We start from the raw sequence: 72089 nt of genomic DNA, 5'->3' as shown, positions 1-72089 counted from the left end.
GCTGCAGTGAACATGGGGGTGCTGATGTCTTTTCAAGTTAGTGTTTTTTGTTTCCTTCAGATAAATAACCTGAAGTAGAATTGCTGGATCATATGGTAGTTCTACATTAAAAGATCCTTTGGCTGTGTGTGGTAAAAGTAATTTCTGGGAGAAGAATGGATTCAAAATTAAACATGGAACCTATTGAGATGGTTCAGGTAAGACATAAACTTAGATCAGGGAAGGGAAGTGAAAATGGAAGAAGATGAAAGCATTGGTTTTGAGGATAGAACTAATAATAATAGACTTGATGGGGAAGGAAACAATGAGAGAAATGGAGAAAATAAAGTTAATTCGTAATTCTGGGTATTGACCAATTGTGTAATGAGAATGTCTAGAGGGTTGGCAGAAGACATTAAGGGCTAATTTGTTTAATATGTAAGGTGTGAAATGTCAAAGTTATGAAAGGATATATGAATTTTAAGCTTGGAAGCAGGCACAGCTAGAGCTAAAAATTTGGAAATTGTCTCTGTTTATAGCCACTAAATTGGAATGCCTCGTAACTTGGTTTTCAACCCTGCTTTACTTAATATTTTACCAGTGACTCTGGACAAAGATATAAGCAAAATTACAGAGTAACAAAAGGAAGAAAACAAAGCATGACACAATTTAATAGGAATAATGTATTTATCCTCTTAGATTCAAACCATTAATTACTTCATACTAGCAGTGTGACCCAACCAAAATGCAAATGAATACAAAAGACTTAGAGATTTTAATATCAAATAGGATTAATCTGAATCAGCACTAGGATAGAGTAGTCAAAAAATCAAACAGTCTAGAGATCACTATGACAAAGGTAATATAGTATTCTTGCTTTATTCTGTACTTTTCAGACTCCAGACCAAGTGTTATACTTTAAGTGTGGTTTTTGAAATATGGAACAGGTTCAGAGAATAAGAAAATTACAAGAAGACTGAAAACAGTGACACATGAAGAATAACTGAAGGAAATAGAAATCTGTTCAACTAGAAAAGAGATTCAGTAGGGACAGGGGTTTTTGTTTGGAAACTATTTTCAAATATTCATAGGGCAGATATTTCATCCTTTGTTTTAGCTATAGAGGACAGAAGATGATATAGAGATACAAAAAGAACAAGGAGGGGAGGAAAGGAGAATTTCAGGTAGATAGATGACCCCAGCCTGTATACTAAAGAATTTTCTAACAACTAAATTTAGGTTGCCTTATAAAGTAATTCACCATTGCTTGATATTCCAGCAGAGACTGCATGTCATGTATGAAGATTTGTTTATGAGTGATCATTAGTCTAGAACCTCTAAAATACTTCTCAACCCTGAGATATTGTTAATGAGTAAGACTGTGACTGGGGAAAATAATATTTGGAAAGGAAGAAAGCAAGAAAGAGAGAAGAAAGAAAAGGGAAAGGGAGAGAAAAGGGTAAATAGTTGTCATAGTGGCACTACCTATGGCAGGAAAAAAACAAACCAACAAGAAAACATTGAAGAAATTTTAGAGAAAATAAGATACATTGCAGGAATGTGGGCTCTAAAGTAGGTTTTAATATCCCCAAACATTTCCTTACACTTAAAAGAAATTTAACTGCATTTTAATCTTTTTTCTAAAGAACAGTCTAACACCAATAAGATGATCAGCCTCCTAAAAATTTAACTGCGTTTCAATCATTTTTTCAAAAGGACAATCTAGCACTGATATCTATCAGCACCCTAACTTAAGCCTAACAATTGTTTGTTACCTCTTGCTTATTCTATCGTGCTACCTTTTTAATGAAAAAGACTTGCAATACATACATGGTGAAATTGGATCGGCTTTTCCAAGATGTTAAAATAATAACTCTATTTTTTGGCTCAAACATTTAGCTATTTGTGCTCTACTCCTTCAGAAAATACTTTGCTTTCATAGTAAGAGTCTTTAGAACCAAGTAATTTGAGTAGCATGCCCTTTACAGCAGCATTCTGCAAATTCTACTATTTCCAAATAAAGTAGTGTGCAGTTTTTCAGGACCACAGTGTTTTACTATAAAAGTTTATTTTCAGTGGCTTGTTTATCCAAGAGCGTCCAAGACCATAATATAGTTTAAAAAGGAAAAAAGCATACTTATTAGTAAAGTGTGTAATTATATGAATACATATAAACTGATAATAAGTGACAAGCAGGATTTGATATTCATTTACTATTATTAAAGTGAAAATAGCCACTCTACCTATCTGGTAAATAATTGTCATCATATCCCAGTGTGAGACGGTGACATAAACACAGATGTTATAGGAAACTGTGCAGATTTCAATGAAGTTTGTTTTTTCTTTTGAGGTTAGCATGATGAGAATGTTCAGATGTTTCAAAGGGTTGCTGTCTTTTTTTAAAGAAAATGCAAGCATTTACTAAAGTTGCTTTTGAAATAATACATTTAATAATTATTTAACGAGAGAAAAATTACCTTATTCAGACACACAAGAATGTCAATAGTCCTGTTGGTAATGTATTTAATAGAGTAACTTAAATATCTACTTTTGGATTCAATCCTCTCACTATTATAAATAAGGAACTTACAAGTTAATAAGCAGTTGGCAGGCAGTAAGGGCCTAACTGACCTTCAGCCTTCAGTGGCCCAAAAAGAACGGATACAGACACCTAAATTGACTTATTTCATGTCCTTATGTAGTACAGAAATCTGCCTTCCAGTTTCATGTAATCACAGTACGAAAATAGATATACTTTTAGTAAACCTTCTGGAAACAAAATTCTTTCAAGATATTTATTGATAGGAAAATATAATCTAAAAATTCTTCTGCCCAGTCCCCTTGGCAACCCCCAGTCTTCCATCCGCTCCATGCAGTCAGATTTCCTTTGCTCTTGAGTCCCAGATGACTCTCTCAGGCATTCAAGGTCACCTAACAGACACCAAGACAGTAATTTACAAGAACCAGGTGGAAGGAATTCTGTACTTTTGTCTTTATTTTTCTAATGGAAATATACAATAAGATTAAAATTTATTAAAAACAAAAACTAACAGACAAAACAAGCAAACAAAAAACTTCCCATACTTTTTTCTCTTGACCATTGTAAATTAACTGTGCTATTTTTAAAAACTGGCATTTACTCTAAAAGAAAGTAGAAAAACATTCTCAAAAAAAGATTTATTAGAGAAAACAAAGGCTTTAAATTGAGCTATAATATTTTTTGTCCAAAATGAAACCCTAAATTAAGAAAACAACCTCTATATCTTTTGTAGCTAGTAATTTTTTCATGCACATTTCAGTTGGTATTTGATAAACATTTAACTCTGCAGCTTTGCAGAAATATGTTCCACTTGAATGTAGGGGAAATTATACTTAATAAGAGTTTAATTTGAAAGTTAGTGTTCACCAACACTTAGTGCCTATTTCATGTTCTGGAAAGATAAAATATAAAAGTCCTGGGAAATGTCATATTTATACAATATGGTATTTCAGAAATCAATGGGATACTCAAAAGTTTAAACAGGAACATCCTTTACTTATGGAAAACAGGATAAAATAAATCTAAAATAAATTGTCATGCATTGTTTTTAATGAGAATGGAATGACCTATCCTATCAGCTCTAATCATGAATACAGACTTTTCAAGGGTATACCTTCTTCTTCATTTACTTCTAATAACTAAGTATTCTCAAACAAAAGTTAATTCTGGAAATTCTTGTGTATGAAAAGAGGTTCCGGGCCAGAGGAAGTACTATTTGAAACAGACAGAAAATTAAGCTGGCATCAATTACAAACAAGATACTGTGTCTTAATATTAAACTAAAAATTTCCCAGTTCACTGGTACAAGACTAATTTTACCCAAAATGTGAACAAAGAAACAAGTGATAGGTAAGAAAAACAATGAACAAGCTTTCATTAAATGCTATGCAACTTTCTGGTTTCAGTCCACAAAAGTTGATTACTGAATAATTTTAATAACAGACATTTAAAAAATCTATTTCTTTAAACTTTTTTGTTGCGAGGCTGTCCTATGTATTGGGGAAAGGATGATTGGAGGGTAGGGATGGAGAGGGGAGAAGATGAAAAGATACATGAATAAAGATGGAGTAGGGGCAGAAAGTTATGCAAGGAAGTTTGTGCAAATCCCACTATTCACAAAGAGAATGGCTAGTGAAAAATATTGCAGGTCTTTGCAAATTTCTCAAACTTTGCCTTGCTGCCAGCAAGCAAATCTAGGAAGGGATGCTTAAAGAACTTGGTAAACAACCACCTAGCTCTTCCACTAACAAATCCATGGACTTTTAGTTAAGGTCACCTAAAACTTGCAAAAGTTATTCATTTGCTGAAGAACATAAAAAATTACTAAATTTTAGTCTTAAGATGGAATCAAGAAGTCTCCAATTCTCATTTTTTCCAGCTATAATCATTCAAACAGTCCTGGCTTTTGTAAGGAAAGTGTAGAAGGCTACAAGGTATACAGGGCCTAGCAGTTGCTTCTTTTTGTTCTTTTAATGAGATACATGTACATCTTTCAAATAATGCCAACACTATACTGAAAATCTGTAATTTAATTATTGATAATGAGTTCTGAAAATTGTACAGGGCAAATATATGTCCTTAAGCTTAATTTTAAAAATCCCTGGAGTTTCTGAAAAATTGGCATTACAATTCTGAGATTTAAGCATGGGTTTGTAAATGAACAGCTGGAGTTTAATTTTTCCCATTCACATAGTAATATCTTATACAATGGTTCTCAGCCCATAAAGGAGGGTAAAAGGTGATTTTGTCCCCAGAGGACATTTGGCATGACTGGGAAGTACCATTGGCATCTAGTGGGCAGAGGCCAAGGACGCTGATAAATAATCTGCAGTGTACAGGACAGCCCTCTACAACAAAGAATAATCTGGTCCAAAATATAAATAGTGTCAAGGTTGAGAAGCCTTGCCTAACCCAACTGCTTTAAATATTATTAAGTGATAATAGTGAAATCAAGAAGTCATTATTTTCATTAAATACCAATTTGCACAAAGGTCATTTGAACAAACCCTGTCTAAAGCTGTATGTAAGCTATACAGAGGGGGAAAAAAGACACATAAAGTGATCTGGAAAAAATGAAAAAGCTAAAGAGAAAAATATATATTTTTTTATTTATAAAAGTATTCACATACAATTTTCAAGGAACTAGAAAAATAACCATCTTTCTTAGACACTATTCTGAGGAAGGTGAAAAACAAAATGATTATAAACTATGCTACCCATAAATACTAATCCGTTACCAAGTTGTTACTCTTCAAATGTATCCACAACCATTGGAAAATCAGCACTCTTGTCATGTTGCCTTTGATAACAGAAAATAAATGTACTGACATGGGATTCATTATAAAAATTTTTAGTTCCTTGGGTTATAGGGCTATTTTTAAAAATTAAAGAGAATTTATTGGAAAGTAACTCTCTGGCCTAGGAGATCCAAGAGTGTGCTCAATCATTTAGCCCCTACCCACCTCCTCTTTCCCGGTAGAAGTCCCAGCTAGAGGAAACAGGATACTATTTGCTGTGGTATCTCTTTCCTGGTAGATCTCCCAATTAGAGGAAAACAGGATACTATTTGCTGTGGTAATCACTCTGGTTTAAACTTCTTGAGAACACCAGTAGCTAACATCTAAGCATTTACTAAAAGGATAAACAAAATCACTTTTATAGCTCCTCTCAAAAAATGCTATGTATTAAAATGGTAAAATGGACAAGAATTTCATCAAAATAAGAACCTTCATCGCAGAACTATTTACAATAACCAAGACATGGAAGCAACCTAAATGTCCATTGACAGACGTATGGATTAAAAAGATGAGAGATATATAATAATATATACTTTATATATGTATATTTATATTTATTTAATATATAACATATATATTAAAAAGATGTGATGTGTGAGATAGATATATATATATATATAATGGAGTATTATTCACCCTTAAAAAAGAATGAAATAGTGTCATCTGCAGCAACATGGATGGACCTAAAAATTATCATACTATGTCAGATAAAGACAAACATATGATATCACTTACATGTGGAATCTGAAATAAAAAGACACAAATGAACTGAAATAAATATAAAACAGAAACAGACCTTCCATAGAAAACAAATTTTTGGTTACCAAAGAGGAAGGGGTGGGGGAAGGATAAATTAGGAGAAGGGGCTTAACATATACACACTACTATACATGAAATAGATAACCCACAAGGATCTACTGTATAGCACAGGGAGCTATACTCAATATTCTGCAATAACCTATAAGGAAAAAAAATCTGAAAAAGTATTTGAGTCATTGTGCTGTACCCCTGAAACCAACACGACACTGTAAGTCAAATACACTTCAATTAAAAAATAATAACTTTGAGCAAATCCAAATCATGGGGGAGGTGCTCAGTAAATATTTGTAAACAAATAGACAAATGAATTGCACTCTTTTAAATTCCACATTAAATACAACATATCTAGATGAATCTAGATGGGTTTTCATTTAGCTTAAATCTTAGAGACAGTTCTTCATAGATAACTATCATTTTACAAGTGAATCTGTAACCTAAGCTATTCCAGTAAAACCATGTTAATTTCGCCTTCCTTTTGGCCTCCTATCTCTGTCACCTGAAAAAAACAAAACAAACGAATCAATTGTGATAACTATTGCAAAATGTCTTACTAATCCCACTGGACATGTAAATGTGACCAGAGGACAAGGAAGGACAATGAAAGAAGTCTTAAAGCAAGATGTCCAGCCACTGCCTAAGTCCACTCTAGCATGATGGGAATGACTTTTTTCTTTGGATGAAACATCTTGAAATCTGGAATTTTAAGTTTGAGGTAAACAAATTTGTACAAAACATTATTGCGCTGTAAGCTCTTCCTTTTCCTGGTAATTGATATAATGGATTTCCTTAAGGATTAATGTTTTCTATAACATTTACTATTCACTTCGATAAACAGTTGTTCAGCAACAATTCGAGAAAAATCCCAGCACTCAGAGTCAAGTCTGTTTTGGTGAATGGAGGAGGTCAAGAAATATAGAAAACCCAATAAGAAGAATGTTAAAGCTATCATTCTGGAATTAATTGAACATCGATAAAATTGGGAAAGAAAGTAAAAAAATAAGGGAATGAGTGAGCAGAACCACCTCTAGGAGAGAAGGGGCACAGATTGTAAGAGATTCAACCATGTAACACTCTACGGGGTGATAGCACTGCCATCGATATGCAGCAGTGTGTTAGGTGCTCAGTCTGGTCTGACTTTTTGTGACCCCATGGACTGCAACCCGCTAGGCTCCTTTGTCCATGGGATTTTCTAGGCAAGAATATTAGAGTGGGTAGCCATTCCCTTCACGAGGAGATCTTCCCAACCAGGGATCGAACCTGGGTCTCCCGCATCACGGACAGATTCTGTACTGTCTGAGCCACCAGGGAAGCCCTGTAGGTAAAATTTTAATTTAATTATTAGACTATTGAGTTTTGGCTCCAGAGTATTTTTCCAATGCAGATCGATTCTGCTGGGTTTTTTTGTAAATTTTGTTTTAAAAAATAGTCTTTTTCTTTCAGAAGTAATTCTTCAAATTCAGTTCACACAAGGGGATTTGATGTGCTGAGTTCCAAATGCACTGTATTCAGCAATACCTATCAGATGCCTACTGAGTCTTATGCTCTGAGCAAGCTTGCAGGCACCCCCTCAAGTCTGGGACCCATTATTTTGCTTTTGGCAAATTTTCACTAAGTACTTTTATGAACATGCAAGCACCTCCCTTCCAAAAGCATTTGTGTGAGTAGTTCACAGGCTGGTTCAGCTACTGCAATGTGGCTTTATGATAATGGTTTGTTTACATGGTTCCTACAAGGTAGTGAAGATGTGAGTGCATCTTAGAGAAATCTGAAATCTTTCAACAGGATCTGATCCAAAGGAAAAGTAAGTTATAATTGGGGGAGAGAGAGAGAAATCAGATCTCCCCTCGTGGTCTGAAGGTGCACACCTGTAGGGGCAGGAGGCTTAGGTGCCCAATTCCGTATTCAGATATGGCCTCCAGCAGACTCACCTACTCTATGGGCCTGGGATAACTGAATAGCTGAAGCACTGGCAAGGTCCCCTGGCACTTGCAGGGGCGCCTGGCAATCAGGTGTGTTATGGCTTCTTATCTCATGGTGCAGCAGTAACCAAGTGAATCAAAGTGGACTCTGTGTAGGGACCCCTTAAGAGTTTTACTTGGGTTGCCTCATTTCATTCTCACGCGACAACGCTGTGAAGCAGGCAGCCCTGACCCGGCTCCCATTTTACAAAGAGGCAGTTGAGGTTCCAAGAAGCTTGGTACCTTGCTCCAGAGCACACAGGTAAACGGCAGAGTGCAAGTTAAGACAGACCTTCCTACTCGATACCCCTACGCTCTTAACCACCAAGCTGCCTCCCTCCAGTGTGTCTATTTTCTTGTCAACATGCTGGCTCTTAGGCACCCAGCTCTGAGTGTCGTACAACGTGACCCCAAAATCCTTCCAGCCCTTCTTTGGGCAGAATTCGGGTCCTCATCTCCGAGAGACGCTTCGCCCACCTGAGCAAGCCGGGATCTGCCTGATTGGGACACCCCGCCTGATTCCTTTCCTGGCCTGCGGCCGGACTGGGACCCAGCCAGGAAGAAGCGGCGGGTTGTGCGGGACTGGAGCCACCTAGCCGGCTGCGGTCGGCCCCCGCCCCTTCGCCCGGCCGCGGGGCGGGACTAGGGTCGCGCGGGCCGGGTAACAGGAGCCAGCAGTGGGAAGCAGCCGCCGCCCGGGCCGCGCGGGGCGAGGCGAGGCGGGGCGGGGCCGGGCGCGACGGGAAGGGGAAGCCGCGCGGGCCCGGAGCCGCGCCGCACCAGCCCGGCTGCATCCACCGCTCATCAAGCGCCGCGATGGGGCTGGAGACCGAGAAGGCCGATGTCCAGCTCTTCATGGACGACGACTCCTACAGCCGCCACAGCAGTGTCGATTACGCAGACCCCGACAAGTTCGTGGACCCAGGCAGCGACCGAGATCCCCACCGGCTCAACTCGCATCTCAAGGTGAAGCCCAGGGCGGGCCCTCCCCTGGGTTTGAGGGCGTCCCAGGACCCCCGCCAAGGCCTAGGATGAGGGTGCCTCCTCTACCCTGCTCCGACCCCAACTCCCACACTTGCCACTGGGTCAGCCCCGCAGGGTCTGGGGCCCAGATTCTCGCCGCGGGGCCGCCTGCGTAACCAGAATTTTTTTACCAAATCCCTGTTCTCGCACCGTGACCCTAAGAGAAGGGAGGGGCATCCCAGTCAAGTCTGTCTTTCTTGAGTACTCCTGGTTGCTGGTGAGGCAGGTTGGATGACAGTTCAGGATCCCTGAGTCTTGTCTCCGCAGGTGGGATTCGAGGATGTGATTGCAGAACCAGTGTCTACGCACTCCTTTGACAAAGTGTGGATCTGCAGCCATGCTCTCTTTGAAATGAGCAAATACGTGATCTACAAGTTCCTGACGGTGTTCCTGGCTATTCCCTTGGCTTTCGCTGCGGGAATTCTCTTTGCCACCCTCAGCTGTCTGCATATCTGGTGAGAAGGGGCACACTGGGATGGGCCAGCTTTCTGAGACGTCGGAATGTTCTTTGCCACCTGCCCCCTGCCCTCCCCTTCTTCCAGCTGGGCAGAAGAATGTGCATCATTTCCCAACCTAGTAGCAGGAACTGGGAGACCTGGAAAGGCAGTGTGCTTCGATTTGTAGGTAGGGTTAGGAGTTAAAAACAGAAGAAGGTATGTCCCTCTGTCCTCAGGTGTGATTTTCCATTGAGTTGCTAAGGCCCAGCTGATTGTGGAGGTGGAGATCTGGAGGCCATGCTTCCTGCCACAGGCTGCGCCCTCCTAGGGCCCTGTTTTGACTTATGCCTCTGGTTCTGGGCAAGGCTCTTACTTCTTTTATTACCTTTCATTCAGTCACCACCCGTGTTTGGGGTAAAACAAAAGTGATCTCTGAACAGAACGCCAGGGACAGTATCATTGCAGAGGGATGTCAGACCGGGTTAAGCAGTGCTATGGAGGGGTTGCTCCACGCCTGCCACTGGCAAATGGCAAGGATAAGACCAGAGAAGATGCGAGGTGTGTGCAATTAAGGTGTATAGGCTCCTAGCACAAATGAATGAAAATTCAAACTACAGATAATGAAAATGAGAAGGCTTCCAAGTTACTTCTTCACCTGTGAAACCCAGATAGGAATGGCATCTAGGGCATTAAAGGGAAAATAAATATAGAAACCTACTGGACATTTTAGGATGTTTTGAGTAACTTTCTTCACACAAAAATGCATCATAAAGCTTCAGAGAACATTTTTAAGCATTAAAAAAATTTTAGGGAAATGTCACATTTGACCTATAAGTTATGTTATTGTTGTTTTAAAAGATATCCACTTTATTCTGAGAGGAAGAGCATTCAGATTATCCCTGGTATGGCAACAGTTGTGAATCATCTTTTAGGGCAGTCCTGGAGAAATACATAACCCTTGATGCTGCCATATCTTTTTCTTAATCATTTTATATGGTAATACCACACCCTAATACATGTTGTGTTCATTGTTAGAAGTTATGAAATTGTTCTACATTTGCCTTTACCATCTGAATTAATTTGTCAGTTAGCTAGCTGGTTAATTCAACTAAGAAAATTTATGGAGTACTGAGTTTGTGCCGGGTACTGGGCCCAGGATGAATATGATGTAAGATCTGCCTTCAGCTTACTCACAGCACATCAGGGCAACTGGCTAGGTACAGAGGTGGCTGCTGAGGGGAACACCTAAATCTGTGGAGGAGGGAAACACAGGGAAGGCTTTGTGGAAAGAAAAGGCTTTTTAAGGATAAATTGAAGTTCACTCAATTTATGAGATTAAAAATTATGAGATTAAAATTAACAATTTATGAGATTAAAAATTATGAGATTAAAATTAACAATTTATGAGATTAAAAATAACAAACATCAATTTAATTTGATTACTAAAAGCTGTAAACAAACTATATTGAAAGTGTCAAAAGACTACTAAGAGGAATGAAAATCTTTGCCTTTTTTACATGAACAGCTCCTCAAAGGCCAGATTTACAATCAGGTCATATTTAGGTATTAGCACAAATCAGCACATCTTTTGAATAAAACCAGTCATGTAACCTCTATGTCCATTTTCTCACTTTCCAAAATGTGAAAAACTGAGTGACCACATCGTATATTATGAAATGCTGGCTATGGAACTATTTGGAAATACAGACTGCCAGTCAACAAAGCTAGGCTTTCCTAAAGCACTTGTGGAATAATTGATAACAAAAGGGTTTTTATTTACCAAATGGTAGAGAGATATAAGTAAAACTACAATTAACCAAATGATGCTTCTCTACACCTGGCTCTTCTGAGAATGGGAGATGTTTTTGGTGTAGTGCTTCCAGCAGAGAATCATCAAACCACTTTTTTCCAACCACAGAAACTGTGTTATTTAACTTCAACTTATTTTTCAAATTACTTTCATGTTGGGACATTAATATTTAACTGTCATACATCTGTCATCAGGCAGCTGTGATTGCAAGTAGAGGAGTGACTTCAAACAAAAATGTTTAGAAGTTAGTTTATATCTTGATAAAATAGGTTTATTATTAATGGATTACATTCCCGTGACACAATAAGACCAGATCAAGGAAAGGTCTCATAGAAGAGCTAACTTATTTTAAAACCTTATTTTTTGGTGGTCAAGTCTATGAAAATATGCAGTTAAAAGCTCTTTGAACCACACTCCGTGGTCACAACAGATCTGACTTTAGATTATTTAAACAAACCACAACAAAGCACTCACAACTCAGTCTGATGATGTTGGATCCTAGGCCAGAAGTATAGGACATTAGGAACAGGTGAATTGGTTTGAGTTCATATCAGAGACGGGTTTGAATCTGTATGCCATTTGACAACCGCAGGTCATAAGTGGATCATATCAAAGAAATGTAACTTGATACATTTTACTCTGCCTTTTACTTTTGCTTGAATATAATTCAAATATATAATCTAACTGATAGAAATGCAGTAGTAATAGTCTCATTTCCCAGAAGGTTTTAATACAGCTAACTGCTGTGACAAGGCAATCTGCGTGACACTATAAATACAAAGTTAAACAAAAGTTCCAGTTCTCAGGGATTTATTGTCCAATGGATGAATATATCATTTTGCTAATTATAAAATGTGTTTAAGAAATGACTGAGGGTGACACTGTTCAGGCTGACACTGAGCCTGAACGAAATTGTGGATCACTCCAGATCACCTGGAGTTTCAGAAAGGGAACCAGCTGGGATATTAGAACACAATTTAAGTTTGTTGTCAAAAAATCATTGGATCCTCTGATCCAAAGTGAGAGAACAACTTGAAGAAAATGAAGTTAAAATCCTATGAACTGAGTCCTCAAATGTGGGTAACTACACTGTTGTCCTGTGCTTAATTCCCTCTTAGGACATGGAGATCTAAGGCACTAGAGGTTAGAAAATTTCTCAGCCTAAGAAAGAATGGAAAATGCATATATACTGAGGAAAGTGAATTTGGTTAGGAAGCGTTCCAATCTAAACAAGTCAACTTGAGATTATTTTGTCATAATTGTTTTTATTATATATTCTGACTTCAAAATAGTTCTATTTATTGTTCATCATAATGGCAGCATCATATGGACATGTCAAAGATGCATAGTAAGTGGTAAGCCTGATAGCTGGTCTCTAAGATTTCCTGTTCTTACATTAATTTGGAGGGAATTGGCCAAAGCCACACATGAAGTGAGAAACATAATGGAATAAGAAGTCAAAAGTTACCATCACTCAGGTTTCTATTCAACCATGTTGAACCATAGAATACTAAAACACCTAGTAATTAATTTTCTTTAAAAAAAAATTGCTTCAAATCTTTAGCACTTGGGAAAAAAACACAAGATAAATATAATTTTTGTAGAAAGTCCATATGAATAATTCAGTAGTTTAAAAATATCTCAAAATCAGACAAATGCCTGATCTCCTCTTCATTTTCAGCTAAATGCAACAGACCTTTATTTAAGTCACCGTTTAATAGGAAACCAAGAAAATCAACCTTACTTCTTTGTGCTCACCCAAGTAATAATAAAAATTCTATTAAAGCCCTCCAGCAATGCCTGAGAGTTCACAAATACTTTTGTGCCCAAAAAGCACTACAATGACAAAGAACATTATTCAGAGGATTACTGAAAAACTTAACCAACTTGAGGAATATGAAAATATGTAGTTACTTTAAGAAAAGGCATACAGAAAAAATAAATTCAGGGTATTCGAGTTCTTCTTGTCTAAGAATTCTGACATAATTGCAGGACTCTTTTAGCTACACTACACAACCCTTTTCAGTGTGTGTAATTACTGTGAAAAATTAATAATATAAAGCATAAGAGAATGTTAAATTCACTTCAGTTCGAACGTTTACCAAGGGTAAAGGATGTCCTCGCTTAAAAGCTTACATTCTAATATGAAAGAGAAACATAATCATCTATTTATGATATCTTTTGGTAAATTTGAGAATTAAGAAATTTGTTTCAGTACTTCAGAAACACAAAACCAGAGTATCCAACTATCGTGTTCCAATGGGGAGGGAAGACAACAGGAAAAGCTACCAGGAAGTGGAACTTCAGAGAAATATGAAGATTTAGGCAGGTTAATATTTAGGGCCGGAGATCAAGTAAATAAATTTACTATTTTGTTTAATTTTGCTTTACTATTTTAAATTGCCTGCTACCAATAGAAATAATATTAGTGTTGATCACATACATGCCTGTTTATTTTTTTAAATATATTTTTTGTGTATCTTATCACAATGTAGGTCACTGTTGATTTGTTTCAAATGCTCAACCTGGCTTAGGTGAACTGGACCACTGTTGTGTCTTTTCATGCGTGTGCAAGCCTTATTTGGTAACACCAGCAATCCTTACATATCTCTCTTCCTCCATTCCAGGATTATAATGCCTTTTGTAAAGACCTGCCTAATGGTCCTGCCTTCAGTGCAGACAATATGGAAGAGTGTGACAGATGTTGTCATTGCCCCATTGTGTACGAGTGTAGGACGCAGCTTCTCTTCTGTCAGCCTGCAACTGAGCCACGATTGAATACTTGGGCCCCAGGTCCAGAGGTCTGGATACTGTAATACTCGTTTTTATAACATAAAAGCACTACTGTTCTGTTAATTCCCCAACTGTTCAGATTAAGAAAGCTATTAAGATGGGCAACCACATGTAGAATGTTTATTGGCAGATCTTTTCAAATAATGCTTTTCTAATTAAAAGTCAAGGATTTCACATCTAACTTTATAACCAGAATTATTCAGTAGGCAACAATTAATTTTAAAGGCAGACAGTTTTTTCTTAAGTACAAAGGTATGCATTTTATAATGATGAATCTGCAATGATCAAGGGACATTTCTCTCAAACACTACAATAGTTTTGTGTACAACTGCTCATAAAAATACAGAATTTCCTATTTTTTCACTCTGGAAGTAATACTTTTTAAAATCTTTGCAGATAAAGTCATAGGGATACTTAGAGATAAGATAATACAAAGATCCTAGAAATTACAGTAACAAAAGTGACGATAGGCTCTCTCAAATAAATGTGAAAATAGATTCATGAAGACATGTTCCTTTAAATAGGGTATTGTTAACTTACAGGTATATTTAACAAGATGTTTTAATTTACTGTATATTTTGTAGTTATTGTACATGTTGCCCTAATCAGATTGCTTTAAAGCACTCTTCTTATATTTGCTATCTTGTTGTACTAATGTATAGAAGGAGTAAATGTATCTTCCATAAGGAACTTCATTGGTGAGATGGCACTGTCTAGATTACATAAGCATATGCATCTTCTTTGGTAATTGAATGTAAAAGAGAGATATACAAGGCTTTTCTTTCTTACTTTTCCAAGCAAAATCCTTAAATGTTTCTTGGCTAATGTTTATCTGGCTGTGATCTTAATACAAACCTAATTGATATTTCATCTAAGAGATTATTTCTGTCTTGTAGTTCAGTTAAAAATTAATCCTGTATTCTGCATTCTTATTAATGTTTCTCTTTACCTTCAAGTAATATTGGTGCTATTAAATAACACTGTATAATAATGGCTATTTCTGATACTTAAGTACAATTTCAGCCACAGTAATTCATGTATTAACTTCAGCAAAGTTGTTAACTTATTGCGTCCATGCTACTGAGCTATGTATATATAAATTAAAAAGTAATAGCTTCAAACTTTCAAAATATTATCTAATATGAGTCTTACTGCACAGTATAAAATTATTATTTTTGAACTGTAGAGTCCTATTTCAGTGTTATGAGTCACTGGTGTTTTAAAAATCTCTATTCTAAAATGATAGGCCTATACAAAAGATGTCTATAATGTGAGTGGTTAACTATAATTTACACATCCTAAAAGTGTGTCAATGCTCAAATTTCAGAATTACTATCAGAACTTGGATTAACAGTCCTTTGAATAGTTTCATAGATGACAACTCCTCATTCAATGAAAATTAATTTTATTTTCCCAAGTTTCTAAGACTGGTGAATATAAAGGATGATTGAACTGGAATTCTACTGGGGAACCAAGCAAATGAATGATTAAATTATGAAGCTTATATCCTTTAGAAGGTAGCTACAAAAGAGATTTTTTTCAAAACTGTCTTAGGTCATTATTAGAAAACACTCATGATCATTAAAGCATTACTACTCATTTGACAATATGGATGTTACTGTGTTAGTCAAAAAGGTCAATCAGTCTCATGACTTTATAGTTATACTTTATATTTAAGATGTTTTTAAAAAATATTTGGATATGTCATTTGAGCAAAAGTATTGATTAATAAAATATCTATTTAAATAAATAGTGGCTTCTATCTTTTCAAATAGCAAGTTTTTTCAAATTGGCAAGTTTTAAAGCCAAAATATACATACATAGTCATATAAAAATAACCAATTAACTTGTAACAAGTAGACTATATGATTTCCTTATTTCTGAATAGCATTGATCATTTTCAAAATTACTTTTTATTGAGATTTGTCATTAACTATTTTATTTCAGAGACTGAAATTTTGTACCAAGTGGATCTAGGTTTCATTTACAAATATGTTGGTTCTTTTATTTGTGAGTGGGGAAGAGGTGGGTGATGGTCGACTTTCCCAGTATCTATAATAAACTTTTTAAAACTTATAAAATGTGTTTATTGCTTTTATTACATATCAAGTTCATTAATAAAGAACCTTTTAAAACTAATTTTTCCTTATTAAAAACTTATAATAGGTAAACACACATGAGTTATTGCTTATTCAGGAATATGTTTGTGAAAAATTACATGATTGGTAATTTAATTTTTTATTTTCCCAGCACTTAAGAGGTTTCCTATAAATTTTTCTATCACTTGATGAATATGATAGAATAGCATGTTCTTAAACCAACCATACTTCATATTCTTCATAAAATAGTCTCTTGCTAATCCTAAATAAACTCATATTTCTGTTTCCAATTTTTTAAATAAGAAAGGAAAACAATATAAATCACATGTATTTGGATACTAGTACCAGACCAGAGTCCAAAATTATTTTTGGAAAGTTAGTATGTGAAGAGTAGCTGCTGATATTGGCATAGATTTTCTTGCTGTGAGTTAATCTGGAAAAATGACCTACCTCCAATAATAAAGCATGTGTTTGGCTTTGTGAAATGCTCTTTAAAGATGTGGAGAACTTAAAAGTCCCTCTTTTCAGTAGTTGTCTACATCCCATGAATTTACTTAAATAATTTTCTTGGGAAACTGTTGGACTTGAGTGAAAAGAACCCTCCCCTTCAGGTCAGGCATCTGGTTGCCTATCTCAGCACTGCCATTACTGAGGTATGTCACCTCCTGCAAATGGTTTAATCTCAAGGTCTCAGTTTCCTACCTTTAATGGTAGGATTGGACTCAAGGATCTCTTAGGAGTTTCCCATCTTCTTGTTTTCTGTGACTTCCGAAGAACGAAGTTTGGCTATGTATATGCAATCTTGTTGTTCAGTCCAGAAATTTTTTTAAATCAATTTTTAAAATCATGAATTTTCTAACAAAGGACTGGCATGCTATAAATACAGGAATTAATGCACAGTTAAGTTGACTGAGACTTTGATTTTCATGACAGGGATTCCTAGATTTATAATAATTCTATCTCCATCATTGTGGAGTTTCCCCCCGAATAATATATTACTCTATGTTTTAAATTAATTACAATTTATTTTATTTGTAGTTTTTTTTCTTCTAAAATTACTGCTACACCACCATGATCATTGCCATCTTCTTTTGCCTATCTAGTTGCTATAGCCCCCTAACTGGTCTCACTCCCAGTTTCAATATGATCTTTTCCAATCCATGTTCCACTTTCAAAAAAGAAGTGATCTCATCAAGACTCCATGCCCCTCCCCTGTGTACATTACCAATTACACACCATTGCCCTTTTAATAAAATCCAAACTCTTCAGCGATGTTCACAGGCCTTCACTCTCCACACACGGTCTTCAGCAATTCTCTTCTGAAGCACGCACTGAAGTGCCCAGCCCTTCATGGCAGCCTCACTCTTCCCCTTGGCCTGTGCTAACCCCTCCTGTTTCCAAAACTCCTTCACATTAATGCCTCTTCTATGTTTTCATGTAAAATCTTGTAAGGACCCCTATTATCACTTGCCGCATGATAAAACTATGCCTGCTGACTAACCCCATTAGACTGCTGGTTAGGTCTCTGAGAACCAAAATGTGACTTCATTATTGTTTTCTGGGATTCTAAAATGGTGCCAAGCACTTAACAGGCTCAATCAATATTTTCTGAATGAATGGCTACATGAAAAAATAATTGAAGAAAATTTGGGATGACTGCTGAGCTGGAGTGAAAATCACATTTTGACATCATAATTTTCTTCTTTTGAGTGAGGAGTTTGAAAAATACTGATTCTAATAAGATGTTCCTTCTCACCATTTTTCTCACTCATAAGTTATTAAGTTAGGAAAATTATATGTAAAGCACATCAAGTATATTTCATCCTTCAGGGTAATGCCTGTCTACTCTCAATTCTCTTATCTGAAATTTATTTTCACATGTTCAGGGGTAGGAAATGCTAGTATTAATACATAGAAACTGGTTAGGAACCATTCTCTCTGGCGTTTTAGAAAGTTGCTATTTCTTTTACTACCCTGTTTCCTATTTTGAAATTTATAATACTAAAATATTATTTTTGTAGAATTTTACATTTTAGAAAACAGTCTCATACAATGTCTCATTTGAATCCAGGACAAATTAAATGGCATAGTGGAGAAATCACATAAATAATAGCTTGGTTTCTGTAGCTTGCAATCTTATCATTTTTGAATGTTTACTTAAGATAACAAGAGTTTAAAGAATTTTTACATGGTTACATATTACTTTAAGATAAAAAATAGGTAGTGCTGCGATTAAAAATTAAGACTACTACTGCAACTTATCATAGATCAGGATTTGGTATATTTCTTTCCTTCAAGGTATATATGTATATAGGGAGGACAAGAGAAGGATTTGAAGCAGGATGAAGCAAAGGATAAGGATATACTAGATATTCAGGTTATACTTCTTAGGAATAAAAATAATTTGGGCTTCCATATCTAATCTTCCCAATTTCTCCTCCCTGTTAACCCCCAAAGCAAAAGAATGCACCCTGTTGTATTTTTAAATAATTTTTGTACCCACTCTTCAGCTTCTTTCTTCAAACTATATCTGAACTGCTACCTCTGAAACGTTACACTGTGATGCTTCTTTAAAAGAAAGGTAGCTGTGGGTGACGTAACATTTCAATCTATTAGTAGACATCCATTACTTCAATGTGAATGGATGATCTGAAAAAAAAGAATGCTGAAAACTATGTTAGGGACCTGAGCAGGAGGGCCTTGAGTGGGGTGCCACTTGAGAGCATCCAACACTGATTAAAAGACATGCCACCAAAGAGAAAATCAAGACAGAAAAGGGAAAACAGGAGGTTCCAATGACACAATCTTCACCCTTCACTGATTTGTTTTGGAAACCTCTGTTCAAACCTCTAGTCAATGGAATTGGGTCAAAGGAAACTGAACTGAGTGGAAGGAGCGTAAGTCAGCTAAGACCATAAAGGAAAGTTACTTATGTCTTCTTAAATGAAAAGCGCCCTGGTAGGGGGCATGGGGGCTCTCCTAGAACCCTGTGCCCTAAAGACAATGGCAAAAACTAAAATGAAAACTGTACCACATCTTGTGACCATCTGTCTCTCCTCCACCTCACCTCTCTGTGCTTTTGACTGTTGCCGTGTATCTGTGGCAAAGAAGACCAGGCAGCAGTCAGAGAAATCAGAGGACACCACTTCAACATTTATCCAAAAATAGGACAGACACCTATCCGCCTGCACTTGGACGTGTTTGGTCATTTGGCTTGGCTGCACAGCTGGAGAAGTCGTTTTGCCATTATAGGAAAAGGTAGGGGTGGAGAATGAAGAGAGAAAGGAAGAGACATGACTCATAGTGGGAAAGAGCATGTAACCAAGGGCAAATATTTCTCCCAGACACAAACGGACCAGGAAGAGATAGGAGCTACAGGTCATCTTTGGAGCATTCTTTTCTCTCCCTGCCTCTGAGTAACTTGTCATCAAGCACCTGCCAGTAACAAAAGGGGAGAAAAGGGCAGGAGGCAGGATCTGCCTCTAACTGAATTGCATATAAGTTCCAGCCAAGGGCTGGCTCAGCTATCTGGGACAGTGAAACAAGGAGACATTTGGAAAGCTGCAGGGATAAACACCATTTCCCAGGGAGGCAGGTGGCAAGGATAACATGTTTCTTTTACTGAGAAGGAAACCTGTTGGAATACTTCATACATTACAACAGTGGGAGAATTCTGATTTCTGGTACAAATAATAGTTCATTTGTTGAGCATTTATTACCTGCTGAAAGTTTATTTGGGGCTTCCCAGATGGCTTGCAGACTACAGTCCATGGGATCACAGAGTCGGATACAACTGAGCGACTAACACTTTCTCAGATGGCTCACTGGTAATGAATCCCCCTGCCAATGCAGGAGATGGAAGAGATGTGGGTTCAATCCCTGGGTCAGGAAGATCCCCTGGGGGAGAACATGGCAACCTCCTCCAGTATTCTTGCTCGGAGAATTTCATGGAAGTGACTGAGCATGCAATCATGGGCATTTATTTAATTTGCACAACAACTCTATAATATGAGTTCTGTTATTTTTCAGATGAGAAAACTGATGCCCTTAAGTTGAACAATTTTTCCAAGGTCACATGGAAGTCAAAATTTAAACCAAGATAATCTGGCACTGGAGTTCAGGCACTTAATCACTGATTAAGATTACACACATATTTCCTCACAAAGTCAATATCAAAATAGGCAGCAATATGGAAAATGAAACATCACAGAATATATAAAAGTCACTGGAATATATAAAAAAAAGAAGCATAAGATACAAGCAAGCCTTCCTCTCCAGTTTAGATATGACCTTGTTGAGGCAGTCACAGGAAGAGCACACATTATTTAGGGTTATTTGATAATATAAACTAAATTAAAATCACCTCAGAGTATCTAGCATAGTCAATCAATTTCATGGGATCCTCTGCATGAGGGGCCATAAAACAGGCAGAAGGGGTGAGGGAGGGCCATGATCAAAGCATTGGAAATAAAACACCAAAAAACATTTTTCATCATGTAGAAAAGACAAGTGAGCAATTAACTGAATTATTTATATATTTTTTATTTAGACAAGAGGAAGATCCTATGATGATTATAAATTTGAAAACAGACCCCTGAAAAAGAGACAGAGTTGTTGGCATTATTAAGTCTAAAGGTGATTAAAGAGCCACCTAAAAGATGAAAAATATTATACAAAAATTCCTTTATTAAACTATCCTTTTTCTGAGAGAAAGTCTAAGTGAAGTCATCCTAAGTGATACTTTCATTGGAGTAGACACACACAAAAAGAATTGTGATCCTAAATATATTCAACAAGGGGAAATGGCAAAAAGAAGATCTTAAAATGTTTTTCCTGAAAGAACTTTGGGAATGATGAGACAGATCAGATACAGGCAGTGTCTATCATGCATGATGAACTAGGGATTCACATAAAGATTTCCATGATTTCATGATTCTTAGAGCTGAAGAAATTCAGAATTGGAAAGGCAAAGTCCTCCCGATATTAAAATCTTCTATGAAGTTGGCCCAGCATGACATACTTCTAGTGCAGGATGTGTTTGGGCTACCTTGAAGCCTTTCCTAAGAAACTGCTCTGTCTTCTTATAAAGTTAAAGATTGGTCCGCTTCACCTCTTGGCACAGTCTCAATACCTTTTGGGTCTGGCTAGTAGGAGAACTTTGGCTTCCCAGGCGGTGCTAGCGGTAAAGAACCCATCTACCACTGCAAGGTTTGATAAGAGACACGGATTTGATCCCTGGATTGGGAAGACCCCCAGGAGGAGGGCATGGCAACCCACTCCAGTATTCTGTCTGGAGAATCCCATGGACAGGGGAGCCTGGTGGGCTACAGTCCATAGGATCACAAAGAGTCGGACATGACTAAGGGACTTAGCACAAAATGGGAGAACTTAAAACAGTTCAACTCTTTTTGTAGCAAAAACCATAAACAAACAAGCAGGAAAAAAATAAAACCAACAACAACAAAAACCCTCATCGTGGCTGCTGCCCAGTTTATAATTCTTGATTTCACATTCCAAGAAGCCTTCAGTTTATAGAAATGGAAAGAACTGCCAGTTCCCTGCAAGCAACCTGGCAAATGCAGCCTGTCGGGTTCCCCCTTAAATGATGTTTCCTTCAATTTGCTTACAAATATTTCTCTAACAGTATGTCACTTCCTTTTCAGAGTTGGGATTCCCTGCTAAGTCATCCAGGATGCCTTTCTATTGCTCTCTCCATTATGATGTACAGGCTCTTCTATGTTCCTATTTTTGAAGGTTTTTCTTCATTCGAGGTTCTTACTCAGGAGAGGACATTTTGAGGGGGGGAGCTTTTTAGTTTATTTGCTGACATAGTGTCTGCCATTTTTATTCATTTTCTCAAGATTGACTAATTATTAAAAAAAAATACTCCACACTTTATAGAAACCAATACTCTCTTCCATATTTCTGTGCATCTGGGACTATAGAAATGTCACTGCCCTTGCCCCACATCTTCAAATTAACATTCTTGGATCACAACAATAAGTCTTCCCAAAGGGGAACTTCTGGAAAAGGCATGTTATTTTTTGGCTAATATTTCCCCTTTTTTGTAGCATCCACAAGCCATATAAATAAGAAATATATATTAGGGGGTAAGGAGGGCATCCATGAGCAATTCCACAGCTGTTGACAGTCATAAGACTAGAGACAAGCATAAAGGAATATGTAAACATACTGGAAAAAAATCATGTGACAACTAGAAACCAACTCTTCATTTCATTCATGGTGGAAAGTCCACCGTCCAACGCATGGACACTGATGAGGTAGACCAGTGAGTTACAGAGTCACAAAGAAATGATGTCATCTAGGAGGTGAGGAATAAGATCTGCAAAAAATCCTAGGATGCCCTCTTCCTGGCAGATAATTACTATGGAGTCACAAAATCCACAGTACTTGGATTCTCTCCCGCTGAATTGTACCATAGATCTCAGAGTGATCATGTGAAAGGGATGTGTGATGAGAGCAATAGCACAATGCATCATTATCTCTCCAGTTGTCTCCTTAATAACTCTGTCAAAGGAAGATGAAACTTCTTTCTCTGTGTTTCCAGATCCTGACTCCTCAACCTTGCTACACTTCTCATAATTCTGTAAAACTTTATCGTGGACCACAGTTCCAAGGATTTCTGAACAGTCTTGGAGTTAAGCCTGTGAACAACCTATGCTTCCCATAGATATTCACAATGTGCTGAGCATAACAAAACAGACCAGGAAGCTGACATACTTGCTGCCCAAAAATATCTGTCCTATTGCTGGAGTTAGAGGCTCATATCCCACCTGGTTGAGCACCTTCACATACATAAGCAGCTGGAACAGAATGGTGAAATCGGAACCAAGTAGCACGTGACTGGCCAAGTCCAACAATATGGCACCGACTGACAGACACAGCCACCAAGCAACAGAGCCAGCCTGATATCACATGCCAAGGCCACCAGCTTCACTGGCCCAATCTCATACACACCCACATACTCACCAATGTGTGTCTCACTGCCCAACTTCTGCCTTTTAAAACACATTGAGAAAATAAGCATTTTCAAGTTTCCCCTAGATCACTGCTTTTCAAAGTTTAATGAGCACATGAATAACCTGGATATCTTATTAAAAAGTGGATTCTGTCTCAGTAAATCTGGAATTGGACCTGAGATTCAGGTTTGTACCTGGATGCTGCAGGTCCTTCTCAGTAGCAGGATCCTAGTCACTAACTTGAGTAAGACATGGAGAGAGGTGAAAATAAAGTAGCTCTCAGTCAGAGGAAAGAATAAATTGAAAGAAAGATTACTTGGCCCTCTGAAAAGATTCTACAGTCTGTCCCGTACCTATAACCCCTCCTCCATACTATTGCAGGGAGGAAGCCAATTCTGACTCCATGTTGGAAAATGTTTGACTTGCTTTTCATTGCTTTTGTTATTATGAAAGTCACTGAGTCATGTCCGACTCTTTGTGATCCCTTTGGAATTCTCCAGGCCAGAATACTGGAGTGGTTAGCCTTTCCTTTCTCCAGAAGATCTTCCCAACCCAGGGATTGAACTCAGGTCTCCCGCATTGTGGGCAGATTCTTTACCAGCTGAGCCACAAGGAAAGCCCAAGAATACTGGAGTGGGTAACCTATCCCTTCTCCAGTGGATCTTCCCGACCCAGGAATCAAATTGGGGTCTCCTGCATTGCAGGGGGATTCTTTACCTGCTGAGTCACAAGGGACATGATTATAATCATACTTAATAGCTTGCCTCAGAGGACCCTTCCCCTCTGCTTGACTGTAAGCTAAAGTATCTTTGTTCAGCTCAGATAAATAATTTATCCCTACCCACCTGCAGATAGAAGAGGTTAATATGCCCTTTCCAAAGGCTGACCATTCCTTTGGAGATGTTTTGCAAGACTGAAGACCCTTGCACTTTACTTCCCCACTGCCGCTCCCTCTCTATTCTACCTTTTGACTTTAGTTCCTCATTGATTTTCCTCTAACTCTACAAAAGAAGCTGGCATCCAGACTCCTACAAGATGGTAATTTTGAGGCACTAGCCTGCCATCTTCTTGGTCTGCCAGCTCCCCAATTAAAGTCTCTTCCTTGCCTCAACACCTCGTCTCTCGGTTTCATTGGCTTGTCGTGTGGCAAGCAGAGTGAACTCGCACTCGGGAACAATACTAGCTTTAAAACACATTCACATTACCCCTGAAGTAAGGTAAATTAATTGACAGAAAAGTCAGCAGTGCAGAATTAAACCTATCCTCCAGTATGTACAAAGGCAGATGTTACAGTCCCAAATTTTCTCTAGAATTGGTTAAAAAAAAGAAACAGGAAAAAACCTCAATATGTAAGTAAAAGGAAGTTCTCTGTGAAGACCAGACCACTTAATAAATGGCCGATATGAACTGATATGCAGTTTTTAAGAGTGAAGTATTTTATGATCAAGCATCATTGCCTCACAGGGAGTGGCTGTAGACATAAATTTCCCCCAGGTAAAAGCAACTCTTGGTAAATAGTTTATTTACTAGGGAAAGAGCCAAAAGGAAAAAGAGTTTCCTTTGTTAAATAATAGAGCTCTGACTAAGCCAGATGGATTGGTTACAAAACAAAGGGCTTTTGTAAAGGACTCCTCCCAAATATTTACCTTAACTTAAGAAGAAAAAAAAAAAAAAGAAGTTCTACTGCGTGTATCTCCTTATAAATTCATGGTAATATTTAGACACTACTATCATTTCTATTCTTTATCATTTCATTATAACTAAAATAAAAAATTAAATTATTTGTTAAAATGTTCTCATATGCTGCTTAAGTATATCATATACAGTTTAAGTATATATATAGTATACTAGTATACTATGAAATGCCAAATATCTCAGGTATATATGACATTATATTAAATCATACTATATTACATTTTGTTGTCTTATTAGGTTTTCTGAGAGTTGGTCACATATTGAATAAGATTTATGGAGTTTCCATCTTCCTAAAGGGTGATCAGAATTTTGTTTCACTTGAATAGGAGGAAATGTAGTCATTGTCCACATATCTAAATATTCTACTTCTCTCAACTAGATATAATGTAGTAATCTGGCTCACACCTTGACCCAAATTTTTCTGAAAAATTGCTATGCTTAAGCCTGCAACTAAACAATCCCAATCTTGGATTAGCTAGGATTGCTATTATCATTAATTTTATATTGATATAAATCTACCTAGATGAAAATAAAAATAAGCCAAGTATTTTTTACATCCCTTCTCACACTTTCTAACTATATTACTCCTTGATTATGCCAGTGTTTGTACTAAGACTTTTCCTCTCTTTAATGAAAGCTAGAAGGATGATTTTAGTAGGTCTATTATAAGCCAATTATTAAACAGTCAAGGTAGCAATTTCATAGCAGTTAGTTTGATTTCTTATACAGCATCATGATGAAATAATGAGCTGAACCTGGCATTTTAAATGGACTATAAGCATAAAAAAAGAGAGAACTCAATGTGATTTGTGTTTGCTTACATTTAGTGTTGTTAGGTAGTTAGAATAGGAAAAAGGAATCCAAAATGGTGGTGGCTAAAAGACAAAAGGTAAAAGCCTGGGAAAATGGAACAAAAGAAAATCTGAGGACTAGAGTGAGAACCTTGGGTGAAACAAACACGCCCCCTTCCTGGCTAGCCCACTTTGCATAGGGCGGGCTCAGCAAGGAGGAAACAAAATGTTTAAAAAGAGGAAGCCAAGACAGATTGAGGCCTCTCCTTTGAGGTCGGCTGACCCTCACGCCTCGCGGTTGTACTATCCAAGGATATGGTTTTTCCAGTAGTCACGTATGGATGTGAGAGTTGGACTACAAAGAAAGCTGAGCACTGAAGAATTGATGTTTTTGAACTGTGGTATTAGAGAAGACTCTTGAGAGTCCCTTGGACTGCAAGGAGATCCAACCAGTCCATCCTAAAGGACAACAGTTCTGAATGTTCATTGGAAGGACTAACTGACTCATCTGAAAAGACCCTGATGCTGAAAAAGACTGAAGGAAGGAGAAGGGGACAACAGAGGATGAGATAGTTGAAAGGCATCACTGACTCGATGGACATGAGTTTGAGTAAACCCCGGGAGTTGGTGATGGACGGGGAGGCCCGGCAAGCTGCAGTCCATGGGGTCACAAATAGTGGGACACGACTGAGTGGCTGAACTGAACTGAACTTGTTTGCTGAATGAAACTCTGAGCTGTAACCAAGCTGTAACACTGGTCCACTGTTTCAAATCTTTGTTGCAGCAAGATAGGACCAAGGAAATTACACACTCTCTCCGACAGTATTTTCTCAGTATTTAAATTTACCTATATGCTGACAAATCAGATTGTATTATGATTTTTCTTTTAATGTAATTTATGGGAAAAAAATTCAAGGAAAAATTGACTGATAAAAAGAAAAAACAAACCTTTGAATTTTGAATACCTATTCTTAAAGACAAAATTTTGCTGCTCTTTCAAAGAAAAATCATGTTTCATCATATTGAGTTCTGAGGCCAGAGGAATAATAAAGACGATGACAATAAGATGGTCTAATTTTTTGAAGGTAAGGTAGACTCTTAGTTACCTTGAAAATCATATTCTGCTTTAAGGCAAGAGAATACACCTTGTGACCTGCTGGGCCCCTTGACCTGAGGCCCTCTGTCAAGCATCATATTGTGAAATGAAAATATCTCTGGCCATATTAATAAATAAGAAATGTCATAGCCATCAGTGATTTCTGGCTTCCAAATGTGAGTAAGGGCTCCTAAAACTTCGACCCAGGGATGCTGTAACCCCCCATGGTGACTGCTGAGGAGCTGAGGGAATGCAAGAAGCAAGGTGAACAAGGATTGGCCCCAAATAGCTGAGGTGTATATGAAAGGAATGAATTCAGTGAGCCCAGAGCCTTTCATCTACCCATATACATAAGCTAAGTTCCTTAACTTGATACCTGATCTCTTTGATGTTCAGAATGACTTCCCCTCCTGCCTCCTTAGAGAAGTTTTCTCAGAGCTACTGAAATGCTGTCTCCTGGGCTTGGAGTCCTAAACATTCCCACCAAATAAAATAACTACTTCCAGGTTGTGACTATATTTTTCAGTCGACAACATTTAAGAATCTTCACATAGAAAATCTGCATTTAACATAAAGATATTTTGTTATTATTGTTACAAATGGTTTAATAGATTTTTAAAATAATACATAAAACTTTCTGAGAATGAAATAAAAGCAGCAAAGTATATATAGAATTGATGCTTTTGAACTGTGGTGTTGGAGAAGACTCTTAAGAGTCCCTTGGACTGTAAGGAGATCCAACCAGTCAATCCTAAAGGAAATCAGTCCTGAATAGTCATTGGAAGGACTGAGGCTGAAGCTGAAACTCCAATACTTTGGCCACCTGATGCAAAGAACTGACTCATTGGAAAAGACCCTGATGCTGGGAAAGATTGAAGAAAGGAGAAGAAGGGGACGACAGAGGATGAGATGGTTGGATGGCATCACTGACGCGATGGACATGAGTTTGAGCAAGCTCCAGGAGTTGGTGATGGACAGGGAAACCTGGCGTGCTGCAATCCATGGGGTCACAAGGAGTCAAACACGACTGAGTGACTGAACTGAACTGAACTGAGAGGGTATATCTCATAAATTCGATTAAGACTTGAAAAACTGAAAGGCGAAAGGCAAAATCCAGTCTCTAATGACCACACACAGTTGATGCAGATTTGGGCTCTTCATACCTTGCTGCATTCACACCCTTGTCTTGGCCTCATCTTGGGATTTATTTGCCAGTCCCTTGACTTTGGGTGACTTGCCGTGGCCAACAGAACAGGACAGAAGTGTCAGCATGTCATCTCCAAGGGTAGACTTCTCTAAGTCTTGCATATTTTATCTGACTCTCGTGCCTCTGTTACTTCTTAGAGCCTGAGAAGAACCTGTCCTGACTAACTTGCTGGTCCAAGGAGGCCGAGAGACACACAGAGCCGAGCCAGCACAGACCTGCAGTGGGCAGCAGAGACGCCCCAGCCAACCCAATCTAGACCAGCTGGCACCCAGCCAAACCAACCCGTAGATCTGTGAAAATAAACAGTTTTTCTTCCACTGAGCTTTTATATAAATTATATATTTGGAACTTAAGGGTTTGCTATAATTCAAAAAGACCAGATAGATTCTCAGTTCAGTTCAGTCACTCAGTCATGTCCAAATCTTTGCGACCCCATGGACTGCAGCACGCCAGACTTCCCTATTCATCACCAACTCTCGGAGCTTGCTCAATCTCATTTCTATCGAGTTGGTGATGCCATTCAACCATCTCATTCCCTTCTCCTCCCACCTTCAATCTTTCCCGGCATCAGGGTCTTTTCAAATGAGTCAGTTAGTTCTTCCCATAAGGTGACCAAAGTATTGGAGTTTCAATTTCAGCATCAGTCCTTCCAATGAATATTCAGGACTGATTTCCTTTAGGATGGTCTGGTTGGATCTCCTTGCAGTCCAAGGGACTCTCAAGAGTCTTCTCTAACACCACAGTCCAAAAGCATCAATTCTTCAGCGCTCAGTTTTCTTCACAGTCCAACTCTCACATCCATACATGACCAATGGAAAAACCATAGCTTTGACTAGACAGATCTAGATAGATCTTAGATGCTACCAACAATATCTCACCAGGATTATTTCTTCTTCCAGTTTTATTAAGATATAATTTATATACAGCACTATATAAATTTAAGGTATATAGCATAATGATTTGACTTATATACATCGTGAAATGATTATCCCAAAGTTTGAAAGTGAAAGTCACTCAGTTGTGCTAAACTCTTTGCGACCCCATGGACTATACAGTCTATGGAATTCTCCAGGCCAAAATACTGGAGTGGGTAGGCTTTCCCTTCTCCAGGGGATCTTCCCACCCCAGGGAATGAAACCAGGTCTCCCGAATTTCAAGTGTAGTCTTTACCAGCTGAGCCACAAGGGAAGCCCATCCTAAAGTTTAGTAAACGTTGATCATTTAAAATAGATACAAAATTAAAGATACGGGGGCGGGGGTGAAAAAATTTTCTTTCTGATGAGAGCTCTTAGGATTTACTCTTTCAACAATTTTCATATATAACATATAGCAATGTAAATTACATTTATCACATTGTACATCAGATCTCTATTACTCTTACCTTATAACTAGGAATTTATACCTCCCAACTACCCTCATCTAAATCCCAAGGGAAGGAGGAAAGCTAGTGAATGATGACACTTTTGATATGTTTGTTCTTTTCTGGATGCCCACGGAGTCTTCCCCTACTCCACTTCCCACCATACCTAGGGAAAAATTATTACAACAGAAAAGCAGAGATGAAGAGAGAAGGTTTCTCTTGATTTCAAAAACCTTGGTCTTGGGGGGATTTAGGGCATGAAAAACAACTGTTGAGTGATATATGAGCAAGACTTCCTGGTCAAGGGAGAGTAAGTTAGGAAAATAAGCAAAGTAATTTCTGACACGTGCGCATCTCTAGCACTGACCCAGATGAGGGAGGATCTAAAGGCAGCGGGACTTGTGCTACCTGCTTGAGTAGGGCCCTCTGAGCGGTTCCTTCCAAGTAGTTCCCCTGCAGAGTGCAGGGCATTTACTCTGTTCTCCACACCACATTCATCACATGAGGCTCCATGGTGCTGCATCAGGCCTGCTCACTCAGATTTATTAGACTTGCACGGAGCCCCAAGAAAAGGAAAGAAGTATCAAAAAGTGTCTTTAGCCCTAAAGGTCATATTGAATGAGCACGAAAGACATTATAGCAGCATCCCCATCAAACCAGTGACAGGACAGACAAGATGATGCACCCATCAGCAGACCCAAGATGTAAAACTAAGGAGGAGACTCTCCTCCACAGACCCACCCTGACAGTCCTTGGCAATAAGCCCCTGGAATTTATATGCAATACAATCTTAACAAAATGGAAGAAACCAGGAACTGACTGAGATGAAGTTTCTGCCACCTGCAGGAATGGGGGCTTGTAAAAGAAATTAAGTTCAGTTATTTAAAAAAGAGAAAGTTTTGTCTCACAAAGGACTTCAATAATCTATGTTTTCTACTTTTAAAAATCTGAATCAAACCAGGCAAAACAAAATTGTTTCATCGAGCTGATGGTAGGTATTCATTATACTATTTGGTATATCTTAGATGGTTGAACTATTTTACAAAAGAAATATTGCAAAAGAAAATATATTTATTCCAGTCCTGAATCTATGGACTGAAATTTGCCTCCCGAACCCTAGCATCTGTTATGATTTAGGCAGTATCCTTAGTGCTTTTAAGTGATTCACCTCATTGAATGTTCATGGCACTCCTCTTGGGTAGATGCCAATTATATTTTTCGTTTTACAAATAAAGAAAGGAAAGCTAATTTAAAGAAACAGTATAAAAAGAATACTTTCTTAGCCATCTTGATCAGATTTTTAAGATGTAGAAATAGTTGTCTTTTTTTAAGAAAGTAAATAGAAAAAAATCATTTAAGAGAGTCAAAATGAAAAGACTCAAACAGGAAGATTCCAGTGAGGGCTTCAAACCAGCACAGGAACAGGAAGGGATTGGGTAATGAGGCAAAGTCTTCTCTAGAAAGTGATTTTTTTCCATGTATAAAATGAAAGGTATAGAAGAAGTTACAGCAGGTAAGGGAAGAAGGCCTCAGTGGGCTCTGGGGTATGAGGGTGAATAGGGAAAGCTATGAGAGGTGGTGGGGGGCAAACAGGGTAAATACTCAGCGGAAATACAAGCTGTAAAAATACTGGCATTCCTGAACTTGTATATAAATAGTCACTGCTCTAAAATGTACTCCCTCCCCTCTTGTCCTTCTCCCAAGGGCTCCCAAATCCTACTGAGACAGCAGCTAGCCAGCAGGATGCGAAGGCAAAGCTCCCGAGCTGGGACCAGGCCTGGAATGACTTCTCGGTGGCTTTGCATACTGGTTACTAAATTGTTTCTATACCACACCTAGTGATAATCCTTATTATAATCCAAGCTATACTCTTTTTGAACTCATCAACAAAGGCACATTTGGGCAGTCTCAACTTTCTGTGTGTTAAGAAATCTTGGAAAGATGACTGCATTTTCAAACCTTCATATCATTATAAGTGGTCAAACCTTAGACTCCTAATCCTGGAGTAGGAATCAGATGAAGCCAGCTGAGAGCATGAAGAGGACCAGGGAGGTAAGGATGAGAAGAGGAAGCTGTGCGAAGGGGTTTAGGAGGCCAAGAGAAGGAGGTGAGAGAACAATGAACTTCACAGTCTTACCCTCACGCACCACTTAAGAATCCCACACTCCACAAGATGTTAACAGGTACCATAGTTATTTACCAACTCTAAAATGTTTCATTGCCCCACAAAACTCCTTAAGATCATTTTCTTGTCTTTAAACTTCAGTTTTTCCATTTCGAAGATGGCTGGTTTGATGATCTACATCCTTTTTAGTTCTCTATACAGTAACACTGAATGCATGAGCTGATCTTTAAGACAGCTTCTTATTTAAAAAAAAAAAAAAAGAAAGAAAGAGGGCAAATAAGTCTCCATTTACCTATTTTTTTTCCTAGTCAATGATTTAGAGAAGTTACTAACCTGCCTCTAAGCCTAAAGTTACTTGTGTTGGTATCAAAGGAAAAAAACATATTTTTTAACATGATTATTCATTTCAATCTTGTACTCTGCTAACAATGTCATACCTCATCTTTTCTCTATATCTCATAAAGTTGGATGCAGCCAATTATCCAAATCAGCTATTATAACCAGAATATGATCTGCTTCTCTTTGGTGCCAGCTTCTTGTTGGGGCAGGTTATTGAAGAATTTGTGGTTTTCCCTCTCATTAGGAATTCATTTTGGCCTTGACAACATTTCACTGATCATTATGAATCTATGTGCTATGCTGACTTTGGGGTGGAATCCCCAGGGAGGCTGCTTTCCCTGCTTTAAGTGCTAGTTAAGCATTCACTCAGGCGTCCCCACAAAGTCCATTCCTTGCTGGAATGCAGGACATGCTGTCTCCCTGTTCCTGTTGACTTTTTTCACAGTCAAGATTACTCATCGCAGCTGAAGACTGGATAACAATAGATGGGAAACAGCTTCCACATTTTTCCATAGAACAAAACTCAACTGCTTTGCAGCCAAAATTTAGGAAGGAGTGTTTCAGAGAAGAAGCCAGTTCTGACCCTGCTGCAGAGAAGAAGCCAATTCTGACTCCATTTTGAAAACTGTTTGACTTGTTTTTCATTGCTTTTGTTATTATAATCATACACAAGGGCTTGCTTCAAAGGACCCTACCCCTCTGCCTGAAACTAAAGTGCTTTGGTTAAATTCATAGATAATCCTGTGATTAGAAGGATTAGATTCACTCACCTGTGAATAGAAGAGATTAATACACCCCTTCCAAAGGCTGGCCATTCCCTGGAGTTGTTTTGCAAGACTGAAGACCCGTGAACTTTTCTTCCCCACTGTCTCTCCCTCTCTTTTCTGCTTTTTGGTTTTAGTTCCTCTTTACTTCTTTCTCTCCGACTCTACAAAAGAATCTGGCATCCAGACCCCAACAAGATGGTTATTTTGCATCACTAGCCTGCCATCTTCTCCATCAGTTGGCTCCCCGAATAAAGTCCCTTCCTTGTCCTAACCACTAGTTTCTCAGATTTATTGGCCTACAGTGCAGGGAGCAGAATGAATTCATACTTGGTAACAGGAGGAGTCAGAGGAACAGTAATCTTTCAGCAATTATTAGAGGGAGACTAGGCACTACACAGGGCTTCCCGGGTAGCCCAGCTGGTAAACTGCAATGCCGCTGGCCTCTGTTCGAGTCCTGGGTCATGAAGTCTCCCTAGAGAAGGGATAGGCCACCTACTCCAGTATTCTTGCGCTTCCCTGGTGGCTCAGATGGATGTGGGAGACCTGGGTTCCATCCCCAGGTTGGGAAGATCCCCTGGAGGAGGGCATGGCAACCCACTCCAATATTCTTGCCTGGAGAATCCCATGGACAGAGGAGGTTGCAAAGAGTCAGACATGACTGAGTGACCAAACGCACACACAGGCACTACACAACACACTGACCCTGACACACACACCCCCTCCCCCGCCCCTTTGCTAGACTATCTTGTTTGTTAACATGTAATCTGCTCAAAGCATTTAGAAGTAAAATTAAAAACTCAACTTTGGGAAGATCTTTAGTATTCTAATGATGACTAGTCAGCATAATTAGTCATGCCAACATTTGTGACACTTCTCCTCCCTTATAGTTGAAATTTATCTCTTCTTAAAAAAGTATACTGCCTTTCTGCCATCAGCAATAACAAAAGTCTGTGCTTTGACATTCCCTTTATGTGTTTGTTTTCTCTTCACCTCCATAATCTACTCTAGGAGTTCCATCCTCTATTTCTCCTTCTCCTCCTTTTGTGCCCATATTCCCTTTTCTAGACTGCCATGTATTCTATGCCATTTCTGGTATAGTCCTAACTTTTTCAAGTCATAATCTGACTTTTGATAGCATGTGGAACATAATGTAAAATGTCCTTTCCATTTTTGGAGAGTGAATTTCCTAACAATAATAAATGAGCTTGTTATTGTCCTAAAGTAAAATAACTGATTATCACTCAATTCATCTTGTGTTGATTTATAATAAGGTAAAGAGAGAAGCTCCTGATTTAGGAAGTTTCTTAGATAAGATATTTTAACTTCTAACAACTTTTTAAAATTTCTAATAAATTACTAAAAAAACCAAGCCTCCTTTAACGCACAGTCAAGTACTTTTAAAAAATGTCTGGAAAACTTGAAACTCCAATTAAATATCTGTACAATTGTAAATATTTTATGTATTTTGTAAACATGGCATAACCTGTTGGCAGAGATTTCCTTTGTTCCAGAAAAAAAAAGCAATAAAAATTATAGAAAAGTTAAATATTTTTGTTTCTTATTTCAAATTCAAAGCATTTGGGAGATATTTCAGAAGCAGTTGGTAAACGTTAAATTCTGCAGGCCTGTTTTTCAAAGTTTCCATTCACACAGACTAGATGTAAACCAATGTCACCAAAAGCACACCACACACGCACCCACACAGATTCCTTCCTTGTGTTTAGATATGAAATACACCTAAAGATTCTGGGTCACTTTTCATCCCTTCCTCTGTAAAACTGGGAGATAGTTGTATCTTAGGCAGCGATGGAACTTGAGCGATGGGAAGAAACGGCTTAAAACAAGGCAGAATTCTTTCTGAAGCTCCGTTGCCCATGCTGGGCATCTCCGCACACGGTCTTCGTCTCCCTCCTCCCGTCCCCACCCTGCTGGGATGATGCACTGCGAAAACATTAGCTCTCCCCAGTACGCCTCTCAGTGGCTTATAGCTGAGAAAATGTTGCCCCAGGTTTAAAATATCTGCCCAAGGAGCCCAGCGCGCGGTGAAACGCTTTCTCATTGCTCTTCACTCCCTGCGGGCTCTCCCCGCCCCCTGCTGCCATAACCTTGGGGATGTGCCTAGACCCGGCTCAGCGCACATCCCGGCCAACCGCGAGCAGAACAAACCCTTGGCTGAGAGCCAGGAGGCTCCCTCCCAGCCACCGCCCCCCCGCCCCAGCGCCTGTTTTTTTCCCCCCCATACAATACAAGATCTTCCTTCCTCAGTTCCCTTAAATCACAGCCCAGGGAAATCTACCCAGAGCCTTCAACCAGCCACGAGCCAGAATGTCGGGGGGCAAATACGTAGACTCAGAGGTACGCTTGGGTGGGTGCGCTCCGGGACGCGGCGCGCAAGGAGTGCTGCTTCTGCTATCTCCCACTCCAAATATTCTGACTGCTTTGCTCGCCCCGGCCCTCTCTCGACGTTGGAGCACTCCTCTGGCTCTGGCATTGCTGAGGAATGGGCTTGGGCGGGGAGGTGAAGAGGAGGCAGGAATGTTTCATGTTTCCCTATTAGGAAGGGGGCCAAGCGAGCCTAGGGGCCTACGTCGCGGGAAGAGGGGATCGTCGGGGTCCTGAAGTTGGGTTGGTCGGACTGAGGGCGCGTTTCTGAAAGGCTTAGGGGTACTGCCTTATTGAGAGACCCCCATGGTCCGGCCCCTGTCTGCTGGGAAGTGGAGAGCTAGAGTGCAGGGTGGGAACTCATTCACTCGCAGTCTTGGGGGCAGTCCCCACGACTCCCCACCAGGCGCCTCAACCAGCTGGCCGGGGCGGCGGCGCGCGTCATGTTTGCACTTTCCAAAGCTCTTGGGCCACCTCTAGAACTTTTCCTGCATCTCGGCGCCTGGCAGGGGTGCTTGGATAAAGCACCCTCCTCCTACCTACCACTCCCCCCACCCCCCACCTTCCTACCACCTCCCGGCGCTCGGGCTCCGCCTGGGTGTGGAAACCTAGTTTTCCCAAACGCAGCCACCGCCGTTCAGCCACCGGCCAGGGGTCTGGGAGTGACCTAAGGGTGGGTCGGAGGAGTCGTGCAGGTGGAATATCGTTCTAGACAGTATAGGGGGTCTGACACTTGGCTCGATCCAAAGATAGGAGATGCTGGCTTGTGTGCACGGGGGGAGGGGGGTGTACGGGTAGCTGTGCAGGGACAGAAACCGCAGAGGGAGGGTGGAGGACGCGGGCAGGTGCAAAGGATACTTGGCCAGAAAGGAACGAAAATGGGAACACCGCGTGGGTCGGGGGGGTTCGAGCTGGATCTTAAGGATGAAGTTAGAAGGAATTATGGAGAGAAGGGAAATAGGGACCAGGGACTGGAGCAGGTGAAGAGCTGGGGAGAGGGTGGCCTGGCGGAGAGAGGGTCTGGATAAAAGTCGGAAGTCGGATCCGCTCCCCTGTGGGGGTCTCCGCGGGATTCAGCCGGTTGGGAGTGAGCTGGGCTGGGGCTGGGTGGACCGCGCTGCGGGGTTTGCCCTGACCCCTGGCGGTGGCGGGCGGGGGAGGCAGGAGCTCCCAGCCTGGTACCGAGGGGTGTGGTGTCCTCTCCCCGATCCTCTTAAAAAGCTTGCGGCGCCAAGGAGTTTACTGTGCGCGGAGCCACCGCTTCGCAATCGGTTAGTTCGATTTTGAGGCTCGAGGCTTGCCTCGCTGCCAGGCTAACGTTTCTGACTGCGGAGTTTTCTTTTTGAAATCTCCTTCCCACCGCCGGTGCCACCCTCTCCCTCCGGGCCGTCTGCCCTCTGCAGGGACATCTCTACACCGTTCCCGTCCGGGAACAGGGCAACATCTACAAGCCCAACAACAAGGCCATGGCCGAGGAGATGAACGAGAAGCAAGTGTACGACGCGCACACCAAGGAGATAGACCTGGTCAACCGCGACCCCAAGCATCTCAACGACGACGTGGTCAAGGTAAGGTGAGGCGGCCAGCAAGGAAGGGATGTGCCCCGAGGAGGCGCTGACAGGGCGGGACAGCTCTCCTCTGTCAGGAAGGCAGCCTGTGTTTCTTTCCCTGTCTTTGCCACACACTCACCATTTTCTGGGGCTTGATGTGCGGGAACCGCGGTCGTCAGAAATGTCACATCTCCCCTACCCGCTCCTGCCAGTTAGTTCAGTTGGAATTTAGCTAACTTGAGTTTTGTAGCAGTTCATATAACTGCACCCTTCTCCTGGCATATGAACCTCCAGGTCTCAGTAACAGACAGCCCTGTACCCCTTGAGAGCGGGAGGTCTTTGCTCTGCAGGTCATCCTCTCTCCGACTTTGGATTGAAAGTCTAAGTGAAGCGTGGTGCTCCACTGCATATAGAATTAATAAGCAGTGAGATTGTTTTGTAAGGTCTTATGCCAAAGGTAACAACCGGAGTACTAAGGGGGCAGGTTCCCCCGGTTAAAACTAAGATAACCTGAAATAATTTTCTTAAAAATATGGATGGAAATGCTCCTGACTAAAGATGAAATATGTGTGTGCATATGTATGCAGAATAGAATCGAATATTTAATATTTATAAGAAGGGTATTGGAAAAAACATGGTGTTTGTGGTACACAGCTAAGCATATTTACACAACCAAAAATAATATGTCTTTTGATTTCTCCTATAGACCTCTAGTTAGGTATGGAGAGTTGCTTCTTGAGCTTATGGGACATTCATGTTGGAGTTCCTTTTTATATTTCCAGGATGTACTTGGTGAGATTAAAAACATTAATTGAATGGTTATTGGCTAAACTTAGATCTGACTGGGTGGTCAGTTTTTAATTATCATTGTGTTATTCAACTTTGACCCTTTTAGTAAATCTTATCAGAGGAATTTGTTGCTTGAACCCATCTTGATTGGGAAATCATAGGCCTGAGCCATCCTTGGCAGAGGGTTTTCTTTTAGGAAAAGGGAAGGTCAAGGGAATTCCTGGCCCTTGACCAGATTAAAGTGCAAAGACCCCTGGGGCAGCCAATGGGGTGGATGAACAGTTTCCACCTACCCAGCATCCTATCCAGGATGGGAGGAGCCATAGTTCAGAGACTGTTCACATTTATGAATAATATATTTCAAAAAGGGGAACAATTTAATCTGTAACTGGAAGGAAAATGGAACAGTCAGAATTGAGTCTCTTGGCTTGCTGGTGGAAGAAAAACGAGAATTGGAGCCTTAGCAGACTTTTCTACAAGCCAGATTATGGAATACTTAAAAGCAACAGCAACAACAAAAGTAGTTTATAAATTGGAAATTAGAATTGCTGAAAACTGTTTATTAAAAACATTACCTTAAAGGAGCAAAGGGCATTTTTGCTTGTTTCCCTTCTCATGTAGCTTTGAACAAGAAGGAAAAGTGTCAGGAAAAGAGGCAGATTTCCGAAAGGCCTAGCTTCATCTCAGCCTCCCTGTTGTTCCCCTGCAGTGTGAGAGGGATGCCTGGAGCAAGAGAACCTCCCAGGATGAGTCAGAGAGGCCAGTAGTGTGGATGTGGGTCTCTACACACAGCATGACTAAGTTGAGAAAGGCCCCACTGGGAAAAGAGACTTCAACACAGATGGAAAAAAGGCATAACAGGCTTAGTGGAAATAGCAGTTTACAAAATAGCATTTCAAAGAGCAAGTGTGGGGATCTTCATATTAAAGAAATTAAAAGGAGGAGCTAGAGCAAGCTTCTGATGGCCTAGAGAAAGCAAATCCCACCCACTCGCTCATAGAACTATGAGCAGAACAAGACAATCAGACAGAAAAATCAACCTTGAGAAGAATTTCGTACGCCCACTTACTTAGAGGTCTTGCTTAAAGAGGCCTTTCGAGAATGCCCTGCAAAGAAAGACCCAAAGAGTACCATCTGCCAGTAGAGCTGGGAAAGGGGGCCTATGCCCAGTGTAGATGCCTATCTTATATTTTTTTTCTTTGAGTCCAATCATAAATGTAAGGATAGAAACAGTGATCATTCTCTCCATGTTACCATGACAATAAATAATAAATCTCTGCAAATTTTACTTTTGACAATATATATTTCTTAAAATAATAAAGCACTCAAAGCTTCACTCTTAATGCCTGGTAACTTAAAATTTCATTAAGATATGGTGGTCAAATGAATGTACTGTTAGAGCTACCCAGTCAGGTAAGAAAAAGTTTATTCTAAAAGCAAGCAGCTCTGTGAAAGCTGCCAATTCTATCCAATATTATAGTCACTAGCCACTTGTGACTATTTTGATTTAAATTACAATTGATATTAAATGCAATTTAAAATATAGTTCTTCAGTCACACTAGCTACATCTTGGGTTCTCAACACTTAAGATTAGTAGCTACCATATTGGATAGCACAGATATAGAATATTTCCACCTTCATGGAAATTACTATTGGACAGCACCAGACTCTTCTCTTTATATTAAAAATGTCCCCATACCAAGGTTAGAAACTTGTAGATGGAGAAGAAATGAAACATAGATGTAAGTGTAAGGAGCAGCCCAGTCTCCTTACAGTATCCTTTAGTCTCATAAAACAGCTATTTAGGGTAGAGAAGAAAACTCAAAAGCTAGAGGTGCCATGAATTTATATTCACGAAGGTGGAGTATTATTACCTATTCCACTGCTGATAATGACATAAGTTAGACTACAATTTAGCTCCAATAAAACTGGTTTCTTCTTTCACTAGAGGTTTGTTGTACCATATTATAAGATGTCTGTATAGGTATTTATCCAAAAAAAAGTCAGTTACAGGTTATTTTAAAAATTTCCTCTAATTAAAATGGTCATACCTTCAGACTCTCCTTTCTCCCTCTGAGATTTATCTTCTTCATTTATATGTTTACTGTGTACTATTTTGATTTTCAAATAAAGAAAACGGCTTCAGATTTATTACTCTGGTATTACAATAGCCACTGATCAATTTATTAAATTCCTAACATATGCTAGAATAGACACTGTGCTACGTTCTACAAGGGAAATTCCTAAAATAAGCCCTAGCAATCACAAAGATTAGAGTTTATGAAGATGAGATGCATATAGATTAAAAATACACACATACACACATATACACTATCACAACAGTAAGTCACTGCCAAATGTTAACTAATTGGTCCTTTTTTTTTTTTACTTTGACTGCCAGGAAACATATAACTAGATTTTAAGTTTCATTAACACATGTTACTTATCCTCTCACATATGGTTTTGAATTTTCACTTTTTCAACTGGCATGTTGTTTTATGTGCCCTCTACTGTAATGCTTCTCATCATCATTTTGGAAAGAGACCAGATATATACTATAATAAGAGCTTCCCAGGTGGTTCAGTGGTAAGGAACCTGCCTGCCAATGCAGGAGACATAGAGACTTGGGTTCAATTCCTGGGTCGGGAAGATCCCCTGGAGGAAGGCATGGCAACCCACTCCAATCTGCTTGCCTGGAGAATCCCCGGGACAGAGGAGCCTGGCAGGCTATAGCCCACGGGGTCGCAAAGAGTTGGACACAACTGAAGGGACTTAGCATGCACTTACAATACTATAATAAATTAAAAGAAAATAGTATTGAGCATTGCATAATAAAAAGTTTATTTAAAAGTGAATCATATCAATTATCTTGATCTTAGTAATAATTCTGCAATATGGATGTATACCAAGTTATGTTGTACACTTTAAATATTATATTTGTCAATTATTCCTCAGTAAAGTTTTTTTAAAAGTTTCTTAAAAAGTGAATGGAACTGATATTGTTAGGGAGGCCCTACTTGGATAGGGCAATAAGGTGACAGAGGAAGGATATATTATAGAAAGTTTAATGGAGAAGGGCATGAAGGAGATACAATCTGAGTTGGGTCATAATGGACAGATGGAATTCAAATAGCTGAGAAAATTACAGGAGAACATTCTTAATGAAAATGCATGGAAATGGGAATGTCCCACACAGGACATAAGTCTAGGAGGTTTAGTCGCCCATTTTGACTGACATTAGAGTTCATGTGGCATAGTCACAGGTCATAATGATGAAAACATTGATTGTGGCCAGATGATAGAGTCCTAAGTCCAGTATTCCTGATAAGTTTAAACTGTATTATGTCAGCAGTGGGAAGCCAAGAAAATTTCAAGCTTGGGATGACAAGATGAAGGTGGGGCTTTTTGGAAAATGACTGGTGGAGGTACGAGATATAATAAAAAGGTAGCCAGTCTGGATGAGGAGCAGTTATGATGTAACTGCATCACGGTCGAGACATGAAATGAGAAGAATAGTTATGTGGTGGCATTGGAATAAAACCACATAAGCACAAAAGGACAGAATTTTAGAAATAGAAGAGAATGTAATGGTTATCAAGTTAACCTCCAATTCCTTTTTTTTCCTTTAACATTAAGAGAAATTTAAGGGTTAAGAAAGGTTAAATTTTTATACACATGTTCACATGGTTACTGTACAAAAACAGATATTTTCAAATATGATAAGGGATGAATAGATAAGATTATGTGATTATTGTCATTAAAAGAGAATTCTGAGCCTAGCTCTGAGACAAATCAAGACATCTTAAGAGGAGATATTTTTGAAAATAAAAATAATGCATTTATAACTTTCTTTTGTAAAATTTTAATGTAATATTAGTAAATATACACAGATATAACATTTTCTTTAGCAATCAAGGAAAAAGCATACAAATGGTAATCAAAATAATAGCCTAAAGCCACCATGATCCCTTTCAACTATAAAGCATTCTAGAGCCATTAGTGATTAATATCAATATAACCAATTTTAAATTTTATGTTTGCTTATTATACTTATAGTCAGAGCACAAGATTTAAAAGATCAGATTGACCCAAAGCATTCAGCACCATGTTAATAGTCTCTTCTGTTGGAACCGGTATTGGTTTTGTTTGTTTATTTGTTTAGGAGATAGGCACACAAGATGGTTATTAATACTCTACCACATGTAAGATCATGCACGGCATTCAGAATCCCAGTTTGTAAAAGAGCACTGTGGTCGTGTTTGGTGGGAAATTATTCTCACATCACTGAGCAAGTAACGATATTAAAATGGGAGACATTATTCATTCTTAACCATCTGAAATATTTTCAAGTTTAGTCAACAATGATATACATTTTAAATGCTTATTAAAATAAAGTGTTATTTTTTTTCTTTCTCTACCTCATAATTTCAGTCAAAAATTATTGAAGCATTAGCTCAACTTTGGTTCAAACTGAATAAACTTTCATATTATTTATTAAAATTTAAGACAGAATACACCAAATATTCTTGAATTATTAAAAAGTTCATGATGTGGGGTTTTCTTCCAATTAATAGCAGTGTTGGCTACATTTTAAAGTGACTTGAAGTAAGAGCAGCTGCAAGAGTAAGCAGCATCTGGAAAGTTCAGTAATTTATAAAACCACCTGCTTATGCATTCTGCCCACTCAGGTTCATAAAATAGCACTTTCATATTCCACATGAAACTGCTTTTTAGTTTGCCCTACTTTTAAGCATAAGTTATCATCTTCTATGATGAAATGTTTAGAGTGAGCTGGTCCCTAGATGAAGAGGACTGTGTGCCCTGAACTATGGGGTCCTGGACTCTTTCGTGATTCTCCTGGCCAAATTTGCAGTGGGAAAAGGGTAGGGCTGCTCTTTTCATATGAAGATGGCTTAGACCAAGAAATACACTCTCTTCTTCCACTTTTCGGACCTCATGTATATATATACATTTATATATATATATATATATATATATATATATATATATATATATATATATTTACTATGCTAAGGCCCTAGAGCAAAAGATTTGCATACTATACTTCTGTTAAAAGAAGTTTTAATTTAACAACAAAAAAAAAGCCTTCAGCCCCTAAAAATATGCTTAACCATCAGCCACTAGAAATACGTTTAAGCATAGGTGCTCAGAGGCACCTTGACAATAGAAAGAGTATTGTGTCAGGAAAGTACATTTTTGAGACTTTGATAACTTTATTTTTTAAAACTTGAACATAATGATTCTTAAATATATTAGACACAAAATTCTGTTTCTTTAAAAATCAAGAAAAGGCATGCACACAATAATCAGGTCAGTATTGGTTTTAACCTAAGGACCAAATGCTTTTGCGGTCTCCATCAACTGGAAAGTGTCTTATCCCATTAGTGTGGGACTGAACACCAAGGAAGAGGGGAAGTTATGTCAGGACAACGGGTTTCTCAGTCTCAGCAGTCCCCAAGAGTGGAACTTAGAAACAAAGAGCAAACTTGTTTGATTAATGAAAGCTAGTAAACCCCAGCCCTAATAATACTTTAGCAAAGCTATTTTATGTATCTGTGCTTCAGTTTCTCTAACTATAAAGAAAAGAATGAGAGTCATTCTCATATAACAGTATTCCTCCCTCAAACCCATTTATCATTCAGTAAATGACTATTATATACCTACTATTTTGCACTGCATATTACGGTTGGTTGGAACAAAACTAGACAGGAGCACGGCTCACAGAGTTTTTGATTATCTCCTTTGACTATCTCTCTTCACACAGTTTCCTTTGAAAACTTTTGCTGAAATACTTTACCAAATTCTACTGTCTGTTAAAATCTTAAAACCTTCAGGACTTTCCTTTTAAAATGCCTCATCAATAATGCTTCAGATTATTCCTGAGCCAGTAAATAAGACTAGGGGAAAATAAGGAGCACATATTTTTTAAAACAATTTGCCCTTGTTTTGGTCCTATAAAAATTGTAACTAACTTATTATAGAAAATAGTTCAGTTCTCTAATATTCTCTCTTCCCATATTAGTGCTGAACCTTTAATCTTTCTATTGAAAACTTAAAATTTCCAACCTTTTAAAAACCTCATTGCCTCTTTGCAAACCCAAGAGGGCTTTCATATTCACCTGGGCATCAGAGTCATCACAGGAGTTTTTAAAAATACAGATACCTGAACCCACTACAGAGCTACTAAATTAAGAGTATATAGGAATGAGGCCTAAACTAGGGGCTCTTGGCTCCCTGGATTGTGAAGTCAAGTTTAGAAATGGTTGTACCCAAGGTCAGCTTAAAGATATACACCTGGATGTTATTATCCTAAGAGAACAGTCACACTGTGTAGTCTAGATGTTCTCCCTGCCAGAATACTTGAAGGTTGCGTGCATGCGTGCTAAGTATCTCAGTTGTATCTGACTCTTTGCGACCCCTGCTAAGCTCCTCTGTCCATGGGATTCTCCAGGCAAGAGTACTGGAGTGGGTTGCCATGCCCTCTTCCAGGGGATCTTTCCAACCCAGGGATTGATTCTCAGCCCCTGCGTCTCTTTTGTCTCCTGCACTAGCAGGTGGGCTCTTCACCTCTACTGCCACCTGGAAGCCCCACTTGAAGGTTAGGCCAGTTTAAACCAGCGAGTTTTGAAACACCGTAGACAGCTCCCAAATCAGCCTTGCTCAATGGTCCTCCATCCCTTGAGGCCACTTGGGCTTACAACCAACTGCAAGCTGAGAGCCTCAGGGTGACCTAGCGTTGGGGTAGCCATATGTTCTAGGTTGTCCCATGCCCCTGAGTACCTATTAACACTGCCCTTTTCATGCTCAGAAGTGTCCCAGTTTGGAAGAAAAAGTATATGCTCATGAGTGACTTGGCAATGACCTATAACTGATTCTTATACCTGGAATTCACCAGAAGTCCCTGCTTACATGATTTTTTTAGCAAATGGGCAAAATTTCCACATTCTAGGAATGTCATGCTTTTCGTTCCTCTCCAGTCTCCAGTGTTACCTTTCTCTTACCTTCACTGGGCCATCAAGCTGCACTTACTTGGGGGACATGCTCTTAAGTAACAATCTATTCTACCCTCAGACCTTAAGTTTCTTTCCCTGCAACACAGGGTTAATAAACCAACATCCTTCCATCACATGTTTTGTTAGCTACTCAATCAAAGAGTAGCAGCAGCAGCAGCATCAATCAAAGATTTAAATGTTTAAAATAGTTTTGATTTTTTTCATTCAGTCCAGGAAACATAAAATGGAGTGCTTTCATATGAGCCATTGTTTAGGGTGGGGGAAGTGCTTTTAATTTTGTCCTAAAGGAAATCTGCATGATCCATGTACTGTGCAACTACCAAGGGAATTTAATTGGTAGAACAGATTTACACCTGCACATAATACATATTTCCTGCCTCTCCTATGTTGATGTTTTAGATATAAAATACATTTTGTTTTCTTTATTAAGCCTTGAGAAGACGTCTCTTGTCGGTCATTATTTCATAGCAGGGGAAGTACATGTTCCTAAACAACTGAGCTTCCCCTTAGTCATCGTTAGCTATTTAGGTAATGAAGAGCAAGTCATTTTTAATTTTTATAAGACTTAAGTGTTGATAGTGTATAAATGTGCTTAATATAGCAATTTAAAAGTGAAATTTTAAAAAATGCATTCAGTATATAAACCTTTCTTGAACCCGGCAAGGGCATTATAATACAAATAGACATTGATATATTCTATGTAAAAAGATAAACTGCATCCAGAGACCTCACTAGGCCATCTCACTGATGTAGGCATCAAACACAATTTCTCATTTATAATGAAGAACTGAAAAAGATGCTGACTTCTGAACCCAAGTAGTGAGAAACTAGGAAATTGGGAGGGAAGGAAATAAAGATAAAGAAAGGACAACAAGGCCCCTTCTCCCTGCCCTGCCACTCACTCTCTGCTGGACTAGGTTTTACATATGCCAACTCCAGGACCCGCCACATCCATGGCTTTGCATAGTGCTGGCATATCTAATGACATGATCAGGTCCAGGCACTGACTATTAATTCTCAGCCCCTGCCCCCAAGGGGTTTAGAGGTTATCAGGAAAGCACACATGCAAACAAATAGTGTGGTCACTGTAACTTGGAGATGGCCTATAGCTGGGCACAAAGCAGAGAGTTCTCAACAATCTCTAAAGCTAAACACACGTGGCAGGAAACGGATGCCACCGGAGGGAGCAGCAGGAGCAAAGGTAAGGAGGCCTGAGGGCACCTAGCGTGTTTTGGGCACCAGTGGCAGGTCAGTGTAGCCAGAGCAAGGGATCCAAGCAGGAGCCAGGTCAGCAAGGCCCTCTGTGCTCAGCCAGAGCATTTGTTCCTTTGCAGTCCACAGCAACCCACACAGGTGTTTTTAGGCCAGGAAGTGACCTGATGAGGTGAGACCTCTGTTAATAGAAAGGACTAACTTCAGTGCAACTGGGCAAACCAAGGGATGCCAGATGTACAGGTGGTAGTGAAATAGGCATGGAGAGCTTTCTCCAGTACTTCCTGTAGGCTACCTTGCTGGCAAAGATTATTTTACTTACTCTTCCAATGGCCCTTTGAGGAGGTAGTATTATTTTCAGTTATATTCACCTGGCAGATAAGCAAATTCAGGTCTAACCATTTGCTCAGGATTTCATAGGTAGGAAATGGTACTCTCAGAATCTGAACCCAGACTTCAGGACCTGGGTTCTCAACCACTGTGCCCCAGTGCCTCTCTGTAATAGATCACCATCTAAGCAGACAGTGGTGTCTCCACAGCAAGGAAAGACATGACCGTGTTCTCATAGCGGCTGAGCAGCATTTGGCAGGGGGGAATCCAGACATGGTCTATTTGTGAAGTGACAGGCCTACAGTTCTAAGGTCAAACTTTAGATCCTGGTAGGTGAGTTGGGGGAGGAGGAGAAAGGAGCAATGTAAAGACCAAGATAAAACCTCACATTTCAAGAAAATATGCAAGGTGGGCAAGCAAGTTCCCAATAAGGCAGCAAAGGTCAAATCCCAAAGACAGAAGTGGGGTGAAAAGTAGGGATGTGTCCCAGTGATTAGAAGTGGAATACACGTTTGGGATGAGACAAGCTTCAACGCTAGCTTGTGTTGAATTACCTGAACCTTTAAAGCACCCTGACTGCCCAGGTTGGCCATATCTCCTGGGCTATAGCCGATCCTGCCTGGATGTGCAGGGAGGGGTAGGTGTGAGTAAATGAAGCAGGTCTTGACATGCACTTTGCATTTAACAGCTTCATTTAAGGTTCTCAGTTTGTCTGCTCAGCTTCTACAGATATTCATGCCATTATAGAAATACATTGTAAAAATAAGGAACAGCTGAGAAAACCCCTAGGTTTTATGCTGGTGGGAGAAATGCCTATTTAATCCTGAAAGAAGTTTCTCTGAGACTTCCTCTCTGGTAATTACGTAATTGTTCTCAAAAACAAATACCAGAAGTAAGGAACAGACTTAATAGTGCATTTTAGAAGGCACCATTAATCTCTCAGAAAAACAATTAAAATGTTCTGTCAATCATAGCTCACTGTTTGCCTTTTCTATATTATTAGCAATAATATATAGCTGGAAATGGGCATACCAAGACATGTTCAGGAAATGGAACTGCATTCATTGGATTTCATTGCCAGTTATTTTGGATGGTCAACAGATCCCTATTTCTCACGTGTTCTTAGTGTCAGGCTTATTATTAATATGTAGGGAGAAATTGTCTTAAACAGTTAACAACCACCAGTTCACCAAAATATTTTGGGTAAACTTTTCTCTTATTCTAGCTATAAAGGTAGGAATGAGAGTCATTCTCAGATAAAGTGCTCCCAGAAAGTCCATTCAGAAAATATTTAGGAAGCACTTACTCTGCACCATGCATGGAGCCTGCATGCATCCTGGTACACCAGAACCTGCCTGACAGAACCACAGCCACCTGCTAAGCCTCACCTCGGATATCTGGGCCTCTCTGAGTCCTCCCTGATGGCCCTCATCAGCACTGATCCTCTCTTCTCTTGGCTCCCACCACATTGTGATTTTGTGTCTATTTTAGCATGTATCAAAGCCCTCTAAGCATTCAGCTTCTCTATCCTCATGGCTGTCTCCCCTCTTCTCTACCCACATCATGTGTGAGTCCTTCGGAACAGAATAGTGTCTCCCTGGACTGGCTGCCCAGTGCTTACCCAGGGCCCCCACTGAGTCTGCTATCAGAAAATGGATGCCGAACTGAGTCTGCTGAAAAGAATCTGAAATTTCTTTTTTAACTGAATGTTTTAAGTGAGCGAAAAGACAGTAGGATTATGTCACTGTCTTCCTTTGTTCCTTTTCTCTGTGGTGGCCACATTTAAAGCCTTATAAGGAAAAACATATCCAAATAATTAAGAAATAAATCCAAAAACATTCACTCTATCTCAGGTAAAGAGAAAACTCATTCTAACATGTATATATATTTATTATTAAAAATTCATTTTAATCCTCAGTTTGAAGAGGACACAAATATGCATCTCCTGAGCCTTCCTATAAGCAGCTAAGACACCTGGACAGTCTCCCAGGGCCTGCAGGATAGGGCGAATCTCCTAAGTAGATGGCAGGCAGGGCGGGCAAATTCCCAGAATGCCAGGCGATACCACTGTTGCGGCTTGGTACTGTCTCCCACGGCCAGAAGCCTGAAGGCGGAGAGTCGGGTCTTAGGCTACGTGAGAACCCCCCTGCCAAGAGAGGGGTAGGAGGACTTCCTCTCAGACTCCCCATATACCTCTGGACAATTACAGGGGTCAACACCAGAGGAATGACTCGGTCAGGAGAGAGCCCTGAAGAAAAACCCAAAACCTGAAGAAAAAAACAAAGCCTAAAGAAGACAACAGCTTTGAAGATCCCAAGCCTCGTCTTCCTGCTCTTTCATTTTATTACTTCTATATATTAATTATACAGAGCTATGAGACTTTACTAGCTGGGAGGTGGTGACTGTTAATCTACCATTTCGACAGCACAGAAGTCTCTTTGTACCTCATAGGTGGTCTCTCAGAGATTTCAGATCTCTTCTCAGGAGCAAACCAGAACAAAACAAAACAAACCAAACAAAAGTGAGCAAAACACTTCAATATTTCTAGGAGTCAGACATCATTTGTTTCATTATTGATATCTGGGCCAAGTGAATGCTGGCTCCTTTCCCAGACACACTTCTGTCTCTCATCTCCTGTGATACCAGGTGGATTTACTATAACAAGGATAAGAGTAAGACATGTCAGTGGCAGTCGCTCAGTTGTGTCCAACTCTTTGCGACCCCATAGGTTGTAGCCCACCAGGCTCCTCTGTCCATGGAATTCTCCAGGCAAGAACACTGGAGTGGGTAGCCATTCCCTTCTCTAGGGGATCTTCCCAACCCAGGGATCAAACCTGGTTGCCCACATTGTAGGCAGATTCTTTGCCATCCGAGCCATCAGGGAAGCCCCAAGACATGCCAGTTTGATCCCAAATAGTTTCCCTATCAACAAAGTATAGGAAATCAGGATAATTTAATACAAATTAATAATAATTTAATATAATTATTAATAATTTAATATCAATTAAATAATAATATAAATCATTATTCAGTTAAGCATAGGTAGAACTAGAAAGCTGCCATTAAAAAAGGATGGTGATGTGTAATGTGGATTTTAGATGTGACTGGTATCTAATACACAGCCAAGAACACAGTTTTAGCACATTTACCATTTTATCAATGAGTGGCACGAGCAAGTTAAGAGGACTCTCAACTTACAAAAGACATGAATTATAACAGCCTTGCTAACATCTACGATTAAAAATAATATCAAAGTGATTTTTGGCAAGTTACAAATATTCTATACAAGTAAGATTAAAAACCAATACAAAGTGAGATAATGTTAAAAGACTAGGAATACAACATATAGCTACAAAATGGGAAACAAATAGGCAAAAATATGAAGGAAAAGAAAATACCAGGAGAGGGTTTCTCCTGGTATTTCTTTGGGAGCTTGTGATGTGGAAAATCAAGATGCTTGGTGAACACAATGGATATGGAAACCCTTTGTAATAATTCCCTAGCCGCGAAGGGACCAAGATCTCCTGGGTGAAAATCACTATTGTAAACATACACCCTTGAATGAATCCATCAAGTCCGATACACCTTGGGCAACAGGGGACCCAAACTAAGTCTTAGCAATTATTTCTGAACATTAAACATCTCAATAATTTAATGATATTTTAAAGGAAATATAATAAATAGACTCAAAAGGAGAATGCAACAAAAAAAAGTCATAAACAAAGATTGTCTACTTTATTTCCTACGAATCAGACTTACTAAATATGGGTTCTGGTTTGAGCTTATGAGGGAGGTGGAGATGCTGGAAAGATCCTATAGAAGAGCAAAAGGAAAGAGATAGGGATGAAGAGAAACACCCAGGTAGGGCTGAGGAGGGATTGTCTTGTCTGGCAATTTGTTAGAAGAGTTGAAAGGGAACATAAAATGTCAGCTGCTTTTAGTTATTGCTGGGATCTTATGAGACTTACAAGGGAATTATTGCTCAGATGCAATCACCACTTAGGACAAGAAAAAAGGAGGAAAGAGTTAGTTTAAAAAAAAAAAACAACACACATTAGATTACGTGGGAGAAGAAATTCCCAGTAATGAGTGGTTAATCCCAGGAATGTGTCACAAGAGGTTGTTTTGTAACAGTTGTGTGTTAAATTCCTCATTTGTCTATGTAGCTTCTCAAATCCTTCTGTCTCTGCAATTACAATTTGGTGTTTAAGAATACTGACACAGAGTCTCATAACTAAGCCTAGGCATATATATGAACACTTTCCTCTATTCCTGCAGGATACCTGGTTTGTTTGGGGGCAAAGAGGAGTTGATGTGGCATTGTGTTAACAGTGGTTGAGAATGCAAGTGTAAACATCTGAAAGTAGAACACTGAAAAATGCATGCATTGTATGTTCCAAAAGGTCAGTATGAAACATTATCTTTATGGCAAGCCTGCCCATCCACTCCCTCCTACACATTGCATATTCACACAATTTTGCAGCTTGTATAAACCCCTATTGTGATTTAAACTCATGAGACAGTGTGGCTTCTGCAGAGGGTGGCTGTTTTGTGACTTTAGACCAGTGGTTCTTTATACTAGTTGCAAATCATCTGGGGAACATTTAAAAATACTGTTGTGCATGCCCCATCCCTAGAAATTCTGATTGAATTGGTCTAGGATGGGGCCTAGGCCTATGTATTATTAATTTTATTTTTTAGAAAGCTCCCCAGGTGATTCTAATGTACAGCTGGAATTGAGTCTAGTTTCAACTCAGAATTTCTCTATAATAAAACCATGCATCATGACAAAACTATAAGCACTACAGTGGGAAAATTATCACTTTAGGTCCTCATCCGGCAGAGTCCTTAGAATTTTTATTGGAATATGGTGTTTGTCACTCAAATTCCTATTTAAAAAAAAATCCTTTCTGGAACTCTGCTCTAGCAGCTATATAAGATAGACTGTACATAGGATAAATCCTGTGTTACTTATGTAATTCAGTCCTGATGTTTTTCCCTTTCCTTTGCTCATTCTTTCTATTCTCCCCAAGAGGAAGGTCAGCTGGTTAAGAGTATCAGAACATCATCCCTGTCATTCCTTTTTTAACTGGGGTTCATGGTTCAGGCATATACTAGGAATGGCGCTGACATGCCCTGGTTTCTCTCCTAATGGTGTAGAGGCCACAGGAAGCTTCACTGGACCTAGGGATGGCAGTGTCCTACATTTCTCCAGACCTGGCGCAGAGAAGAGACCCCAAGTCATCTAAGAAGTACTTTACTGATGCCAATCACTCCTCAGAACAGATGGGGAAACTGAGTCTCAGAGGAAACCTGAATTGCAGCCCTCTCTTGGACACTGACCTCAAGTATTACCTTGAGCCTTGGAAAAGTCACTTGGACCCTTTGGGCAGCAGTTTCATCATCTATAGCAATCAAGAAGTTGAACTGGAAGATTGCTAAGTCACTTTTTATTTCTAAAATTCTGTGATTCCAGTTAACCAGTATTTATAAAAGTGTGGAACACTATAAAAGCACATAGAAGTCCATGCAGAGAGAAGGGTGGAGGACCCCTCATCAATATTATTTTTATTACCTTCTTCTTAGATTTTACCAATTGTCATTTTCACTTTTAATATTAAGGCTGTGGGACTTAATTAATCATTTTTGAAATACTGAGCTATCAACAGATGGCATGCTGAATACAAATATACCACAAACAAACATTTGGTCCTGAAGAAGATCAAGAACTGGAGTTCATTTCCCCTTCTCATTTGAGTTCAGAACTCTGTGGTCTTTCCTTTTATTGCCCATGCCTCCAAATTGGCTGTTTGTGTTCCAAGATAGGTCAGTTCCAAAGTTGGTTACAAACTTTCTGTACTTTTTATTTTTTTTAACCAGCCAATTCCTCTTGGTTCACATAACAGAAGAATGCATCATCACTTGCAACTTAAGTTAAAGCAATGGCGTTAATAAGGTCTAGCTAAATAGAAAATGCTCAGACTTTCTGAGTGCTGACAGTTGTCAAATTCACCTATTTCATTTGGCCACATTTCTGAAGTTCTTTTCAACAGCCCATCTGTGAGCAATAGGATCAGATGACTAAGAACTACAGGGCAGAAGCACTATGACTTTGAATCAGATTTTCCCATTACCCAGCTATAAAGAGTCTGTTTCTCTCAGACCCATATAAAGTTCAGCATTTAAGACCCTATGTGATTTTAATCCCATCACTTAGCACCCCGGCTATATGAATCTGAAGGAAAACATGAATTTGTTCGAATTCCAGACGCCCTGAATATTCTCTGGGAACTCATCAGCTCCCTAAGCTAAAGTATAGGTTTAAATCTAAATCTAACTCTGTAGGTTTCAACCTAAATTTCATGATAAACAAAAACTGAATAGATCTGTCTTCCCTGTCTTTGATCATTCTTTTTCCAAAATTACTATGACTGCATTAGGACAATAGAATGCAGTCAACAAATGCAATCACTAGCCCCTGGCCAGATAATAACACATTCCAAACTTTCTTTCCTAAAGGAGATTTTATCAAGTTTGTGCTCTTATAAATAGCAGAAAGAGAGAAATATAACTTGGCAAATGGAAGCGTTAATTAATTTATCCATTTATTCAACAAACATTAATTTAGTATGTACTACATTCCAGGGGAGTTTATAGTCTAGCAGCAGAAATAACCTCACACACACAATCAAACCATTAACTAAGTGTGGGATAGGTTGGATGAAAAAAAAAATGGTCTGGTCTAAATTCAAGAGGTTAGTGATTTGGGGAGGGGCAAAAAAAGTGATTCTATTACCTTGAAAGTAAGGAAGTGTACCACAGAAAGACATCACTCCTCCTTGATAATGATTGTTGAGCAGGTTTGAGCAGCCAGAAGCCATCCCTGTTTTATTTGCACTGTCCCCTTTTCAAAGAAACTCATACCCAAATCATAGATCCTATCTAGGTTCTGTTTCTTCATTTCATTTATTTCATCCTCAAAGAGTAAGTACTTCATAACTACTGAATAAACTCACAAGGCCACAGTACTGTAAACCAAAAGTGCCTGAAATAAATATGCAAGCATTCTAGGCTATAAATGTTTCTAAAGTTTAGGTTATGGCCTCATCAATACGTATTCTGATTTTCTAGAGCAGCAGATTACAACAGGGATAATTTTTTGCTCCCCTAATAGGGTATATTTGGCAATGTCTGGAGACATTTTTAGTTGTAACAGTTTAGGAGGTGCTAGTGGCGTCTGGTGGTTAGAAGACAGGAATGCTGAGAATCACACTACAGTGCCTGGGACAGCCCCCCGACCCTCACCCTAGCAACAAAGAACTGGCTGACCCAAAATGCCAACAGTGCCCAGATGGAGAAACCCTGTATGAGAGACTGGAAGTTGCGTCTTGGGAACCACACAATGGGCTGTGATCATCCTTGCTTAGGCCTCACAAGGACCCTAGTGTAAATCCTTTTCCTCACTAGCCAAGCAATGTTCAAACCTGCAGAGATTTATTTCATTCATTTTCTATTTGTTTAATAAACAGACTGGAAGCACTGGAGGGAAAAATATTCCAGCAGTGAAGTAAGATGAAAGCTATTAGTAACCGTAGTTTGACTTAAGTGAATAGTAGGAAACAACATCTGCCATCAGGAAGTGAGTTGTAGAAACTGAAAAAAAAAAAGTTAAGAGTGTTTAAAAAGCTCTGGTTTAAACAAATGTCTACGTGAACCAATGGGTAGCTTGAAAACAGTGAAGACTTTTCCATTTCTTATGTCTTTGATAGAATGGAAAGAGCTTTTATTTTCTTTAGCATGGTAATCATTCATATTTATCCTATGACCTGCCCTAAAGCTTAAAGAATAACAAACCCCCAAGGGTAAACACAGAATTTTGTGACCAAGTGAGACCTCTGGATGAATCCTTATCATTGTATGCTTGGATAAAACAAGATTTCCATGCACTAAACAGTACAGACTTTCTATTTGGGAAGTAAGCTTCCACCACTTTGAAGGAAGTAGCTACTTCTCAAGGATAACAAACATAAGCTCCCCCAAGGTATGACTCCTCCCCCATTCAAGTTCAGCGCTCTAGTCTCAGTGCTCCTATCACCAGCCCTTGCTTGGCTTATTTTTACACTGTTCGCTGTTCCATGTCATTTATTTGGTAATACTCGACATCAACAAGTGCCACCAAATAAATCAATACCAGAAGCCTGAAAATTTAAAAAAAGGAATCAAAACACATGCAGCCTGCTTTGTATCAAGCCATCTGAAACTAGGTACTTTTTGTAATAATGAAAATGTGAGACCATGTGGATGGGAGAGATGGTTCCAGATTCCTGAAAAAGGCTCATGGTCAACTGGTCTCAGGTCCACCAAACATGGTTTTAGGTTCCTGCCTGGGATCCCCAGAAGTAAGAGTACTCAGCTTACTCAAGGAGGTATAAAAATGCTGTGGAACCCCCAAATCATCTCATCATCGAGGACAGTTTTTAACAATTTCAGAAGGATGTATATTCATTTCAAAGAAATGCCTTTAAAAGTATCAAAAACTAGGGGCTTAAAGCAATAGAAATTTAGTCTCATGGTTCTGGAGGCTAGATGTCCAAAATCAACATGTCAGCAAGACCATGTGCCTTTGAAACCTGCAGGGGAATCCATCCTTGTCTCTCCCTAACTTCTCCTGGTTTTCTGGCCATCTTTGGCATTCCTTGGTGTTCAGCTGCATAACTTCAATCAATAACATGGCCTTCTTGTGTCTTCACATTACACCATCTTCTTAAAAGGATACCTGCCATCACAGATGGGAAGCCCACTCTACATCAGTGTGACCTTATCCTAATTACATCTACAAGATCCTGTCTCCAAATAAGGTCATGTTCCAAGGTACTGAGGATTCAGACTTCAATATATTTTTTGACGGGGAACACAATTCAAGGCACAACAGGATGTAAACTATGCACGTATATTTTTGTTATCAAAACAGGGAAATTTAACTTTAATACAAACCCAAGGATCATTTATACTCCCTCCTACAAAGAACAAAAGATGGAGACACCTGGTGGCTCCCTTCAGGCTAAAGGTGAAAAGAAAAGAAGAATAAGGCAAAAAGGAATTAATCTAAAGCAAAGAGTCATGTCTACTTGATGTTGCTGCCACTTTCAGACACATCCATGAACTCAGTCAGCTGGAGCATCCTCTCCCCCAGGGCACGTATGCGTCAAGTTTATAATAAATTCCAGAAGGCTAATGCACACACAAGAGATGAACTAACTCTTATTTGCTCAATGGCAGAATGCAGAATAAGCACCCACTTGCACAAAATGGTATCAGGAATGCCAAGAGAGCCTCTCATTCCAAAAGAGCTCCTCCACCCTTCCAACACTGTTACTGAAACCCTTGACACTTCCCCACTTCTCCTGGTTTGGGTGCCTGGGCCAGAAGCTCCCAATGTAGTATTGACTTGACACTGTTCCAAATACTTTGCCTAAGTTATTTAATACACAGAATAATCCTATGAAATAGATGCTATTATACCTACAATTTACAGGTAAGAAACTAAGGCACAGGGAGATTTAATAATCTTAGCAAAGCTGAGATCCAAAGTGGCCCCAAGCTATCAACCATGTTACCATATTGCCTTTCAACAGTAGGGAGAGACACAGGACTAACTTACTGTCATGCCCACTTAGATCGGAGTGTTAGGATATTTAATCCTCTCAGTGGAGAACTAAGACAGCAAACAGTTTTTTGTTTTTCAAAGTGTCTTCCCTGTACCACTTGTATCAAAATGAGGGAAGAGGTACACACACCCGGACTCTACCCTCAGACACAATTGATTCAGAATCTTAGTACCCAGAAATCTGCATTTTGACAAAGAAATGAGTGGATTAATGTTTGAGAACCACTGACCCTACAGGAACAGAACAGGGAAAAGTCCAATGTTAAGGTTAACTAGAAAAAGCCACAGAGAGGAGACAAGGCAATGGGGACCCTGTAATCAATGGTCAGATGACTCAGGGGGTCCTGAGCAGAGAAGAACTTGGCTGCTGGAGAATGAAGGTAATGCTGAACATGGAGGTTTGATAGCAGAAGTAGGCCAGCCCCAGCCTCTGACTTGGATGTGCATGCCCTGTCCTGTTAGAAATGGTCGTTTGCTGAGTCAGGACAGCATTTTCTGTTCACTTGGATGAAAAGCATGGTTGCAGGCAAGGGAGAGCAACCAGAGCACATAGATTCCGAAATTCTTACTCTGACTATTTGAATGAGCAGGGTTTCATAAACAGAATGAGTACTGGTGTGAGATTAAAGCAAGTGGTATGATGGAGGATCCAAGAGACTTAAGTCCTGTGTTTGGTTCAGTCACTGATTACAGCCTCCCTGAGGCTCAGGCTCTTGATCTGTAAAATGGGGGAAATAACACCTGCTTTGAAGGTCCTCACATATAGGATGTGAACTCATTGAGACACAGTACTCTATTATGTACATTATTGCTATTCCAAAGCCTCTAAAAATCTCTTGACTCAGAATATATATGTCACACTCATGCCCTAAGACCATTAATAACACAACAAAGGGCAACTGGAAATGATGCTCTGCCTTACTCTGTGCATCTCCCTATGACTCTGCCAGGAAAGACAACATAGTCACCTAAATTCATTCTAAAGTACCAATTATTCTGTAGACCTCCTGCACTGGGGACACACACACACACACACACACACACACACACACACACGGAAAAGTGGAGGCTAAAGACACCAAAGGACAAATTCACTCTTCTCACCCTATCTCATCCACTGGGGACACGCACACACACACACACACACACACACACACACACACACACGGAAAAGTGGAGGCTAAAGACACCAAAGGACAAATTCACTCTTCTCACCCTATCTCATCCACACTGGTGTGCTCTATTAATTCTCTGAAGAGCTGGGCCACTATTTCTACTTCTACCTATGCTTGCCCTCCTCAGCCCACTCTAGTGCACACCCCTTGCTTTTGGGCCAGATCGGTACAATTATAGTTATTCAGATCATTGCAGCAAAACTCAACCAAGCAGCAACATAATCAGTATTTTCTAAATCACTCTTCCTTAAATCTGAAAACTTTTGAGTCTGAATTGCCTCCTCCTCTGTAGGCTTTCCATGCCTTTCAAGTAACTTGCCCTCCACTTCATTTTAATCAAATCATGGTATTACAGAGCTATGGTAAAAAAAGAATATAATTTTGAATAAAATAGGATACCAAAAAAAAATCAATAAATAAAAGTGTACTTGTGAAGTCAGGACTAGAATTCATAGTAGATAATATGATGGTTAATGTATGCCTACATCCTTTCAATGGCTATTTATAGCAACTTTAAAATATATATATTGATGGAATATTTGCTAATTAATGTATGCATAATACTATTAGGAATTGTGGAGGATACCAAGATGGGTGCAGTGGACACCAACTTGCCCTAGATCCTGGTTTGCTCCATTCATTCATTAGTTAAGTGACCTTTTCTTGTCAGGGAAATAAAAGACTATTTCCTATTCTTATGAAAATAGCCTAGAACTTTACAAGTTTGTGAAGAGAAGCAGATGAGTGAAATAGGACACTAAATGTGTACAATGTCTGTTCTGAGGTCTCTGTAATGTCTGAGAAGCAATCCAGAGGGAGAGACAAGGGTTCCAGCTAGAGGCCCAGGTCCAGGACTGCAGGTGCCCTTTGCACTCTGCCCTGTACACCCAGCCCACTGCTGTCACTCACAGAGGTGTGCAAATACCCACCTTCCCGTCCTCCAATTTGAAACTCTGACTGCTAATGCAGCCCTCTCCCCTTAGGTCCAAAGGCAGCCCACTGCTCTCCCACAGGGTGAAGCTGCCTAGCACCTGCTACCCCAAGGCAATCCAGCAACGCTTCAGTGTTCCCACCCCTGGTTTAAATTCTTCCTAGTTCTCTGTGTAGATTCTCTGAAGTCCAAACAATCACAAGCATTAAGGATACAATACAGGCCTCCTCTTTTCAGTCGAGGCTGCAAGAACACTGCAGCTTTCACTGCTGCTTTTTCCCCTCAATGATGCCAGTTCAGTTCAGTAAACAAATGGATATTTGCCCTTGCCCCTGAGGAAACACATAGGCATTAGGGCAAGTTCCTGTGTTCTGGTAACATTTAATTGTGCTAGTTCTCAACCCTGTCTACACCCACACACTCATGGACCACATTTATTCCACTGACTTCAAAGGCCGTTCAACATGTTGGAAATATGTGTGGGAACACTGAGGGGAGTTTGAAATTAGTTTCAACCCTCTTTCTGCATGTGTGGATTTGGTTCATGTAGGGTAGGATTTTAGAAGTACATATCCGATTTTTAAAACATTCATTTGTTTATACTGGGTTTAAAATCATAAAAAAAAAATCAGGATTTCTATTGCCAGTTTTTGTGTTTTTCATAATAAATAATAGTCATTCATCCTTGTCCAATAAATATTTATAGGTTTGAATTAGGAAAAGCTTTTCAAGAGGATTTCCATTCACTCTTTGTCCACAAGCTTCCATATGCCAGCCAGCACTGGAGGAGTTTCAGGAAAGAAGCAGGAAGCAGACTAGGGCTTCCAGGCACAGAGGGAAAAGAGTATTGACAACAGAAAGAAGCTGTCATTAAATCCATACAGATGTTGTCATTCACTAGGTTCACTTTTTTGTAGAAGATTCACCAGGCCCACCCAGAGGGTGTGATCTAAGTCTGAAAGGAGCCTAAGAATCTGCATTTTAACAGGTATCCTCCTTCCCTCCCATTAACCTTTGCCACACTACCCCTGTGCCAGTGCATTCAACACATTATATTCAAAAGTCCAGATTCAGTGGCATGTCTTCAAGGTGGAGCTGACTCTTAGTCTTTGGTGCATATCTGGGTAGAAATCCAAGCACATTAGCAACATGAGCTGATAGCACTATCAACTGTGTACAGTGTTTCTAATATTCAGTTTAATATGAATTGCTGAAAGTCTAAAATGCTGTTTTTCCTTCTCATATATTTCTGGACTTTGCTCCAGGACCAAATTGCAGGATATTTATACACATTCATTGTGTATATTTTTCTATAAGCATGAAAATGGAATTATATAACAAAAAAATAATATAATGGAAAATAAAACATGATCATCAAAATAAAGGTGGTTTGTTTTAGAATTGTATTAGTCATCTATAGCTGCATAACCAATGACCTCAAAATTCGGTGGCTTAGTACAGCAAATATTTAAATCATCTAACAGTGTGTCTGAAATCCAAATGGGACTTAGCTGAGTGGCTCTGACAGGTCCTCTCACAGGCTTTAATCCAGGTAGCAGGGCTGGAGTTCGTCTCAAGGCCCAGCTGGGGAAGACCTACTTCCAAGCTCACTCACATGGCCACTGGTAGGATTCAGTTCCTCCCAGGGTTCTGGTTTGAGGACTTTGGCCATTGGCTAGAGTTCTGCCTCAGTTAACTTCCTCACACACCTCTCCATAAGGCAGCTCACAACTCAGCACCTGGCTTCCCGCAGAGCAAGCAAGCAAGACAGCAAGAAAGGAAGGAAGATGACACCATGGTCTTTTGTAACCTAATCATGGAAGTGACAACCCCATCATTTTTGCCACATTTTATTATTTAGAAGCAAGTCAACAAATCCAGCCCACTCTAAAGTGGGGGTAAGTTACACAAAGGCATAAATACCAAGAAGTTGAGGAGGGAATCATTGGGAGCCATCTTAGATGTTGTCTATCACAGAACACATGAATTTGTTTTTTTTTATTGTCAATTTATCATCCTACTTATGGTTTGTTAAAACTAAAGGTAAATGTAAAACTTTTCTGAAACAGGTTAGGGAGTATATTCTGTGGGTAGAGTATAGTAGTGCTGAAAAGATTCTGAAGTTACTAATTGAACTTAGGTTTCTAAATGAGGAGTTGTACACCTACTATGCTAACCAAAAAGAAAGAGTGTTAGTTACTATATCACTTCAGAATGCTTTCTGATATAGGTAACTGAAAATCTAAATAGCTGTGGCTTAAAAATAAAAGCATAAGGAGAAGTCTAGAGGCAGATAGCTACTGAATTGTTTCAGTAGATTGGCAGAGCAAAAGCAGCATCTTCTAGTCTCTTGGTCTTTTAATTATATATGTCACCTCATGGTCAAAACATGACTTCTCTACATTAAGGCAATACATCATTTTCTAAGTAGGAGGAAAAAGGCAAAGGGCCATACAAAATGCCTCTGTTTCTTTTCATAAGAAAGATAAAGCTTTCTGGAAGTCTAGCCCGGCAGACTTCCACTTAATCTCATTGGCTAGAACAGAGTCACATGTCTACTCTAAACTGACCGCTTGACAAGGAGATTAAGATTATCATGGCAAGTCTAAACCATCTATAACTTATCTCTAAGATAAAAGAATTATTTCCATGACCTGAACAAATGAAGCTTCACTGGCAGAAAAGTGGGACTGTGGGTGTCAGGAAGACAACACACATCTTCTATAAACATCTTGTTTGTTATTACTTATGTGTTCCATATAGCCAGTATAATCACAGTTTCATAATTTTATCACAGTTTTCACAAAAATCTAAAATGATATTTTCCCATGGAAACAGGCAAGCATCTTTGCTTATTAAATCCCAAATGTACTTAAAGTTTCCTTCTTGGAAATTCTTTATTCAGAAATAAAATGTCGAAATTTTGAGACAAAAAAATGAGCCCATGTTTTTTAATCCTGTGTACCTGGAAAAAAATTTTTTTAATATTTCCATCACATACATTTAACAAAATGACTTACTGCACTAGCCAACCACTATTATTAAAACACAGTGAGACAGATTGCTTTTCTTGACGTCTGCTGCTAGATTTTTGCTAACTTATGTTTCAAAAATTGTAGCATCATAAGTCAATGTTTTACAAAAGTATTTAATGTCATTTATAAAAATCTAATAACATAAACTCTTGACTCCTTATAAAGCATCTATTAAGACATACAAATACTGAAGTTTATTTATGCCTTTGATTTTGAAGTCTGATTCTTGCCAGAAGGGCAACTTGTTCCATAGTTTACAGAACTGAAAATCAGCTCTTGGAGGAGCAGCTCAACCTCATCTGAGGCATCCCCATTCTAAGAAACTAAATGGCACCTGCATGTCTTGACTTTTATGTTTGTCTGAAAGGAAACCTCTAATTCTTGCTCTGCTCCAAATCTAGGGGAGCAAATACAGTTCGCTCTGAGTAACACCTGCTCTGAGACTTCCTCTAGAGGGGTGAGAGGGTCATGTCCCTGAGGAATGGGACTCCAGAGTGACAGCTTTGATGAGGGATAAATCAAACCGATGATGCATATGAACAATGAGCACACTAGAGATAATCAGAAAAAGGCACCACTTTTCATTCAGTGATGTTCAACTCTACATACAAGCCTAATCACCTTTTCCACTGGCTATGGAATGCAGCATCCAGATGATGGAGGGTGTGTGGTGATAGCAGTCAGTAGTGGAAAAGCTCAGGAAAGTTTCTAAGCCTGAATTCCAAGCCTGTACCTGCCATTAAGTGGAAAACTGTTCTTGATCTGGTCATCTAACAGCTTTGTCCATCAATTTCTCTCTCTCAAATGGATCTCCTTTTCTTTAAGAATCCCTTCAGCTTTAAATATCTATGAATCTGCTAAGGCAACTATGCTTGGATGAAATTTGTGAACTGCCTTTAAATGGAATGACTGATTACTAACAGAATTTTTTTGGGTTCAATCAATTATGAATGTTTCAAAAATAAGGATATTTTTCAAAATATTCCCTCCAGTTTTCACCTATTCACCCTATATAGGTATACAGAAATGTCTATATTTATGTTGAGAAAAGGACATTTCTCCTAACCTCACACAGTGATATATTTCAAGTCTATGTCTTAGAAGACAATGAGAGACTTACAGGAGACCTAGAGATAGGAATGGGGTAGGCAGAGAAGGGACATAAGGAGAAAGATGTACATTTGTAGGGAAATAGTGTGAGGGCATGAGTGGATCTAGGCCTGGGAATCAGGAAATTAGAGTTCTAATTTCAGCTTTTCCACTGATTCACTTGGGACCTTGAGAAGTCTGGTCCATTTAAATTGTGCCTCAGTTTCTTTATCTGCCAATTAGAGAGAGAGTTCTTGGCTGGGTGCCCAGGATTGTGAGAACATGATGTGCAGGGCCATGGAAATTCAGTCAGTACCAAAAAGGCAAAACATCCTAGTTACTAGATGTCCTAACTTAAAATAGAAACATTAACAAGAGTAATTTCTTTAATAATCAAAATGTGAATGTTTTAGGAAACATATCATTCTGGGTGAAAATTAAGCAAATAGGTCTATTAGAAGAGCTTATAGTCCCAGGTATACAAAAGCAAAAGGAAGTTAGACTTGAAGAAGGACAACTTCCAGTTTTGTCACTTATGATCTATGTGACCTTGGGTAATTTCTTAACCTCCAACAGTAGCCTCATTATGTAAAATGAGAATAATGGCATGTACCTCAGAGGTTGTGGTAAAGATGATTATAGATGGAAATTAGTTCTTTGGAAGCACTGATGAGGTTTGAATTTACAGCCACCATGTACTTTGCAACTGATAGTTTCTCTTATTTCAATTGCTTATTAAAAACATAGTCATCCAGAGCAAGTAATTTTTAATGCTGTTTATTGAGCATTTACTATATTGCAATGCTCTATCCCCATGCCAAGCACTTTGCATAAATTTTCTCATGTCCTCCTCACAAACACCTATCGATATTACTATTACTGTTGCAGAAATGGAGGTAGAGAGAAACTAAAGATTATTTCTGGTTTCACTGTGTTTCTTTAACCTGCCTTTTCTCTCTTCAACTGCATCTAATTGATGTTACTTTTATTTTAAGCCACGTTACATTCTTAAGACTAAAGCAGCAACTAACTAAGGAATATATTTATATAACATGTTATTTTTGTCATGTTGCTTTCCACCCCTGGAGACTTGCTCTAAATTCACTTGGATATTTGAAGATAAATCATACTCACTGCTGTTTTGGAAAGCATTAAAAAAGTAGCCACTCAAATTTTCTAACCAACTTAAAACAAAACTTAAGAATTTCCAAAATGTTCACTAAAAAAGGCACTTATATTTATGCTTAGAAAAGTTAAATTATCAGTAAGAAATCTTACACATATGGCACATGTTTATAGATCTTCACTAAGGACCAATCGTGTATATATGTGTATGACCTCATCCTAACACTGTTCTCAGAGACCAGGCTGTGGGAATTCTTACAGTTACCAGAGGGTTAAACTCAATAATCTCTCTCTCTCTCTCTTTTTTTTCTGGTCAATGTGCCTTTTAATTATGAAATATTAATTGCCTTAGAGAAAATTTTAAAAATATTTTTTAATCAATGTGGTATTAAAAGAAAGAATCAGTAATTTTCAAACCAGATTGGAAATTAAAATCTACCTCTTATTTACCTGGACAATTTATTAAACTTCACATTTTTCTATTAAATGGCAATAATAAATTACAGAGTTGCTGTGAGTTAAATGAGAACAGCGTTTGATCATGATAGCCAGTCAACAAATGTTAGTAACTATCCATTCCCTTGGAAAAGAATCTGTAGGCAAACATGCTTAAATTTTGTTCTGTAAAGAGATAGGAATCCTCGGTTCTTGTAAAGTCCTTACCAGCCTTTCTTGGCAATAGACTCTCTATTTTCTATAAAAGTGATGGCCTTCCTCTATTAAGTGCCCACTTCGGGGCATTCATGGACCACCATTGCCCAACCTTTGATTCAGATTAAGAATACCTTGCTCTAGTGCATTCATTTTGACTTCACCAAATCCTCTTACAAAATAGGGTCATCTTTTTAAAATAAAATTATTTGGGGACCTTTTGAAGGAAAAGCACAGACCTTTATTTTTAACAGCTTTGGGAAAATCCAGTACCAGAGCAAAATCCTATAGTAAACAAGTACCTGCACAGAAACTTCATTAAAAGATTGATCTGACTTGCCACACATTTAGAATAATCTTTTAAAACACACAAATGTTTACTTCTGAGTCTAGATCTAAACAGGGAAAGAAACATTAGAACAACAATAAATCTATTTAACTTCTTTAGATAATTATGGACATACCTTTTTTATGTATTACATATTCTTAAGACACTGGACAACAGATCAAGAAACAGAATGTTTTAGAAAATAAACCTTAACTATTGGTAAGCATCATGTATTTTTTTCCAAAAGAAGTTTATTGTGTTTAACCAAAAGTGGCTCCTTGGCACTGAGAGGCTCCATGGAGTCACATAAGTCCTCATTCCTTAATCCTGAGCTTGCCTGGATTGCTGCTAGCAGTCATCAACTTGTTTATATTTCAAAGCACATTAGATTCCTTCATATAGCTGCCACCACTCCGCAGTCAAACTGGCTCTGTCCTACACTTCTGGTGGTAATTTTTTTACCCCATGCTTCAGTTTAGTCTATATAATCCTTCCAGATGGATAAAAGCTCCTGAAAATTAATTCTGTGGGAAAGAATGCTATTGGGAAAGGGGCCAGGCTTGCATGCTGTCCCCACCTTTGCTCTGCGTTTGACTTTAGCAAGCCACCATTATGTCTCTGAATCTATTATCTTCTTTTGGAAAATGACAACCTACCTTCCCAGATTAGTTTGAAACCCTAGATCACATGGAGACAATGCACGTAGAAGCAGTTAGTAACAGTTAACTGCTACATGACTACAAACTAATTTGATTATTTCCTAGTGGCCACCAAAAGGGATTAGTACAGGTGTTGCTTCTGCTGCTAAGTTGCTTTGGTGGTGTCCGACTCTTTGCAACCCTATGGACCATTGCCTGCCAGGCTCCTCTGTCTATGAGATTCTCCAGGCAAGAATATTGGAGTGGGTTGCCACGATTTCCTTCAGTGGATCTTCCCACCCAGGGATTGAACCCACATCTCTTATGTCTTCTACACTGGCAGATGGTTCTTTACCACTAGCACCACCTGGGAAGCCCCTAAAGAGAGCAGAGGTGACATTAACACCAAGAAGAAAATTAGGAAGGCAGTTAAGAAAATGTTAAAAGAGAACTTAGTTTTTGAATTGAAGAAACAGTAAAGTTTTTAATAAAGACAAGTTCAACCTGTAGTGGGCCTCGCAGGAGGTGCTAGTGGTAAAGAACCTGCCTACCAAAGCAGGAGATATAAGAGATGCAGATTCAATCCCTGGGTCAGGAAGATCCCCTGGAAGAGGGCATGGCTTTAATCCTTAAAGCTCCAGATTAAGCAGCAATCCAGACAAGCTCCAGTACTCTTGCCTGGAGAATCCCATGGACAGAAGAGCCTGGCGGGCTATGATCCATAGGGTTGCAAAGAGTTGGACTCGACTGAAGCAACTTGGCATGCATGTACAACTCTCTCTAGAAGCTCAAAGTTCATCTGAGGCTTTTCTCTCTCCCTATCCTTGAAGTAACCAAGTCCTGGGGACTCTTCCTTTAACATCCCTGAAATTCATTCTTTTCTTTTTTCATGGTCACTATTCCGGTTTTGGCCCTGCCATCTCAAACTTGGGATACTGCAAGAATCTTTCTGCCTTGAGTCTCTTTTCCTTTTCCCCCAGCCTAGACACTGCTATCAATTCATGTTGGTAAACGACTGAATTGGATTGTGGCTGCATTCCTCTGCTCCAACATCTTCAACAGACACCGCCCTACCCCCCACCCCCCGCCACCCCCATCACCACTGTATATAAAGTAAAACTGAGCCTGGCCTTAACCTTTCTTTTCAGTCGTGGCCACACAGGTCTATCTGCCTGGGACACTCACTGCATCATCCTTCCTTGTCCTGGGGCCTTGCTCACAACGTTTTCCAGATCCCTTCTTCCTTCCTTTCCAAGTCATACCCCATTTTCCAATCCCTGCTCAAATCCCATCACACCATGAAGATTTATTGAATCCTCAGAGCCCACAATGATCTAATTTTCTGAAGATATTCTACCAGCTGAGTGTTGGAGAGTTGATAATCAGTCATGAACTGCTTCCCAGGTGGGGCTAGTGGTAAAGACCCCACCTTCCAATGCAGAAGATGTAAGATGTAGGTTCGATCCCTGAGTCAGGAAGATCCTCTGGAGGAGGTCATGGCAACCCACCCATTTTCTTGCCTGGAGAAATCCATGGACAGAGGAGCCTGGTAGGCTACAATCCATAGGGTCGCAAAGAGTCGGATATGACTGAAGTGACTTAGTACATAAGGACCAACTACCTTTTAACATTGTTTGTGTAGTTGTCTTGGAATGCAGTTAACTTAGGTCATGTTATTTACATTTTACTGAATGTATACTTAGTATACTTATCCTAGTATACTATGCCTAGTATATATAAGTATACTTATGCCTAGTATACTTATCCATGTTGCTGGGCTTTACTTGAAGGCAAGAATTTTTTTTTTTTTCAGTGGGTTTTGTCATATATAGTGGGTTTTGTCTCCACCCGATTCCTCTGGGTCTTTCCAGCCCACCAGGCCCGAGCACTTGATTCATGCATCCCACCTGGGCTGGTGATCTGTTTCACCATAGATAATATACATGCTGTTCTTTCGAAACATCCCACCCTCTCCTTCTCCCACAGAGTTCAAAAGTCTGTTCTGTACTTCTGTGTCTCTTTTTCTGTTTTGCATATAGGGTTATCGTTACCATCTTTCTAAATTCCATATATATGTGTTAGTATACTGTAATGTTCTTTATCTTTCTGGCTTACTTCACTCTGTATAATGGGCTCCAGTTTCATCCATCTCATTAGAACTGATTCAAATGAATTCTTTTTAACGGCTGAGTAATATTCCATGGTGTATATGTACCACAGCTTCCGAAGGCAAGAATTTTATCATATCCCTTTAGTTTTCCCTAGAGCAGCAGTTCTCAACCTTTCACATAGCAAAGAGACACCCAGAGAACATGTTAGAAATCCACCTTGACACTACCCCTAGAGGTCTGGGTGGAACCCAAATCTGCATTTCCCACAAATTCCAAGTGAGGCTGACGCTGCTGGGTGCCTTTAAGCATTTTACACAGAACCTGTACATAAAAGCTAATATATATTTATGCATACTCAGAAATGGGTTTTTTCTTTTTTCTTCTATTTCAAGCTCATGTTGTGTCACTTCTTCTTTTCAGATTGATTTTGAAGATGTGATTGCAGAACCAGAAGGAACACACAGTTTCGACGGCATCTGGAAGGCCAGCTTCACCACCTTCACTGTGACAAAGTACTGGTTTTACCGTTTGCTGTCTGCCCTCTTTGGCATCCCAATGGCACTCATCTGGGGCATCTACTTTGCCATTCTCTCTTTCCTGCACATCTGGGCAGTTGTACCGTGCATTAAGAGTTTCCTGATTGAGATTCAGTGCATCAGCCGTGTCTATTCCATCTATGTCCACACCTTCTGTGACCCGCTATTTGAGGCTATTGGCAAAATATTCAGCAATATCCGCATCAACATGCAGAAAGAAATATAAATGACGTCTCAAGGATAGAAGTATATATGATTCTTTTTTCCCTTTTAATTTTCTCAGTGCCAATTTCAAGTTGCTAGTACAGCAACAACATATGAATGAATTTCCTGGTTCAGAACAAAGATATCACTCTCTCAGTTTTCATAACTATTATTTTTCTCCTCTATTTCATCTATGTTGGGGGTTGTCTGAACTTTTACAACCCATTTAAAATATTTTTCTTTCATTTGGATCATTGTTCTATTGGCTGAGATGTGAACCTATTGTTGAAAGATAACTTGAGAGAAATACAAAGAACTGAGAAGGAAGAAAAGAACTAACAACCTCAACTGCCTGTTCTAAAATGTCGATCATTTTATGGTAAGGGAAGTATTCAAGTATTCCAGGCTATTGTCACTGAGTGTACAGATATGTTGGCAGTCTTAAGCAAACTCTTCCCTCTGAAGTGTTTAGTGAATTGCTGCCACTCACTGTAATGATTCAATGGGATCTAGTGATCTTCATCAAGTTAGAAAACATAATCTGCACAAGAGCTATTGCCTTACTTTCTTGAAATTTTAACCTGTGATAGATACTTCTATGCCTGGATATTTGTTATATAGATGATGACACCTAAGTGCCTTCCTGTTCTTCAGGTTTTCCTTTTAAAATAGGGTCCACCTCATCAACTTTCATTAGGTCAGCAGCCTTCCTGAAAACCAAAATTAGAAAAATCCATTACCTAGTTCTTCACACTTATTTCTGACTCTAAGATATGGGATCAGATGAAGTTCATGTCTGTACTTGATCACACAACATCTTTATCCATATTGAATATGGTCCACATCAGCCCCATTAAATGAATTAAGGTGAATAAATGGGGCCAAGCCCTCTGGGCTGGCAGAAGTGGAAGCCAACTTTCCCTGCCTCTCACTAGCTGAATGAGGTCAGCATGTCTATTCAGCTTCGTTTATTTTCAAGAATAATCACGCTTTCCTGACTCCAAACTAATCCATCACTGGGGTGGTTTAGTGGCTGAACATTGTGTTCCCTTTTCAGCTGATCAGTGGGCCTCCGGGGAAGGGCTCATAAAATGGAGGCCATTGTGTGAGACTGTCAGAGTTGTTGCAAATGTGACCCCTTCAAATTAAAGCACTTGCAACCGTCTGTTATGCTGTGACACATGGCCCCTCCCCCTGCCATGAGCTTTGGACTTAAGCCAAGCATCACTTTGCTCAGAGAGAAGATGGGGGAGGAGGCAGTAATAAAAGATGGAGGTAATTTTGCTGGAATAAATTCAAATTCTTCTGAATTCAAACTGAGGAATTTTACCTGTAAACCTGAGTCATACAGAAAGCTGCCTGGTACATCCAAAAGCTTTTTATTCCTCCTGCTCATAGTAAGATTCTTCCCTGGGGGACTTTATTTTTAACTTTCAGTTATGCTTTTATTTCCATACACCTGTTGGAATTCTGCTTGGTTTCTTTTTTTGCCTCTTCCAGTTTTCCTGGCACTTTAATCGCCAACCTATTACCTATTTAGGTTTTCTGCATTAAAACAGACACTGGCATGGACATAGTTTTACTTTTAAACTGTGTACATAACTGAAAATGTACTATACTGAATAATTTTTAAGTACAAAGATTTTTTTATCTTTATATGAGGAAAATCACTTGGGAAATTGTTTTGTGATTCAATCTGTAAACTGTGTATCCCAAGACATGTCTGTTCTATATAGATGCTTAGTCTCTTGTGCAAATCAAGTGCTGGTCCAAAAGACTGCTGAAATTTTTATATGCTTACTGATATTTTACACTTTTTTTAACCTGCATGTCCTGTAATAAGTCTACACAATAAAAATGTTTAATAGTTAAACAGTCAGATTTATTATTTTTCCCCAAAATAGGCCTGTATATGTTGATTTCCATAGTGTGGTGTGTATGTGTGTGTGTGTGTGTGTGTGTGTGTGTGTGTGTGTGTGTAAAGTGCATGTACATACAGTCTGTACATATTTGTAGTATGTTTTGGGGGGTGGTCGTCTTCCACTTTTCAACTATTAAAAGTCATTTAGTTGGGATCTTTCTTTTAAGGTCATCGCCATTCATGAGTTACTTCAGATAAAAGTTATAATTAATAAATATTTCTTTAGAAGTTTAGTCAATATTTTGTTACTTGTCACCTAATTTGAGCCACTAACAACTTTATGTGATTGATAACTTTCTCCATTGGTATTTGACACATTCAGGGAGGCAGTTATGCTTTGACTCTTTGCCATTTCTTAACTGGAATTTTTTAAGATGTACATTTCAGAAGTAATTTATTTTGGCCTTGGCTAAGTTTACATTAAGATATTCTGTATTAGTCAGGGTTCTCCAGAGAAGCCAATAGGATGTGTATATATATATGAAATACACCCATGTGAATATATAACAAAAGTACAGAGAGAGACAGGAGTAAGAAATTGGTCCACACAAGTTAAGGAGGCTAAAAAGTCTCAAGGTCTGCAGGTGAGTCAAGCTACAGGAAAACTGATGGGATAATTCCAGTCCAAAAGCTGGCAGGTTGAAACCCAAGAAAAGCCTATGTTTCAGTTTGAGTTCAAAGGCAGGACAAATCCAGTCTTCCAGTTCAAAGGAAGTCAGGCAGGAGCAATCCTGTCCTACTCAGAAAAAGATCAGCTTTTTGGTTCTGTTCAGTCCTTCAACTGATTAGCTGAGGCCCACCCATGTTAGAGAGGGTAATCTGCTTTCCTCAGTCTACCAATTTAAATGTTAATCCCATCCAAGAATATCCTCATGAAAACACCCCGAATAAAGTTTGACCAAATATCTGGACACTCCAGTCAATTTGACACATAAAATTAACCATTACCACTTCCAAATAAAATTTTGCAAAGGAATCTTCTAACTTCTTTGCCCCGAAACTCCTTTCATGTGGTTTACAGTGTCCCTCTTGCTTGGCTCTCAAGCACGCACTGAGGCTCATTATTTAGTAATGCAGCCTGGTATTTGTGTTTATCCAGCAAATCGATTTCTCATATGCAGTGTGAAGACCTGCTTTTGACCATGGCAGCATGTCATGTCTTGGCCAAAGTTATGCCACCAATTCAAGCAAAATCAATGAAGTGACTTTAAAGAAAAGCTTTTGCACAACAAAGGAACCATCGACAAAATAAAAAGACAGCCAAATGAAGGGAAGAAAATATTTGCAAATATTATGACTGATAAGAAGTTAATATTCAAAATATACAACTCAGCATCAAAAAAGAAACAACTCAATTGAAAAATACATAGAAGACTTGAATAAGCTTTTCCCGAAGAGGAGATACAGATGGCCCACAGACATGAAGATGCTCGGCATCACCGGCCAGGAGGGAAACGCGAATAAGAGCCTTAACGAGGTATCACCTCCCATCCGTCAGAATCGCTACTATCACATGTACACAGCTAACCAATGCTGGAGAAGATACGGAGAGAAGGGAACCCACCCTCACTCTTGGTGGGAAATGGGTGCAACCACTGTGGAAAATGGCATGGAGTTTTTACAAAAGATTAAAAAGAGAACTACCATATGATCCAGCAATTCCACTATTGGACAAACATCCAAGAAAAACAAAAACACTAACTTGGAAAGATACATGCATCCCAATGTTCACAGCAAATTATTTACAATTGCCAAGATATGGAAGCAACCTAAATGTCCATCAACAGAAAAAAATGGATAAAGGAAAAAAGAAGATGTGTGTATGTGTATATATATATACACATACATATACATATACACAATGAGAGCCATATTGATATGCACACTTTGTTATATTTAAAACAGATCGCCAACAATTCCCTGTATATCACAGGGTATTATGCTCAATATTCTTTAAAAATCTAAATGGGAAAAAGATTTGAAAAAGAACAGATACTGGTATATGTACAACTGGGTTTCCCTGGTGGCTCAGGCAATAAAAAATCTGCCTGGCATGCAAAAGACCCAAGTTTTACCCCTGGGTTGAGAAGATCCCCTGGGGAAGGGAATGGCTACCCACTCCAGTATTCCTTCCTGGAGATTTCTATGGACAGGAGAGCCTGGCTGGCTACAGCCCATGGGGTTGCAGAGTTGTACACGACTGAGTGACTAACACACACACACACGTGTGTATAACTGAATCACTTTGCTGTACACTTGAAACTAACAAAACATTGTTAATCAACTATACTCCCATATAAAATAAAATTTCTTTAAATAAATTAATCACTGCTGTGTCTAAAAAAAAAAAAGAATGAAATAAGCCCATTTGCAGCAACATGGGTGGATCTAGAGAATATCATACTAAGTGAGCTAAGTCAGACAGAGAAAGACAAATATCATATGATATAACATATAACATGAGCAATTTTTTCTTTAGGACGGTTTCTCTTTTATCATTAATTCACTGGATTCTGTCAGTTCCATCTTCACTAATATCTTGCTTTTGAACTCTTGCTTCATTTTCACTGTCACGACCTCAGTGCAAGCAACCATTATTTAAATCCTGAACTAGCCTAGATAGTTTTTTTGTTTTTACTCTTGCCCCCAATCTAACTCATTTGGTCATTTTGTGATACAGAAACACAAACTGTCATACACACATACATACACACAGCTTAAAAATCTCCAGTAGCTTACTGTATTCAGTATAAAATCTAAGACCC

The 72089-nt window shown here is 39.2% G+C and overlaps 2 protein-coding genes and 1 pseudogene across 4 annotated transcripts; 2 read left to right on the top strand and 1 right to left on the bottom strand.

Moving 5' to 3' along the window:
* Nucleotides 1-8756: 8756 nt before the first annotated feature.
* CAV2 (caveolin 2) lies at nt 8757-16237 on the top strand. 2 transcript variants are annotated; one of them, XM_065939201.1, is made up of 3 exons: nt 8776-9059; nt 9384-9571; nt 13991-16237. In XM_065939201.1, exons 1-3 carry the CDS (start codon nt 8910-8912, stop codon nt 14139-14141), a joined length of 489 nt encoding a protein of 162 aa, XP_065795273.1. In that variant the 5' UTR covers nt 8776-8909; the 3' UTR covers nt 14142-16237. The 2 variants fall into 2 exon arrangements, with proteins under 2 accessions (XP_065795274.1, XP_065795273.1); XM_065939202.1 differs by lacking the exon at nt 9384-9571 and having other exon boundaries at nt 8757-9059.
* A 5990-nt stretch (nt 16238-22227) lies between these two features.
* On the bottom strand, nt 22228-22695 carry LOC136171170 (mitochondrial carrier homolog 2-like; annotated as a pseudogene).
* Nucleotides 22696-34818: 12123 nt separating this feature from the next.
* CAV1 (caveolin 1) lies at nt 34819-69276 on the top strand. 2 transcript variants are annotated; one of them, XM_065939924.1, is made up of 3 exons: nt 34819-34970; nt 36401-36565; nt 67084-69276. In XM_065939924.1, exons 1-3 carry the CDS (start codon nt 34941-34943, stop codon nt 67423-67425), a joined length of 537 nt encoding a protein of 178 aa, XP_065795996.1. In that variant the 5' UTR covers nt 34819-34940; the 3' UTR covers nt 67426-69276. The 2 variants fall into 2 exon arrangements, with proteins under 2 accessions (XP_065795996.1, XP_065795997.1); XM_065939925.1 differs by lacking the exon at nt 34819-34970 and adding an exon at nt 35676-35692.
* Nucleotides 69277-72089: the final 2813 nt, after the last annotated feature.

This window comes from Muntiacus reevesi, chromosome 6 (genome assembly GCF_963930625.1).
Source record: "Muntiacus reevesi chromosome 6, mMunRee1.1, whole genome shotgun sequence".
NCBI lineage: Eukaryota > Metazoa > Chordata > Mammalia > Artiodactyla > Cervidae > Muntiacus > Muntiacus reevesi.
The sequence above is the reverse complement of the archived record's forward strand: the minus strand, read 5'-3'. Positions and strand labels throughout refer to the sequence as shown.

Coding starts and splice junctions, on each gene's coding strand:
- CAV2 (XM_065939201.1), top strand. CDS start 8,910: ATGGGGCTGGAGACCGAGAAGGCCGATGTCCAGCTCTTCATGGACGAC. Junction 9,060..9,383: donor GGCTCAACTCGCATCTCAAG/GTGAAGCCCAGG, acceptor TTGTCTCCGCAG/GTGGGATTCGAGGATGTGAT. Junction 9,572..13,990: donor CTCAGCTGTCTGCATATCTG/GTGAGAAGGGGC, acceptor CCTCCATTCCAG/GATTATAATGCCTTTTGTAA.
- CAV1 (XM_065939924.1), top strand. CDS start 34,941: ATGTCGGGGGGCAAATACGTAGACTCAGAG. Junction 34,971..36,400: donor GCAAATACGTAGACTCAGAG/GTACGCTTGGGT, acceptor TGCCCTCTGCAG/GGACATCTCTACACCGTTCC. Junction 36,566..67,083: donor TCAACGACGACGTGGTCAAG/GTAAGGTGAGGC, acceptor TCTTCTTTTCAG/ATTGATTTTGAAGATGTGAT.